Source organism: Loxodonta africana, chromosome 2 (genome assembly GCF_030014295.1).
Source record: "Loxodonta africana isolate mLoxAfr1 chromosome 2, mLoxAfr1.hap2, whole genome shotgun sequence".
Classification (NCBI taxonomy): domain Eukaryota; kingdom Metazoa; phylum Chordata; class Mammalia; order Proboscidea; family Elephantidae; genus Loxodonta; species Loxodonta africana.
In genome coordinates, this window is record NC_087343.1 from 175,364,703 (window position 1) to 175,436,791 (window position 72,089).

The 72,089-nt window shown below is 39.2% G+C and overlaps 1 protein-coding gene across 1 annotated transcript; it reads left to right on the forward strand.

Annotated features, from left to right (window-relative positions):
* Positions 1 to 6,241: 6,241 nt before the first annotated feature.
* Positions 6,242 to 32,602, forward strand: UBLCP1 (ubiquitin like domain containing CTD phosphatase 1). Its single transcript, XM_064278944.1, has 11 exons — positions 6,242 to 6,345; positions 9,796 to 10,007; positions 10,806 to 10,897; positions 11,299 to 11,384; positions 11,468 to 11,583; positions 12,609 to 12,707; positions 14,947 to 14,984; positions 15,503 to 15,601; positions 18,056 to 18,172; positions 28,243 to 28,370; positions 31,880 to 32,602. Exons 2-11 carry the CDS (start codon positions 9,854 to 9,856, stop codon positions 31,905 to 31,907), a joined length of 957 nt encoding a protein of 318 aa, XP_064135014.1. The 5' UTR covers positions 6,242 to 6,345; positions 9,796 to 9,853; the 3' UTR covers positions 31,908 to 32,602.
* Positions 32,603 to 72,089: the final 39,487 nt, after the last annotated feature.

Below are 72,089 nucleotides of genomic sequence, written 5' to 3' on the forward strand. Positions count from 1 at the left end.
TTACTGGCGATGGGGATGCGAAAGCTGGAAACAAAGTAGGATCAGTAGTTGGAAAATATGGCCTCGGTGACAGAAACAATGCCGGAGATCGAATGATAGAATTTTGCAAGACTAATGAATTCTTCATTGCAAATACCTTCTTTTACCAACATAAATGGCACATACACATGGACCTCACCAGATGGAACACACAGAAATCAAATTGACTACATCTGTGGAAAGAGACAATGGAAAAGCTCAATAGTTTCAGTCAGAACAAGGCCAGGGGCTGACTGCAACAGACCATCAACTGCTCATATGCAAGTTCAAGCTGAAACTGAAGAAAATCAGAGCAAGCCCCCAATAGCCAAAATATGACCTTGAGTATATCCCACCTGAATTTAGAGACCATCTGAAGAATAGATTTGACGCATTGAACATTAGTGACCGAAGACCAGACAAGTTCTGGAATGACATCAAGAACATCATACACGAAGAAAGCAAGAGGTCATTGAAAAGACAGGAGAGAAAGAAAAGACCAAGATGGATGTCAGAGGAGACTCTAAAACTTTATCTCGAACATCGAGCAGCTAAAGCAAAAGGAAAAATTGATGAAGTAAAAGAACTGAACAGAAGATTTCAAAGGGTATCTTGAGAAGACAAAGTGAAGTATTACAATGACGTGTGCAAAGAGTTGGAGATTGAAAATCAAAAGGGAAGAACACACTCAGCGTTTCTCAAGCTGATAGAACTGAAGAAAAAAATCAAGCCTCAAGTTGCAAGAGTGAAGGATTCTACGGGGAAAATATTAAACGACGCAGGAAGCATCAAAAGAAGATGGAAGGAATACATAGAGTCATTATGTCAAAAAGAAAAGTTCTGTATATACAAGGTAATACCTAGAAAAACCACTAAAGACATCTATAGAAACACTCAGAAATACCACAGATAAAATGTATCCTAAAATAAATTCCAAAAAAATGTTCAAGTAACTAACAGGAAGTGAAGACAGGAAGAAGATAGAGAAACCAAAAGTAAAGGGAGTAAACAGAAAACAAAAAATAATATGGCAGACTTAGGCCTTAACATAACAATAATCACTTTAAATATAAATGGCCTACTTTATTTGTAAAAGCCAAAACTGGAAACCAACAGTCCCTCAATAGGTGCCTGGCTAGACAAATCGTGGTGTATCTATACCATGGAATTCTAGTCAGTTTTAAATGAACTATCGATACACAGTAACTTGAAAGGACCTCAAGAGCTTTACGCTGAGTGAAAAATGCCAATCGTAAAAGGCATGTTCCATTTATGTAATATTCTGGAAACGGTAACATTATAAAAAAAAATAGGGATGGAAAACACATTAATGGTGGCCTGGGGTTAGTAATGGTGGGAAGAATGGGGGGGGGGATGTGATTATAAAGGAATTGAGGTAGCACAGGGGATATCTTTGTGATATTGGAATAGTTCTGTACCTTTATTTTGGGTATGATAAAAAGCCTTAAAACTACATGCACACACATTGTGCCAGTGGCAATTGTACTATTGTTCTACTATTTTTAGGTAATCATTGGGAAAACCCAGAGGAAGGGTACACTTGACCTCACTATGGTATTTTTGCAACCACCTGTGAATCATTTTCAAAGAAAATTAAAAAAAATCATAAAGCATGTGTTTGTGTATATATGTACATATTTTACACATATGAATATATATTTACTTTGTATATGATATTTAAGGGAAACCCTGGTTGCATAGTGGTTAAGTCCTACAGCTGTTAACCAAGAGGTCGGCAGTTTGAATCTGCCAGGCGCTCCTTGGAAAACCTATGGTGCAGTTCTACTCTGTCCTATAGGGTCACTATGAGTTGGAATCAACTCAATGGCAGTAGGTTTGGTTTTATTTTTATATGATATTGAAAATAATATTTATGTAAGTATAAAGCATAGAAAACAAGGCTGTATCTGTATTATTTGAATTTTTAAAATAATGCTTTCATGAATTTCTTATGTAACTAAAAAAGAAAAAAAGGAAACTCAAAATCATTTTAAAGATAAGGTAAGACAGAAAGATGTAAACAAGACGAAAAACACCCATGAAGTAATCAAGAGATAATTTCATTCATTCATTTAATAAATATTTACTGAGTATAGCCTATGATGCCATGAACTGTTAATATTTTTGTGAATATCACTGCAGACATTTTCTGTGCATTGAATCATATACATATTGTAAAAAAATCACTCATTATTGTATACAATACTCTCATTATTTAACATTCTATTCATTTATCCAGCAAATACTTTTTGAGCAACTACTTTATTCAACACCTTGCTAGACTCTGAGAATATACACATGATCTATTTCCTCACAAAGCTGATAGTGGGAGAGACTGTCACTAAACAAATCGTCTCTCAAAGAAACAGACAATTACAAATGGTGTCAGGTTTAGAAAATTGCAAATAATGCTTTGAAAATCTAACTGTGAAAGAAAAGGGTGGTTGCTAGGATGGTGAGATACTATGGCATGTTTATCACTGATGGGAAAGAGCCAGAAGAAAGATTAGTGCAAGAGAGGATTTTCTGACAATTGTGAGAAGGAAAGCTTTATGAGGGAAGTAGATCTGAGTTGGCCAAGAGAAGGCAGTTGCCAGAGGACAAAAATGGCTTGGGAGAGAAAAGGGAAGGAAGGAAAAGGTCTAGGGGAGACGGACATAATAGTGGCGGGGAGGTGGATTTCTGCTTAGTCTGCCAATCCAGACATGGTCACAGTGATATCAGCAGTTTATTATCTGATTTTGTGAAACTGATTCTATATTTCTTTTAGTTTCTTAGACTTGAAAACCTGTCTAAACTCTAGGGAGGAATTCCCAGGCATCTTTAGCTGTTGTAGAGAAGTGTGAGTGAGGAGCACTAATTAGTAGTGAGGCTCCAGGGAGCAACATGAGGCAGTTTAATTTTTCTCTTCTTATTGGCAGTAGCGAGTTGCTGTGTTCAGGTCTACTTTGTATTCATTCTTAGTTACCGAGAATCCCTTTCTTTTATTCCAATGATACCTTTCAATCTACTGCAACTGTTTTCTTAAGATTGCTTTTGACTTCACGAACGTTTAGCTACATAAAAATGGACTTGGAGGAACTGAGATATGGGCAAAAGGTGATTTGAAATCATGTGTTAGGTGGGCCATTCGTCCAAAATACTCTGTTATCCTCAATCTCTGGGAAATCTATGGCTCAGCATTTGGCGATTCTTAAATTGTGTGTTTGATTAACTAGGCAAAGGCATTCGACTGTGTGGATAATAACATACTATGAATAACACTGTGAAGAACAGGAATTCCAGAACCCTTAATTGTGCTTGTGAGGAACCTGTACGTAGAACAAGAGGCAGTCATTCGAACAGAACAAGGGGATACTGTGTGGTTTAAAGTCAGGAAAGGTGTACGACAGGGTTTATCCTTTCATCATACTTATTCAATCTGTATGCTGAGAAAATAATCAGAGAAGCTGGACTATAAGAAGAAGAACGGGGCATCAGGATTGGAGGAAGACTCATTCATTAATAACCTGTTATATACAGATGACACAACTTTGCTTGCTGAAAGTGAAGAGGGCTTGAAGCACTTACTGCTGAAGATCAAAGACCACAGCCTTCAGTATGGATTACACCTCAACATAAAACAAAAATCCTCACAAATGGACCAATAAGAAACATCATGATAAACAGAGGAAAGATTGATGTTATCAAGGATTTCCTTTTACTTGGATCCACAGTCAACATCCATAGAAGCAGCAGGCAAGAAATCAAATGACATACTACATTCGGCAAATCTGCTGCAAAAAGCCTCTTCAAAGTGTTGAAAAGCAAAGATGTGACTTTGAGGACTGAGGTGCACCTGACCCAAGCCAGGGTATTTTCAGTTGCCTCGTGTACATGTGGAAGCTGGACAATGAATAAGGAAGACTGAAGAAGAATTGATGCATTTGACTTATGGTGTTGGTGAAGAATACTGAATACGCTATAGACTGCCAGAAGAACAAACAAGTCTGTCTTGAAAGAAGTACAGCCAGAGTGCTCTTTGGAAGTGAGGATGGTGAGAATTTATCTCACGTGCATTGGACACGTTATCAGCAGGGACCACTTCCTAGAGAAGTACATTATGCTTAGTAAGGTACCAGGTCAGCAAAAAAGAGGAAGACCCTCAAGGAGATGGATTGACACAGTGGCTGCAACAATGGGGTCAAACATAGCAATGCTTTTGAGAATGGTGCATGATCGGGCGATGTTTTGTTTTGTCTTACATAGGGTCTCTATGAGTCGCAACTGACTCGACAGCACCTAGCAACAAGAACAACACTTAAGTAAGGCCTAACTTATCAGACCCCTTGTAACATGGCTATTCCACTATTTAAAAGGACCTCTTTATCAATACTGTTGCTTATTGCAAAATAAATGAAATTTTAAGACGTTTTAGTTGACATCGATGATTAAAAAACAAGCTTCTCTAATCACAATAGTAGAAATATAAAGTGGTCAAGGTCCTAACTAGCAGTTGAACAAAACAAGAGACTTTGATGAAAGAAAATTATTATTCATTTTGGAGGCCAGTCCAGGGATTGGCCTTATCTTCTGACAGTCTCTTTGGCTGAACTGTTAATATGTGATTTTTGTACACATTCTTTTAATTTCGGGTGTTCCTCTTCCTTTTTAAAACCTAACTTTTGTTCGGCACCATATACACCAACCTAATGGGCAAGGATTTCATTTTACTTGGATCCACAATCAACACCCAGGGAAGGAGCAGTCAAGAAATCAAAAGACGCATTGCATTGGGCAAATCTGCTGCAAAAGATCTCCGAAGTGTTAAAAAGCAAAGATGTCACTTTATGGACTAAGGTGCCCCTCACTCAAGCCGTCTGTTTTCAATCATGTGAAAGCTGGACAATGAATAAGGAAGATGGAAGAAGAATTGATGCCTTTGAATTACAATGTTGGCAAAGAATATTGAATATACCATGGACTGCCAGGGGAACGAACAAGTCTGTCTCGGAAGAAGTACAGCCAGAATGCTCCTTAGAAGTAAGGATGGCAAGACTTCAGCTCATGTACTTTGGACGTGTTACCAGGAGGAACCAGTTCCTGGAGAAGGGCATCATGGGTGGTAGAGGGTCAGTGAAAAAAAGGAAGCTCCTTAATGAGATGGACTGACAACAACCAGCAATGCTTTTTGCGTGTAACAGTTTTTGCGTAATAGTTTTCGTGTAACAGAAAGGGAAGTGTGTTGGGAGTTAACTGTATGGACCTGCTGGGAACTTGCTCTGAATTTCCGGTAAAGTATGAAATTCTGCCACAGTCTGTGATTGGTTTTCCTCCTATTCATAAATATGATGAAGTGGAAGTGAGGATAAGAGTATGGAGATACGGTATGATACAATACTAATCTCAATTGCAGCTCTCATATTTTTTCTTCCTTGTTTCTCTGAGCCACTTAGTGTTATCTTTTCCCTTTCCTGATGGGTTGGGTAAAACGGATAGCATTCTGTTGTTGTTGTGTGCTGTGGGGTTGATTCCAACTCATAGCGACCCTACAGGACAACGTAGAACTGCCCCATAGGGTTTCCTAGGCTGTATGAGTCGGAAGCGACTCGAGGGTACTAGGTTTTTTGTTTTTGTTTAATCTTTAAGGGAGCAGATCGCCAAGACTCTTCTCCCTGGAGCCGCTGGTGGGTTCCCACCGCTGACCCTTCAGTTAGCCGCCAAGCGTTTAAACATCGCGCCACCAGGGCTCCTTGGATAGCATTCTAAGCCCTTGAAATTACAAGCGTTGGTGGTCCCTAAGGCCAGGGACGGGTCTAAGTCTTCAGTGCTCAAAAGTCACCTTTCAGGCGTCATTCGGAACATGAGACAGTATCAAGAGACCTAGTCTCGAGTCCCAGGAAGACTCAGCACACCTGAGAAAGCCAGAGCACCGCTAACCGACCCAGATCCAAATTTGCCCACCATCCGGGACGTCGCATCCCACAGCGCTCGCCCTGCTGGGTCAGAGACCCGCTAGCCCACACATGCGCAGAACGAGCGCGGGCCAGCGGCCACTCGGGATTGCCGGCATCTGCATAGCGGTCACAGTCTCGAAGAGGCCCGGCTCCCTCGTAGCCGCGCGCGCATCTCTCGCAGCGGCTATTTAGCATTAGCACCCGAAGAAAAACAAGGGAAGCGGCCCTCCAGCGGCCAGCGTGTTTCCGTCTTAAACCACTTACTTCCGGTTCATCCGCCGGTTCCGTTCTCCGCCCTTCACTTCCGGTCGCCTTAGATTCCACCGAGGCCACCTCTTGCGTCGGCAGCCCCCGGCTCTCCGCGGTCCAGGTGAGGGGATGCGGGGAACCTCGGCTCGCTGCCGGTGGAATCGCCTTAGGGCTGGGGTCCCGCGGATACCTTCCTCGTTGTGTGGCCTCCGCCGTGGCTGACGGGGGCGGGCTGGGAGCCCCTCTGGGTGCCCCAGGCCGCGACGGTCCCGGTCCGCCGTCCAGGCCCCTGGCCCCGGCCCGCTGGTCGCGGGGCCGCCGCACTCCCATCCGGCCTTCTCGTCTGTGTCGAGGGCTTCCTGCGCCCCAGTGGATTTTGCGTCCCCAAACTTTATTCTTCCCTCTTGTGGGATTTTCTGTCTCTCCCCGTCACCTTCCTTGTTCAAGGCATCCTGGCCCTCTCCCTCTGGGGTCTCTACCTGCTGTCTTGATGCCGCTCCATGCCAGTGACTTCTCAACGGTTCTGTCTTCAGCACCACCTCGCAGCTGCTACTGCTGAGCTGTCCTGGCTAGGAGCTGACAGTACTTTCCCTTCCCTCTCACTAAGCTGTTGAAAAGTTAACTCCTCTTCCCATCAATTCCTAAGATATTACTTTTGGTACAATTTCAGATTTTTATCTCTGCCACTTTCTAGTTTCGTGATCTTGGGGAAGTTGTGTAACTTCTCCAGTTATCTAATCTGTAAAAAGAGCACAGTAGTTGGCAGTTCAGTATTTCCAGTAGTAAACGAAGTAGTAAAATTGTTTGTCATGTTATCATTATTACTTTTACCACCACGACCAGTCATATTGCTCTTTACAGTGTACAAAGTGTTGTCGCAGCTGTTATCTTATCTCTTACAACAGTATTCTTATCAAATAAATATTGATAACCCCATCTTGTGGATGAGGAGACTGAGTCCCAGAGTTAGGACTTGAGAAATGGACTAAGCAAAGTCACATAGTGTACTAGGCAGAAGAGAAACTTGAACCCAGACAGCTGTTCTTGACCCTAAGTTTACCATGAAGGTGTGCTCCCATGAGATGTAAAAATTAAGCTTGGGTTTGATTGTCCTCCCCCCGCCCCCCACCTCAATAACTTCTCAATTGTAATTCCTGTAGGGTGCAGAAGGATACAGGGTATTAGAATAGTGAAGAAGAAAGAAGGTTAAGTGGGGAAACATAAAATGACTCAAGTGTTTGTATTGTGCTCCTCCATTGGTGTGAGCAATCTGAATGTTGAAGAAATGAGGTTCAGTAACTTAAAAACAGTGTTAAGGACTTAGGCATTTAAAATTTTTATGGCATTTTATTGTGCTTGGTCCTTTAGAGCATTTGCCAACTTGGAATGTCCAGTTGTGGCATAGGTGATTCATGTTTGTAAACTGCTTTACTAAGCAGATAGGTCCCCTGCCATCTGGCACATGTTCTTTTTTTGAAGGTTGAGAAAATGGAAGAGCTTAGAATCATGACTCTGAAACTTTACTGCCCATCAGAATTGTCTGGGGGACTTGTTAAGACAAAGAGCGAGGTTTCTTCCCTCCACTCCCCAGGTAACATTTTTGACTAGTTTTCAAGGACCACACTTTGAGAACCACTGGCCTAAAGGTGAACTGACTTGTCCAAGCTCACTTGGAACTCATGTGATCTCCCTCCAAACTCTGCTCTGCCCATCATATCATATACTGTATTAATGCTGATTGCATTCTTATCTCTTATAAGTTATTTTTATTCCCACAGAAAAATAATATTAGGTCATATTTCATATTTGACTCAAAAGGTCCGTTTGGTTTTATGGCATCATAACATGTTAGAGTAAATTCTCTGTAGAATGGAATACATTGCCTTAAGTTAGCACACTTGCTTTAAATTTTCAGCAGATCAGATTTTAAACATAAAAGAGTAAATAGAAGTGAATTTATGTACCCTCTTCCTGATGGAAACCCTTGTGGGATAGTAGTTAAGAGCTATGGCTGCTAACCAAAAGGTCGGCAGTTCTAATCTACCAGGCACTCCTTGGAAACTCTGTGGGGCAGTTTACTCTGTCCTATAAGGTTACTGAGTCGGAATTGATGGCAGTGGGTTTGGTTTTGGGTTTTGGTCTTTCTCTAATGGAACATGTTGGAGACACTTTGTTTCCAAGTATTTTTGCTATTGAGATTCAAAATTTGCTTTGTTTTTTGCAGTTGATCTTAGTACATGAAGAGTGCAAGCAAATGTTTCATTAAATAAGTGAAAGCATTTGAAAATACCAATACTTCCAGATGAGAAAATCCAATGCTCTGACCTGTGGGAAGAATGAGCTTATGAAAACTTGTAAAGAGCTTTATGGGGGAAGAAATACACATGTTGACAAGAGTAGCGGCTGCTATCTACATCATCTTTGTGTGCATAGATCCTTGCCTGTGATCTAATGTGCTTAGAGCCTTTCCTGTGGGTTTTGCCTTAACTCCTGTAGGTCTGAGTCAAGAAAGACAGTTGTGGAGGGGAAGAAACAGGAGATTTAGTTAGAAGACCTTGTTCTTTTAACAGCTGTGTGGCAGCCATGAGCAGATTATGTATACTCTGAACTCCAGTTTCCTTAATTGTGAAACAGGGAAAATTCGTCTTAAACCTTATGAGGACTAGATGAAATTGCACAAAAATTGTGTAGTCAAATATGAGATAATTGTTTATTTAGTGCAGTACCTGGAACGTTAATAAACATTCAGTTTTTTAAATTTAACAACACTTATTTATATAGTGCTCACTTGTAAGTATTTATGTAGTACTTATATAGTGCCAGGTACTGTGTGATTTATAAATATTAATTAAATCCTGGAAACCTGGTGGTGTAGTGGTTAAGAGCTATAGCTGCTAACCAAAAGGTTGACAGTTTGAATCCACTAGACTCTCCTTGGGAACCCTATGGGGGAGTTGTACTCTGTCCTCTAGGGTTGCTATGAGCCAAAAGCGACTCAACATCAGCGGGTTTTTTTTTTTTTTTTTTTTTTAACTAAATTCTCATATGAATCCTATGAAGTAGGTAGTATTATCATCCCTGTTTTACAATGAAGAAACCTAGGCACTAGGAGTCAAGTAACATCCCTAGGTCAAATAGCTAATAAGTGGGAGACATGGGCATGGGATCTGAACCTAGGTACTCTGGTGTGAGTCTGTGCTCTTAACAACTGCACTGTTAAATGAACGCAGATAGTCCCTGGTTAAGAAACTTGGCTGTAGCATAAACGTTACTAAATAGAGTGGGAAAGATACGTCATCACTGTACCTTTCTGGTAGACCAGGGAGAATCTGAGAGAGTATTAGGAAGCAGTAACTCTAAGCGAAAAATTGGGATGGTGGGAGAATTATCTTTGAGTTCGAATAACTTAGGGTTCTCATAGCACCGCTGTAAGGAAAAAATTCTGCTTCTCTATCATCAAATTGTAAAATAGGAGTCAGACTGCACATGCTTTTAAAATTTAAAGATACAAGTTTGGATACATCTTGGATATATCTATTTTAACTTGTTTATTTGTATATGTCTTTTCTAGGTTTTTTTCTTTTTTAATATTTTTCTGATTGAAAACTGCCCCGTCATATGTTTCAAGGATGGCTGTCCCTCTGATAGTAAAATGGGGTGGACAGGAATATTCAGTGACCACACTTTCAGAAGATGATACTGTGCTAGATCTCAAACAGTTTCTCAAGACCCTTACAGGAGTGCTGCCAGAACGCCAGAAGTTACTTGGACTCAAAGTTAAAGGTAACTCTCTCCCTGTCTGTTTTTTTCCATCCATATATTCACAGATTTTGCTATAATATGTTATTTCCTTTAGTAAGTTTTTCCCTTGGAGATTTCCTTGAGAAATTATTTTAGTATTAAAAGTAAGAAGAATAAAAGTTGCTGGGAAATACCACTAGTATTAAGTTTCATCTCTCTGACAGTTGGTGTTTGCTTGTTAAACCTGTGGCACAGACGTCCCAGGTGAAACAGTGTACTTTATTTTTTGACATTTACCTTCACGCATAGCCTTTTTGTTACAGCTTGGGCCTTGTACTCACACCAAATTATCTCTTACATTTTGAAAGTAATGATATTTACAAATTATAGATAGTGTTATAATCTAAAAGGGGCTTTCATAGTGTTTTGTGTCTCTTGTATCTTTAAAGGGTGAGTTTTGAGTAGCAGTAAACCTACAGTTGAGTTTTTTAGGTACTTAATTTTCAAGTCTTTTTGGGAAGCGCTTCATCTTGAATAAGTAAATAAAACATTAATTTTTATTTTTTGCTTAGTTAGTTGGATAAAGGTATTCCTCTAAGATGCAGTTGGGGAAAAAACAACCCCTGTATTATTTGCGGCTTCTCAGTGCCTTGGTATAACTCTAATTCAGCAGTAACACTTTGATAGTTTAAGGGAAAACAAACAAACAACAACAACAAAGAAAAAACAAACTGCTATAGAATCTGTACCAAACCTTTTAATGTTAGGGTTTTGTATAATGGAATAGTGAAACCAGCATCTGAACTTTAGTGAGAAAACAGTCATTTGCTTGTATTGTAGGCAAACCTGCAGAAAATGATGTTAAGCTTGGAGCTCTCAAACTGAAACCAAATACTAAAATCATGATGATGGGAACTCGTGAGGAGAGCTTGGTAAATGTTTACTTTTGTTACCATTTGTCCCTTTGAAGATATTATAGTTTATACTACACTGTTGTATCATAGTTTTAATTGCCGTAAAATTGTCAGTCTAGCAGTCAATGAAGATAAAAGCTGCCCAGTGAACATGGTATTAATTCAGCAGAAAATAAATACTTGGGAGCTTTTTAGTACGTAGTTAGCTGTAAGTATAGTAGTAGCCCAAATGGTCAAATTTAACATGGTAAATCTGTGCAGTGGATATATATATCAAATTATTAATTGTGGAAATTTTTCCACACTGTGTGCTTGAAAGACTTTTGAACACAGTTGAACCTTTCATTTGATTTTTATTCTAGACTTTTGTTACGACAAAGATAATATGGTAAAACAAAACTTTTTTTTCATCTTAATAGGAAGATGTCTTAGGTCCACCCCCTGACAATGATGATGTTGTCAACGACTTTGATATTGAAGACGAAGTAGTTGAAGTAGAAAATAGGTGAGTGCTTTTCACTCTCAAAGGAACTTGGTTGTAATGAGACAAAAAGTGAATGTTTTTATCTTTTTATTTTTTTCCATTAGAGAAGAAAACCTACTGAAAATTTCTCGCAGAGTTAAAGAGTACAAAGTGGAAATTTTAAACCCTCCCAGGGAAGGGAAAAAGCTTTTAGTACTAGATGTTGATTATACATTATTTGGTAAGTCAGCTAATCATGCTCTTTGTCTTCTCTGTTCCCCACAACTTTTCCCCCCAGCAACTCTGGGTTCACATGAAATATTTTATTTATATTTCTTTTCTTATTATTGCAAAAATAAATCATTCCTCATAGAAAATATGGTTAAGCAAAAAAAGAAGTCACCTGTAATTGCAAGACCCAGAGATGACCACTCTTGTTATCTTGATGAGTATTTTCCAGGGTGTGATTGTTTATCTATTTTTTTTCTTTTACTTAATGATATGTTGAGCATTTTCTTAGTCATTAAATATTACTCAGTTTTTTTTGGAGGGTGTCACATGTATTCTAGTCTGTGGATGCATCACAATGTAACCAAGTCTTTCCCCATTGATTAACATTTAAATTTCTCTGGGAAATACTTTTAAATTATTTTTAATATTTTATCCCTGGTTTTATGTTCAACTATGTTTGGGGAAGATTCTTGAACTTAAAATTTCTCGTGTCAAAAAACAAAAATACTTATTTCATGCTTTAATGTTGCTAAGAAATATTTAGTTAACTCCTGATATTAGAATGAACTTATTTACCTGCAATCCTGAACTTTATACATATATTATAAATTAACGTACCTTTATTTTAAAATTTAATTGTTAAATTAATTGAACCTGTCGTTTTGGTGAGATTCAATTACATCTGGAAGGGGAATGGCTAAAAGTGAGTATAGGTGTCTCTAGTCTGTCTTTCATTATCATAAACTAACTAACATCTACACTCCAGAAATTTGATGAGAAAAAAATTTACAGTTTACCATATGATCCTTTGCAGATTGAGCAAAATTGATAAATTAAAATTAGATCTCAAGATTATGAAATTGTGTGCTTTGAAAGACATCTCTGTAACAGTGTAATCCAATCTGAAGCAATTGCAACTGTGTATAAAAACAATTTTTTTTTTTTTGTTCGTATTACATTTCATAAGCCTCGTTGATATGAGGTTCTTGTCTGTGATGATAAACTCATACTCATCTGTGATTGGTTTTCTTTTAGACCATAGGTCTTGTGCAGAGACTGGGGTAGAATTAATGCGGCCATATCTTCACGAGTTCCTAACATCTGCCTATGAGGATTATGATATTGTTATTTGGTGTAAGCTATGTTTTTTGTTTAGATTTCATGGAAATAACATTGTTCCTTATAATATTCTGATTTATGAAATATGACTTAAAATGCCTGTGTATTTTCCAAGGAAATTTCTTATGACGCATGTTTGATTTTCTTGAATCACAGCATAAACTCATACATATTTGCCAAATACCACTGAGATAACTAAGTATAGGAAGAGAGTAGATTATGATGTCTGAATGAAAATGACCTTATTTTTACAATGGTCCCACTCTGATTTGGATTTTTTTTTTCCTGATCTTTACTGTAGAATTTTTGGTACTTCATGATATTGTTACTTTCTTCTTTATTCCTCGAAAGAAGAAATGTTAAAACAAACAAACAAACAAACAAACAAAAAAACGGTGATGTAATCCCTCAGAAATAAAGGCAATATGAATTAAGAAAAAAATTAACATATGGACTAAAGCAGTGATTCTCAAATTACGGTGTATGGACCGTTCCAAGAACTTACAGACTTGTGATAAGATAATGAGTTTGCTTCAAAAAGTAAATAGACTACTAAGCATACTGTTGATTTCAGCTGACTTTTTTTTTTTGGTAATGAGACTTTCTCAAAAAAGGAAGGCAGTGAATTGATTTATACATTCCATCCCCACAAACATTAGCGTTTGCCATCTTGGCAATGTCATGTGTAGAGAAGAACTATCCTGATTGTAAATTAAATAAAATCTCATAATTAAAGATGCTATATTTAATTGTACTAGTTCATTAAAAAGAAGCCACACAGTTGCTCTTACGGTCTATAAATTTTGTTTGTACTTTTCCTTATAAACAGAGTATTTCCATTATTCAGTGTTAATATTTAGTTCATAGCCATTAAAATTAAATAGATAGTTAAAATATGACAATTTTCTGGTTTAATAAGAGAAGGGGGGGAAAAGGGTTTCTGGGAAGCATGTTTTTGTTCAGCAGCTCTTGACACCTGAGATGACTTTTGAGAAAAGCTTACCTTCTAAATGTTATCAAGGTAGATTTAGAAATTCAGAGAATCTTTTAAAATCATAAATTTAAAATAAGTTATTTTTATAAATTATGATATTTCATGGTAGTACGTTGAAAAGGGCACTTTATTTTGGAGCTAAATAGACTAGGGTTCTAATTCTGGCTCTGCCCTTTGTGACACTTGACAGGTCACTTAATCTCGCTGAGCCTTAGTTTCCTTATCTGAGAAATGAAGATAACTAAAGCTATATTCCAGTGTAGTTGTAAGAATAAAAATATCAGTACAGCAACTAGCACCATGTGTGACATGTAATAGTTACTTAAAATTAGGACTGTTTTTATTAGCTTTGAGGTTTTTTTTGTCTTTCATCTGGGACTTAGAAAATAGATACTGAATTTAAAAAGAATTGTTTTTTCCCTATTTCATGACTATTTTCAGTGTAAATACACTAATTTTGGCATGTAAGCTGATTCTTTTCGCTTCTTTTTGTGTGTGTGCTAAAGATTTTTGAGAACTCAGGTCCATCTTTGTCTTAAAAACGTGTGTGTGTGTATACATATATAAAAATAAAATAATTCAACTACTTCCCTTTTTAAACAGTTTATTTGGTAATACCTGTATGGTTTAGTAACTTGGACTAGGAGAACAAATAAAGCTAAGGATTGAATAATCCTCAAACTGTTAAGGTCTTGACAGTGAGCACGTACGTAACATAGGAACAGTTTCTGAATTTAGTTGTCTTAAATTCCTCCTTAAAGGCTGCTAGACTCAATGAGCACTAAGTGTCCGAAGCCTGACAATATTTATTGAACCTCGCTAACCTTCAACATTAAATTTTGATATACAGCATTATTATGTGTATATTGATATATATACCCGGGTGTTGTCTGGAAGTGAGAACATGGAACAAAGTTGACATCCAGGTACCCAAAATTTAAGTTTGAAATTGATAGAGAAGAATAGTGGCTGGCTTATTTTTTAAAGAGAATTTCTTGATTTATGACATTCTCAGGTTCACAGTTCTGTTGAGCATTGGTTACCTACACCCTATGAATTCAAGTTGTTTCAATTTTATTCTGTCTTGAAGACTCACTAAAGTAAATTTATTTTTATAAATATTTATAAGAAAATCATAAATATGTTAGGGTCTGTTATGCATTTAAACTTTAGTTTTTCTTAGAAAACTTATACAGAAGAAAGTTTTTAAAATAAAACAAACTTTTCATATGTATTGTATTATCATTCCTCATGTTTTAGCTGCAACAAATATGAAGTGGATTGAAGCTAAAATGAAAGTAAGTGTTAGAAAACAATCCATTTAAAAATGTTTTGAAACTGTATTTGTGTTGTTAGAAGTGTTAGGAATTAGTTTCATTCTAATTGGAAAGTGTTTCGTAATAAACAGATGCCAACATTGGGAGTAGAGGTGTGTTTAAAGTCTGTTTAATGACAGGATGTACTGAATACCTAAGTCGTTTTCAAGAAAAAGTACTGCTAAGCTCCCCTTGCTTTTCTTTTCCCATTTTACAATAATGATTTCTTTTCCCTCTTTTGCTCTGCTGTGTAATAGTTAAAAAGGGTTAATGCTCTTCTCAAGTGGTAAGTGGGGAAGTAATCTGTTTCTAGATTTTCCTTGAACTACCGTTTATCGACTTAGGTAAATGAAACTAAAATACATGCTACTTGTTTAGCAAGATGTCGTGGCCAAGGGGGTGGAAATTTAGCATCATAGGAAATGGCAGCTGGAATCTTCAGGAAGCCTGAGATTTCCCTCAGTATTATATTTTAACCATATGAATGTTTGTGTTTATAGGAGCTGGGAGTGAGCACTAATGCAAACTATAAGATTACCTTCATGTTGGACAGTGCTGCTATGATAACAGTGCACACCCCAAGGAGAGGATTAATAGACGTAAGAAGTCATTTTACTTCTATTTAAAGACTTGTTTATTTTCTAGTGCACTTTTTGCATTTATACTGGTAGAATAGACTGTAGAGTTTAGAAATTCACCTGAGTGGGTAGTAAAGTGACAGTTGCATTTTGATATAGGAAGATACACTTAATGTTAAAAGATCCACATTTTAATGATAAAGTTAAGGACCTTGAGACAGTACCATCAAGGAAGGAACTTGTGGTTATAGAAAATTGTTCTGTGATAATGGTGGCTACAGACAAAGTGAGAAAAATACTCAGCATCATCAAGGAATATACTAGCAACATATGAAACTGGTAAATGAACACCATGATGCTCGTGCCTTGGAGTGGTATATGCACAGCCCTAGGGAAGAGCAATAAGGACCATTAGAGAAAGGGCCTGGTTAAAAAAAATGAGAGTTCTTCACTTTGTTTCTCATCAAGTAACTAGTCACATTATTGAGCACCTCCTGTCTGTAGGGCCCTGTAATAGGCACTGTTGGGAATAAAGAGACTAGTGAGATGTGGCCCATGCCCTCTGGAAGCACACAAACTGGTAGGAATTGGGGAGAACTTAGGATAGTAGGAAAGCTTAGACAGTATTAAAATTGTCAAAATCATGACTAAGTTCGTGGGACTTTTTCAATAAAGGAAATACTGCATATATTGGGGACATATTGCATACTGTTTATTATCTACAGTTATAAATCTAAATGTAAAAATAGGTTTGGAAAATGTTAAACATAAAAGTGTTTCTAAGAGTAAAAAGAGGAATAAAAATCCTAATATCCAACAATAAAAAAAAACAATAGAAATTGGATATATAAACTTGTTCATCTGTTTAATAGAATGTATCTAATCATTTGATGTTGTAGAATATTTAATGATATTAAAAATTTTTCGTGATACATCATTAAGGAAGTATTTTGGCAGTATTTGCAAGCCATTAGAAAATAGCTCTTAACCTTTGTTTGGTTCAGGGTTCCCCTCGTGAACTCTCGAGGCTGCTGCTCTTTGTAAAAAAAAAAACTAGAGGTAAATACATCAGAATATCTAGTTGTTATCCTTGGTACTGGATTATAGGTGTCAAAGTATTTTTTTGTGCTCTTCTGTATTCAAATTTTTCTGCAGTCAGCAATATTATCTTTAGAATTGAGAACAAAGCAGTCCATGTTTTGGGGAAGAAATGGTGCCTGGCCTAATTGCAAAATGACAGCATTATTTAGGAGGATGTAGGATTTCTAACCCTAGGTGTCATAAAAAATTTTTGTAGAATTAAAATTTTCAGTATTATTTGTTGCAGTAGATAGGATACTAAGAAAAAAAAAGTTTTCTCCATATTAAAATAAATTATAGGAGAAAAAGAAAACATTTTTAAAGCAGCCAGCAGGAATTCATGAAGAAGCCTTTGTCAGCATTTATATATTACCAATTAATAGATGAGATCCCTGCCTTCAGCAAAAAGTCATTTTCTTTTAAAAATTAATTTCCTTTAAAAACGTTCTGGAAGGAGGGAGCGGGCTGTCTCATTAGGGGGAGAGCAATTGGGAGAATGTAGCAAGATGTATATAAATTTTTGTGTGAGAGATTAACTTGATTTGTAGACTTTCACTTAAAGCACAATAAAACTAAAAAAAAAATTTACAAAACTTTCTGAATGTATATTAACATGATTCAACAATAAAAATAAAGATCATAATGAAAAGTCTTCGGCCCACCTGCATCCCCCTGCCACTTAATTTCCTCCCTGCAGGCAGTTACTATTATTACTTGTGTGGTTTTACTGAGATTTTATGTAATTACCAAAGATACGAGTATAGAAGGAATTCTCATTTTGAAGCCTCAATTTAAGGATTCAGAAATAAGACCAAGAATTTACAAACTTTGATGCATTTGAAGTTAAGCCATCAGATGTCCTAGAAATTATGCTTCTGAGCCACTGAATTAGTTAAAATCATTTATTCCTATGCAAAATACCTAAATTATGAATTAAAAGGGCCAGGTATATTGTCCCTCAGTAAAATTTTCTAGTTTTGAAAACAGACCCCCTTGTGACCCTCAAGCTTTGGCATACATATGTCCAGGAAATCATGTGATCACTTATTAGACATCTAAAAAAGTTATTTTCCTTTTCTAATTAATTTTCCATCATTTTATAATTAAATAATTACTCTTCATTTGACCCAAAGTCTTCACATTAAAATGACAGAAAGTCTTAAAGTGGATTTAGTTAAGTTAGACCTGAGCAAACTTTTCAGACATTAACATCATATGATACATAGTACTTTTAAAGTGTGTTGCAATTTAGCTATGATCAGTCTACAGAGTGACTGCCAGCCATCATCATCGTACGGGGGAAAAGGAACATTCTGGCATAGTTGTGTCCGTGCATTTTGTAGTATTTCTGTCCTTTTGATTTAAATTTGAGTTAAATCTAAACTTTGTTTTAAGGTAAAACCTCTTGGTGTTATATGGGGAAAGTTTTCGGAGTTTTACAGCAAAAAGAACACCATTATGTTTGATGACATAGGAAGAAATTTTCTAATGAATCCACAGAATGGGCTAAAGGTAAGACGATTTTTACTTAATATATGCTCATATAATCTAGAAGATGTGGTAAAACTTTAAACATTGGTTGGATTTTATGAATTTGTTTAAGTGTTGTATACATTCTTATGGTTACTGGCAAGAGTACTATTTAAATTTTTAAAATAGTACATATAAAATCGAATACCCTCCTTTGCATTGATATCATCTTGGTTAGCCAACTCATCCAACTGTCTTATTTTTAGTTTTGTGGCACAACTTGGGCTTACTGCCATTGAACTTTAGTGTCAAAAGTGAAATGACCAGATGTTTTATTTGGAGTCTTAAAATTTCTGATGCTCTGATTAGCCAGAGAGCTAGCAGTAAGGATTTTTTTTTTTTTTTTAATTGAAACTAAGAGGTTTTTGAAATTCACAGAAGGCAAGTAGGTCTTAGAACTATAAAATGCCTGTGCTAGAAGGAACTTCAGTCATCTTGTTCATCTACTTCATAGACATAATCTGAGGTTCAGAAAGTTCATGACTTAACCAAGGTTATGTGTGCAACTGGTTAATGATAGAATTTGGGTTAGAATCTAAGTGACTTGGTTCCTAGATCAGTGGTGGTCTTAGCGTGCAGTCACGTGTGGTCCTGTGTAGGCGTGGTGGTGATATTTAATGCTGGCAGCAGTGTAAAATTGGTAAGAGAGAAGTTTGAAACTTTAAAAATTTCTGGTTTTCATGGTTCCTTATGTGTCAGCAGATTATGAGTATGGAAAAAATAGGCATGTATTATCTTGGTACTATTGCAGATAAAGTCTCCATTGAAGTGGAAATCCTGACACTAAGATATTTTTATTCTTAGTCCTGAACTTTTCCCAGCCAGCTGTGTTCTTGGTAATTTTAAAGGCAAGAGAAATATTTGAAGGAAGTAGAGTTTTGAAGCTCTCCTTAAAATCTTTTGATGTGGTATTTAGTGTAAAATGGGGATAGAATGCTAATTTAGGTAGTGAATTGGAATAAAAGTACTTAAGTAGATTGCTGGTTATCTTACCCTTAAGAGAATGGTTTGTGTTAGAGGCTTTGGGAGAAGTGCTTTTCCTGTGTGTAGTTCACCAGATATAAGGTACAAAAATGTCTTCTTCAGAGATTTGATTGATGTGAAGCTAATTCTCTATGAAATTAATTGTTATTACCTGTTCTGCCAAGGAGATGAGGTCATGATATTAAAGGAAAGATGTTTGAAGAAAGCTTTTTTTTTTTTTTTTAACTTTAAATAGAATAGTCGGTTTCATGTATGTTTAGAAGAAACTTTATTTTCCCAGTCAACATTTGGGCCTTACTCATCTCTTGATGGAGCCCTAATGGTGCCAGTGGTTAAGAGCTCGGCTGCCACCCAAAAGGTCAGCAGTTCAAATCCACCAGCTGCTCTTGGAAACCCTATGGGGCAGTTCTGCTCTGTCCTTTTGGGTCACTATGAGTCGGAATCTACTCTACTGCAGTGGGTTTCATCTCTAGGTGGAAAGAGACAAACCAGTTGCCATCGAGTCAGCTCCAACTCATGGTGACTCCATATGTGTCAGAGTGGAACCTGTGCTCCACAGAGTTTTCAGTGACTGATTTTTTGGAAGTAGATTGCTGGGCATTTCTTCTGAGATGCTTCTGGGTGGACTCAAACTTCCAGCCTTTTGGTTAGCAGCCAAATACATTGACTCTCACCGAGGAACTCCTATGCATAGAGAGGTGATATAAAGTTCTAGTTCTTGTTACTTTAGAGCAGGGATTTTAAAACCAGAAGTACTCAGTAAAATCACTAAAGGAATTCCTAAAAATACATAATGTTCCCAGTCCCAGAAATTCTAATTCAGGAGGTATTTTTAAGCATTCCACAGGCATATCATTTTATCCAAAATTAATAAAGAATTTTCAAAAGGCTATCTTTGGAGGGGGCGGAGCCAAGATGGCGGACTAGGCAGACGCTACCTCGGATCCCTCTTACAACAAAGACACGGAAAAACAAGTGAATCGATCACATACATAACAGTCTACAAACTCTGAACAACAAACACAGATTTAGAGACAGAGAACGAACTAATACGGGGAAGCAGCGATTGTTTTCAGAGACTGGAGCCAGCGTACCAGTCAGGTACGGCACAAGCACAGAGACCTGCTCCACCCCCCTGAACTAACCCCAGGAGGGGGACCAGCCGGTTCCGCGGGCGGCGTGGGACGCAGCCGGTAGGAGAAGTCCCCGGGAGGCAGTGACTGGTCTTGGAACGGGGAGAGCAGCGTCCCAGCCAGGGAACCATCCCACCGGGATTTGGACTGGACGCAGGTACGGCATAAACGCGGAGAGCTGCTCCACCCCCCTGAACTAACCCTGGGAGGGGGCCCAGTTGGGTCGCGCGGGCGGCATGGGACGCAGCCGGTAGGAGAAATCCCTGGGAGGCAGCGACTGGTATTGGAGCGGGGAGAACAGCGTCCCAGCCGGGACACTCGGTCACGGCACAAGCACGGGGAGCTGCTCCACCCACCTGAACTAACCTCGGGAAGCGGCCCAACTGGTTCGCGGAGGCGGCACAGCAACGCGGCTGGAGGGACAAGAAGTCCCCGGGAGGCAGCGACTGATTTTGGAGTCGAGAGTGCACCGTCCCAGTAGGGGAGCCTTGACGCTGGGCGTGGGGCTGGAAGCGGAGGATCTGACCGTGACTCCAGCGAGCCAGACCCCGCGGGGGCAATCTCCACACAGCCAGCACACATAGGCGACGCGCCCCGCAGGAATCTCAGATATAATAGTCATTCCAAGCAAGACAAGCAACTCTGGCTATATTCTGAGGTGCTACTCTCCTATCTCTCTGTTCCCTCCCCCACCCTCCCCAGGCGGCTTCATTAACATCCGAATAGCCTGAGCCAGAGGGAGAACTCTGACAGGGATCTGACTGCATTTTTTTTTTAGCGGATTTTCTGGAAAAACTAGTTTCCCAGTGATGGCTTGGAGACACCAATCCATATCAAACCACTTAAAGAAGCAGACCATGACAGCTTCTCCAACCCCCCAAACAAAAGAATCAAAATCTTTCCCAAATGAAGATACAATCCTGGAATTATCAGATACAGAATATAAAAAACTAATTTACAGAATGCATCAAGACATCAGAAATGAAATAAGGCAAACTGCAGAAAAAGCCAAGGAACACACTGATAAAACGGTTGAAGAACTCAAAAAGATTATTCAAGAACATAGTGGAAAAATTAATAAGTTGCAAGAATCCATAGAGAGCATGTAGAAATCCAAAAGATTAGCAATAAAATTACAGAATTAGACAACGCAATAGGAAGTCAGAGGAGCAGACTCGGGCAATTAGAATGCAGACTGGGACATCTGGAGGACGAGGGAATCAACACCAACATAGCTGAAAAAAAATCAGATAAAAGAATTTAAAAAAATGAAGAAACCCTAAGAATCATGTGGGACTCTTATCAAGAAGGATAACCTGCGGGTGATTGGAGTCCCAGAACAGGGAGGGGGGACAGAAAACACAGAGAAAATAGTTGAAGAACTCCTGACACAAAACTTCCCGAATATCGTGAAAGACGAAAGGATATCTATCCAAGATGCTCATCGAACCCCATTTAAGATTGATCCAAAAAGAAAAACACCAAGACATATTATCATCAAACTCGCCAAAACCAAAGATAAACAGAAAATTTTAAAAGCAGCCAGGGAGAAAAGAAAGGTTTCCTTCAAGGGAGAATCAATAAGAATAAGTTCAGACTACTCAGCAGAAACCATGCAGGCAAGAAGGGAATGGGACGACATATACAGAACACTGAAGGAGAAAAACTGCCAGCCAAGGATCATATATCCAGCAAAACTCTCTCTCAAATATGAAGGCAAAATTAAGATATTTACAGATAAACACAAGTTTAGAGAATTTGCAAAAACCAAACCAAAGCTACAAGAAATACTAAAGGATATTGTTTGGTCAGAGAACCAATAATATCAGATATCAGCACAACACAAGGTCACAAAACAGAACGTCCTGATATCGACTCAAATAGGGAAATCACAAAAACAAACAAATTAAGATTAATTAAAAAAAAAAAATACACATAACAGGGAATCATGGAAGTCAATAGGTAAAAGATCACAATAATCAAAAAGAGGGACTAAATACAGGAGGCACTGAACTGCCATATGGAGAGTGATACAAGGCGATATAGAACAATACAAGTTAGGTTTTTACTTAGAAAAATAGGGGTGAATAATAAGGTAACCACAAAAAGGTATAACAACTCTATAACTCAAGATAAAAGCCAAGAAAAACGTAACGACTCAACTAACATAAAGTCAAACACTATGAAAATGAGGATCTCACAATTTACTAAGAAAAATGCCTCAGCACAAAAAAGTATGTGGAAAAATGAAATTGTCAACAACACACATAAAAAGGCACCAAAATGACAGCACTAAAAACTTACTTATCTATAATTACGCTGAATGTAAATGGACTAAATGCACCAATAAAGAGACAGAGAGTCACAGACTGGATAAAGAAACACGATCCATCTATATGCTGCCTAGAAGAGACACACCTTAGACTTAGAGACACAAACAAACTAAAACTCAAAGGATGGAAAAAAATATATCAAGCAAACAATAAGCAAAAAAGAAGAGGAGTAGCAATATTAATTTCTGACAAAATAGACTTTAGACTTAAATCCACCACAAAGGATAAAGAAGGACACTATATAATGATAAAAGGGACAATTGATCAGGAAGACATAACCATATTAAACATTTATGCACCCAATGACAGGGCTGCAAGATACATAAATCAAATTTTAACAGAATTGAAAAGTGAGATAGATACCTCCACAATTATAGTAGGAGACTTCAACACACCACTTTCGGAGAAGGACAGGACATCCAGTAAGAAGCTCAATAGAGACACGGAAGATCTAATTACAGCAGTCAACCAACTTGACCTCATTGATTTATACAGAACTCTCCACCCAACTGCTGCAAAATATACTTTTTTTTCTAGTGCACATGGAACGTTCTCTAGAATAGACCACATATTAGATCATAAAACAAACCTTTGCAGAGTCCAAAACATCGAAATATTACAAAGCATCTTCTCAGACCACAAGGCAATAAAACTAGAGATCAATAACAGAAAAATTAGGGAAAAGAAATAAAATACTTGGAAAATGAACAATACCCTCCTGAAAACAGACTGGGTTATAGAAGACATCAAGGAGGGAATAAGGAAATTCTTAGAAAGCAACGAGAATGAAAATACTTCCTATCAAAACCTCTGGGACACAGCAAAAGCAGTGCTCAGAGGCCAATTTATATCGATAAATGCACACATACAAAAAGAAGAAAGAGCCAAAATCAGAGAACTGTCCCTACAACTTGAACAAATAGAAAGTGAGCAACAAAAGAATCCATCAGGCACCAGAAGAAAACAAATAATAAAAATTAGAGCTGAACTAAATGAATTAGAGAACAGAAAAACAATTGAAAGAATTAACAAAGCCAAAAGCTGGTTCTTTGAAAAAATTAACAAAATTGATAAACCATTGGCTAGACTGACTAAAGAAATACAGGAAAGGAAACAAATAACCCGAATAAGAAACGAGAAAGACCATATCACAACAGAACCAAATGAAATTAAAAGAATCATTTCAGATTATTATGAAAAATTGTACTCTAACAAATTTGCAAACCTAGAAGAAATGGATGAATTCCTGGAAAAACACTACCTATCTAAACTAACACATTCAGAAGTAGAACAACTAAATAGACCCATAACAAAAAAAGAGATTGAAACGGTAATCAAAAAACTCCCAACAAAAAAAAGCCCTGGCCCGGACGGCTTCACTGCAGAGTTCTACCAAACTTTCAGAGAAGAGTTAACACCACTACTTCTGAAGGTATTCCAAAGCATAGAAAATGACGGAATACTACCCAACTCATTCTATGAAGCCACCATCTCCCTGATACCAAAACCAGGTAAAGACATTACAAAAAAAGAAAATTATAGACCTATATCCCTCATGAACATAGATGCAAAAAGCATCAACAAAATTCTAGCCAATAGAATCCAACAACACATCAAAAAAATAATTCACCCTGATCAAGTGGGATTTATACCAGGTATGCAAGGCTGGTTTAATATCAGAAAAACCATTAATGTAATCCATCACATAAATAAAACAAAAGACAAAAACCACATGATCTTATCAATTGATGCAGAAAAGGCATTTGACAAAGTCCAACACCCGTTTATGATAAAAACTCTTACCAAAATAGGAATTGAAGGAAAATTCCTCAACATAATAAAGGGCATCTATACAAAGCCAACAGCCAATATCACTCTAAATGGAGAGAACCTGAAATCATTTCCCTTGAGAACGGGAACCAGACAAGGATGCCCTTTATCACCGCTCTTATTCAACATCGTGCTGGAAGTCCTAGCCAGGGCAATTAGGCTAGACAAAGAAATAAAAGGTATCCGGATTGGCAAGGAAGAAGTAAAGTTATCACTATTTGCAGATGACATGATTATATACACAGAAAACCCTAAGGAATCCTCCAGAAAACTACTGAAACTAATAGAAGAGTTTGGCAGAGTCTCAGGTTATAAAATAAACATACAAAAATCACTTGGATTCCTCTACATCAACAAAAAGAACACCGAAGAGGAAATAACCAAATCAATACCATTCACAGTAGCCCCCAAGAAGATAAGATACTTAGGAATAAATCTTACCAAGGATGTAAAAGACCTATACAAAGAAAACTACAAAGCTCTACTACAAGAAATTCAAAAGGACATACTTAAGTGGAAAAACATACCCTGCTCATGGATAGGAAGACTTAACATAGTAAAAATGTCTATTCTACCAAAAGCCATCTATACTTTTAACGTACTTCCGATCCAAATTCCAATGTCATATTTTAAGGGGATAGAGAAACAAATCACCAGTTTCATATGGAAGGGAAAGAAGCCCTGGATAAGCAAAGCACTACTGAAAAAGAAGAAGAAAGTGGGAGGCCTCACTCTACCTGATTTCAGAACCTATCATACAGCCACAGTAGTCAAAACAGCCTGGTACTGGTACAACAACAGGCACATAGAGCAATGGAACAGAATTGAGAACCCAGACATAGATCCATCCACGTATGAGCAGCTGATATTTGACAAAGGACCAGTGTCAATTAATTGGGGAAAAGAAAGCCTTTTTAACAAATGGTGCTGGCATAACTGGATATTCATTTGCAAAAAAATGAAACAGGACCCATAGCTCACACCATGCACAAAAACTAACTCCAAGTGGATCAAAGACCTAAACATAAAGACTAAAACGATAAAGATCATGGAAGAAAAAATCGGGACAACCCTAGGAGCCCTAATACAGGGCATAAACAGAATACAAAACATTACCAGAAATGATGAAGAGAAACCCGATAACTGGGAGCTCCTAAAAATCAAACACCTATGCTCATCTAAAGACTTCATCAAAAGAGTAAAAAGACCACCTACAGACTGGGAAAGAATTTTCAGCTATGACATCTCCGACCAGCGCCTGATCTCTAAAATCTACATGATTCTGTCAAAACTCAACCACAAAAAGACAAACAACCCAATCAAAAAGTGGGCAAAGGATATGAACACACATTTCACTAAAGAAGGTATTCAGGCAGCCAACAGATACATGAGAAAATGCTCACGATCATTAGCCATTAGAGAAATGCAAATTAAAACTACGATGAGATTCCATCTCACACCAGCAAGGCTGGCATTAATCCAAAAAACACAAAATAATAAATGTTGGAGAGGCTGCAGAGAGATTGGAACTCTTATACACTGCTGGTGGGAATGTAAAATGGTACAACCACTTTGGAAATCTATCTGGCGTTATCTTAAACAGTTAGAAATAGAACTACCATACAACCCAGAAATCCCACTCCTGGGAATATACCCTAGAGATACAAGAGCCTTCATACAAACAGATATATGCACACCCATGTTTATTGCAGCTCTGTTTACAATAGCAAAAAGTTGGAAGCAACCAAGGTGTCCATCAACGGATGAATGGGTAAATAAATTGTGGTATATTCACACAATGGAATACTACGCATCGATAAAGAGCAGTGACGAATCTGTGAAATATTTCATAACATGGAGGAACGTGGAAGGCATTATGCTGAGCGAAATGAGTCAGAGGCAAAAGGACAAATATTGTATAAGACCACTATTATAAGATCTTGAGAAATAGTAAACCTGAGAAGAACACATACTTTTGTGGTTACGAGGGGGGGAGGGAGGGAGGGTGGGAGAGGGTTTTTTTATTGATTAATCAGTAGATATGAAATGCTTTAGGTGAAGGGAAAGACAGCACTCAATACATGGAAGGTCAGCTCAATTGGACTGGACCAAAAGCAAAGAAGTTTCCGGGATAAAATGAATGCTTCAAAGGTCAGCGGAGCAAGGGCGGGGGTCTGGGGAACATGGTTTGAGGGGACTTCTAAGTCAATTGGCAAAATAATTCTATTATGAAATCATTCTGCATCCCACTTTGAAATGTGGCGTCTGGGGTCTTAAATGCTAACAAGCGGCCATCTAAGATGCATCAATTGGTCTCAACCCACCTGGAGCAAAGGAGAATGAAGAACACCAAGGCCACACGACAACTAAGAGCCCAAGAGACAGAAAGGGCCACATGAAGCAGAGACCTACATCATCCTGAGACCAGAAGAACTAGTTGGTGCCCAGCCACAATCCATGACTGCCCTGACAGGGAGCACAGCAGAGGACCCCTGAGGGAGCAGGAGATCAGTGGGATACAGACCCCAAATTCTCATAAAAAGACCAAACTTAATGGTCTGACTGAGACTAGAGGAATCCCGGCGGCCATGGTCCCCAGACCTTCTGTTGGCCCAGGACAGGAACCATCCCCAAAGACAACTGATCAGACATGAAAGGGACTGGTCAGTGGGTGGGAGAGAGACGCTGATGAAGAGTGAGCTAATTGTATCAGGTGGACACTAGAGATTGTGTTGGCAACTCTTGTCTGGAGAGGGGATGGGAGGATAGAGAGAGAGGGAAGCAGGCAAAATTGTCAAGAAAGGAGAGACTGAGAGGGCTGACTCAAGAGGGGGAGAGCAAGTGGGAGTAGGGAGTGAGATGTATGTAAACTTATATGTGACAGACTGATTGGATTTGTAAACGTTCACTTGAAGCTTAATAAAAGTTAATAAAAAAAAGCTATCTTTGGTTGTATAAAGATAATTGAGCTGGTAAAAATTGCTTTAAAAAAATTCTTTATTGGAAATATAAAGAAAAGTGCATAAAACTTAAAGTTTAACACATTGTTGTAAAGACAACACATATAACTACCACCCAAATCAAGAAATAATATCCTTTACCAGTTATAATCCCCACCAGCTACTATCCTGACTTTTATAATTTGAGCTAATGCCTTTTATATTCTTGCTTTTCAACATAAAATATATCATACTTAAAATTTTGGAAAATATGACTCTTCTTTTTATGGGAAAACTCTTGCACAATTGAAAAATGATTTTTTAGGTATTTCAATGATAAACAGGCTACACAAATGTATAATATCTTACCTATATAAAAAATTCATAGAAAAATATTGAAATGAAAACTATTAATGTTAAGGTTTATTTCACTCCCCTGTTAGATCCAGCTTGTATTTAGGTTAACTTATTGTAAATGAAGTAATGTGAATGAAATTATTTGATTAGTAAGAAGTAACTGGAATGATAGAAGGGAACGTCTAAGCAGTTTTGCAGAATATAGTAGCCAACCAGAGGTGTTAAGTGCTGTAAAAAAGTTGGTGTTGGACAATAAGGTAAAAAATGGTGGAAGAGCTTTGAACTTATAGCATAGACACTGTACTGTATCATTTTATTCAATCAAGGCTAATGTAAAAAAGTAATTTTTAATATTGATGTACTCGGTGATACTTTAACCTTATTAACTCTAATTAAAATGATAGAATATGATGTAGATTTGTGTTAGTTTTTCTTACTGCAACATGAAATGCTGAAAAATGTTTGTTTCCTAATAGATAAGACCTTTTATGAAAGCGCACCTAAATCGAGATAAAGACAGAGAACTTTTAAAATTAACTCAATACCTCAAGGAAATAGCAAAGTTAGATGACTTTTTGGAGCTAAACCACAAATATTGGGAAAGGTAAGTGTGAAGTTGCTTATTCATTTTCTCCTTAAGTTAACAAATTAAATTGTCTAACGACAGTAGTATATACATAACTCTTCATTTTTATTTAAAATGGCTGAATTCTAAAAATATTTTTTAATCCAGTGACATCTCCAGAAAATATTTTTCCCTTTTATCTTAACCTCTAGCTTGTTCTTAAACCTACATCTCTTTTTTTTTTTAATTGTACTTTAGATGAAGTTTTACAGAAGCAACTAGTTTCTCATTAAACAATTAGTACACATATTGTTTTATGACATTGGTTAACAACCCCACGACATGTCAACACTCTCTCTTCTTGACCTGGGGTTCCCTTTTACCAGCTTTCCTGTACCCTCCTGCCTTCTAATCCTTGTTGCTGGGCTGGTGTGCCCCTTTAGTTTTGTTTTGCTTTATGGACCTGTCTAATCTTTGGCTGAAGGGTGAATCTAGGGAGTGACTTCATTACTGCGCTAAAAGGGTGTCTGGGGCCCATACTCTCAATCGAGATTTCTCCAGTCTCTGTCAGACCAGCAAGTCTGGTCTTTTGTGAGTTACAATTTTGTTCTACATTTTCTTCCAGCTGTGTCTGGGACCGTCTGTTGTGATCCCTGTCATAACAGTTGGTGTAGCTGGGCACCATCTAGTTGTACTGGACTCAGTCTGGTGGAGGCTGCGGTAGATGTGGTCTGTTAGTCCTTTGGACTAATCTTTCCCTTGTATCTTTAGTTGTCTTCATTCTCCCTTGCTCCCAAAGTGGTGAGACCAGTGTTGTATCTTACATGGCCGCTCACAGGCTTTTAAGACCCCAGATGCTACTCACCAAAGTAGAATGTAGAACATTTTCTTTATAAACTATGTTATGCAAATTGAGTTAGATGTTCCCCAAGACCATTGTCCTCACAGCCCTCAGTCCAGCAGTTTGGTCTCTCAGGGAATTTGGATGTGCCTGTGGAGCTTCCATGACTTTGCCTTGTACAGGTTGTGCTGGCTTCCCCAGTATTGTGTACTGTCTTACCCTTCACCAGAGTTACCACTTATCTATTATGTATTTAATGTTTTTCCATCGCCACCCCTCCCCTCCCTTGTAACCCTCAAAAAAAGGTTGTTTCTTTTTGTGTGTAAACCTTTTCATGAGTTCTTACAGTAGTAGTCTCATAAAATATTTGGCCTTTTGTCATTGACTTATTTCACTCAGCATAATGCCCTCCAGATTGATCCATGTTATGAGATGCTTCACAGATTCATCGTTGTTCTTATCGTTGTGTAATACTCCATTGTGTGTATGTACCACAGTTTGTTTATCCATTCATCTGTTGATGGGCATCTAGGTTGTTTCCGTCTTTTTGCTATTGTGAATGATGCTGCAGTGAACATGGGTGTGCATATGTCTATTCGTGTGGTGGCTCTTATTTCTCTAGGATATATTCCTAGAGGTGGGATTGCTGGATCATATGGTATTTCTATTTCTAGCTTTCTGAGGAACCATCATATCATTTTCCAAAATGGTTATATCATTTTGCATTCCCAACAGCAGTGCATAAGAGTTCTTATCTCCCCGCAGCCTCTCTGGCATTTATTTCCTGCTTTTTTGATTTGTGCCGGTGTTGATGCTATGTGATACTCCATTGTGTGTATATACCACAGCTTGTTTATCCATTCCCTACATCTCTTAAACTCTTAAGAAAATGCTTCTAGTGTAGAGGACTTTAGAGACTGGTATAGATTTATGATGCTCAATGTTAATTCTTTTGTGTCATTAAGTAAATCATTTTTTTATGTATCATGAGCTGTAATCCCTGTTCTCATACTGCAAAATAATGTCAGGGTAAAATAAAATACATAAAAATTTCCTGGAAAATATTAAAATTTACTCTACATGTAATCTCTGTTTATAGCAAAAAATGTATTCCGCTAGGAAAATAGTTACTCATGATCTTCCTATCTAAAGAGCCACTATTATCATGTTGGTGGATCGCCTTCCAGATGTTTTCTAAGCACAGATGTGTGCATAAAACTAGATTAGACTACACATAAACAGGAAGATTTTGGCAGGGAGGACCTCTGGAGAAGTGGAAGGGATTACTATGTACTGCAAGTAAGTTTTGAAATTAGATCTTTAAGGTTGAATTTTTTGTTTTAATCTGGTTCCAGTAATAACAGCAACAAAATAAACTGTTCATGTAATAAAATAGCACTTTGGCTTTCAAATTCCACTTTTGACTTTTCAGATCACTTTGACAAATGACTTCTTATTTGAGTTTCATAATCCTGTTAGGAAGATAAGGCAGATTGTGAACATTTTTATCCCCATCTTCATTTTCGAGATAACATAACTGAGTCATGGAGAAACTCAGTACTTGACACGGTGCCACAAAGTGAGCAAGTTGCACCATCAAAACTTGTCCAGTTCTGACTTTAAGAACTCTTTCCCCAGCCCACATTGCTAATTATAGAACTTTACAAATATTAGGAATAGAGATGGAAAAATTTTAATTTGGTGGTAGATCCCTTATAAATAATATGAAGAAAATTTGCTTAGTAAGTGAACATCTTCCTGTCTCTAACAACCTTGATTAAAGTCCTTTATTGTCTTTGACTCACTATCTTTATGCTTATCTACAGTGAGGGAAAAAAGTCATACAAGAAAAATAAGGTCTTTAAATGGTGTTTGAGTTATATTTAGAAAGTACAGTACTACTTAATATATTTCCACATTTGCAAGTAAGACAAAATGGAGTGATAGTTAAAGGGTACAGTCTCCGGAGCCAAGCAGCCTTGTTTTGAATCTGAGCTCTGCCACTTTCTAGCTGTCTGAACTTGAGTAATTTGATTAACCTATTTGTGCCTGTAAAATAGGAAGAATTTATAATAGAAAAGTCCTCGTAGATCTGTTGTGAGAACTAAATGAGTTAGTACATTTTCTTAGTTATCTAGTGCTGCTATTATAGACATACAAGTGGATGGATGGCTTTAACAAGCATATTTATTTTCTCACAGTCTAAGAAGCCAGAAGTATGAATTCAGAGTGCTGGCTCTAGGGGAAGGCTTTCTCTCCCTGTCAGCACTGGGTGGAGGAGGTCCTTGCCTCTTTAGCTTCTGTTTCCTGGTTCCTTGGAGATCACCATGTGACTTGGCATCAGTCTTCCCCTGTCTGTCTTCTCACTTGCTTGTTTAATCTCTTTTATATTTCAGAAGAGATTGATTTAAAACACTCTGTGGTAATCCCACCTCATTAACATGACAGACAACCCATTCTCAAATGGAATTATAACCACAGGCATAGAATTACAACGCACGTTTTGGGGGGCACAATTCAGTCCATAACATAGATGAATTTAGAACAGTGCTTGGCACATAAGTGATCAACAGATGTTAGCAATTAACAAGTATTCATTTGAAAGCTTTGTTATAGCTTTCAAACAAACTACATTCCTTTGAAGAGAGTTAGATTGTTGTGAATTTAGTATGATACAACTTTGACATCTTTATTTTATTTCTTGCAGGTATCTCTCGAAGAAGCAAGGACAGTAATTATAAGTTATACTGCAGTTATTGAAGATACTTGAGATCCATGAACTTGCTTTTATGCTGGAAATCATTATGATAGTGCAGGACACTGAGCAAATACCAGATTGCTTATACTTTGTCTTCCAGTTTTTTCTAAATTTAATTTTATATTTTTTGGAGATCATAGCAATATGCTTTAAAAATTCCATTTTTTTCTTATATGTATATACTGTTAGCCTTGAAAAAAGTGTTTTCTCCAGCATTGATTACTAAGTTTTTTCCCATTCCCTCCCCTCCCTTCCCTGCCCCCTCCCCAAAATGGAGAAAAATGTGTGCTCAAGAATGTTATTTTGTGACTTTGGAAACAAGTTATGTGTTGTGTTTTTGTCTTAATTGTGTTTTTGTCTCACTAACTCTAAGACCAAACCTATCTTGAAACTAGTGTTTTTCCCTTTCAAACCAGAAAAAAAAAAAGTTATTAAGTAAAGGACCTAGTATTTAAATATGCTTAAATTACTAACAATCTTTTATTCCTTTGTCGTAGACACAACTCGTCTGTACTCCACTACTTAGATCTCTGAATTCTGAGCTGTCTCAGTTTGGTCTGTATGTGTGACAGTGTTCTTTAAGTAAAACTGGAAAACATCAGCCGTGATACAGATATACCATGGTATGAGAAATCGAAAGCATAAGACTAAAGAATAAAATAAGGAACAGGAGTCAGTCTCTTTTTGGTGGCTTAAATCAAAGTACTTCTGCCTAAACCAAGGTCATAAAAGCATTTAAAGGCACTGAATTTTAAAGTGAGACATATCACTGATGCAGCCCTGAAAAGCATGAACAGAAGTTTTTGTTCCGGTCCAGCTGTATCTTGTCTAAGTGGAAACACTGTGCTTCGGTAAAAATACCGTCATAGGATGAAAAAAACATTTCTGCATTGCTTAAGCCTACACTATAGATACCGTAATGTGATTACTGTTTGTGTTGACAATATTGCTTTATACAGTTACTGTATTTGAAAGGAATCTGATCCTTTCAAATAAACATGGTGTATATTGTTCTTACTGGACTATTTCAGTGGTGTAAATAATAAATACGTTTTCTTACAATATGGGTTGCTGGCTGTATATTATCCCAAGTATTTGCCTCTTTCTTGGATCACAAAAACAAACAAACAAAAAAAAAACATTGGGTTCAGGCAAGGACCTCTTGAAAAAAATATTTTGTATGAGTTGAAAAGTGTATATGTCACTATCGGTGCATTCAGGACTGGCTTTAGCAGCTAATTAGATATGGTAAATTACGTAGCTCATGGAACCACCGTGTTTTCGGAAAGATACAGTATTTCTTTGTTACAGGTTATTACAGGCATATACAGTGCAGAACAGTTTGAGAACCTTTAAGTAAAGGATTTAATTAAAATGAGTTTCCTAATTATGAGCCTAAGTTTAACTATTTAGACATATACCACAATTTTTTAGAGTATTTATTTCATTGATACCTTTTTCCACTTTTAATAGCTTATTCTTCCAAAGTAGGTGTGGAAAGGACTTGATTTTTTAAGAAAATTGACATTTGAAAGTAAACTATTAAAATAGGTAAGAAATAGCACACACTTTCTAAATCAGTATATGCTAAAATACAAAAATCAGGAAGCAAAGTAGGATTTAAAAAAAATCGTCTGCTGCCATTAGGTGGTGTCCAAGCCAAAGCTGATTAGCAGGTAGGCTTGATTAAGCGGCGCTGGAAGAATGTCATTGTCAGCTTATTGAGATGCCATGTGCTGTAATTAATACTCTCATAGAGTGCTGTATTGGTGTTTTAGTTTGTCTTCTGCATCCCCTGGTTTATTGAACAGATCTATCTATACGTATGGCACATACAGCATAGCCAGGAGATGACATAATTCAGATACATATTCTAGTAAATTAGCAAGTTATTTTTATGATACATTTGTTCCAAATTTCAATTATAACAATAAACTATATTTAACCTAAAACTTCTACAGAACAGCATTAAATCTGATTCAGAGGGCAACTGGAGATCTAGAGGCCCCTTAGAGTCCTTGTTATGAAAATCATTTATTGGACTAAGGATTCCTATAGCAGCTGTTCAGTCTAGAAGGAATTGTTAGATGTTATGGATTGAATTACGTCCCCGCAAAATGTGTGTCAACTAGGCTAGACCATGATTCACAGTATTGTGTGGTGGTCTGCCATTTTGTGTTCTGATACGATTATCCTATGTGTTGTAAATTCTAACCTTTATGATGTTAATGAGGCAGGATTAGAGGCAGTTATGCTAATATGGCAGGACTCGTACAGGATTAGGTTATATCTTCAGTTGATCTTTTCTGAGATGTGAAAGAGGACTCCAGCAGAGAGGAGAGGGACCTCATACCACCAAGAAAGAAGCACCCAGGGTGGAGCACGTCTTCGGACCTGGGGTACCTGCACTGAGAAGCTCCTAGAGCAGGGGAAGATGATGACAAGGACCTTCCCCAAGAACTGACAGAGAAAACCCTTCCTCAGGAGTTGGTGCCCTGAAAGACTGAGAGAAGAAATTTCTCTTTGTTAAAGCCATCCACTTGGGGTATTACTGTTTTATTAACACTAGATAACTAAGACAAGTGCCGTAGAGTCAGTTCTGACTCAGCGACCCTATGCACAACAGAATGAAACACTCCAAGTTCTGCACCATCTTTACATTCGTTGCTATGTTTGAGCTCATTGTTGCAGCCGCTATCAATCCATCTCCTCGAGGATCTTTCTCTTTTTTGATGACTCTACCAAGCATGATGTCCTTCTCTAGGGACTGGTCCCTCCTGTTAACATGTCCAAAGTATGTGAGATGAAGTCTCGCCAGTCTTGCCAATCTCGCTTCCAAGGAGCATTCTGGCTATACTTCTTTCGAGACAGATTTTTATGTTCTGGCAGTCCATGGTATATTCAGTATTCTTCACCAACACCATAATTCAAAGGCATCAATTCTTCAGTCTTCTTATTCATTGTCCAGCTTTTGCATGCATATGAGGTGACTGAAAATACCATGGCTTGAGTTAGGCACACCTTAGTCCTCAGAGTGACATCTTTGCTTTTGAACACTTTAAAGAGATCTTTTGCAACAGATTTGCCCAATGTAATATGTCGTTTGATTTCTTGACTGCTGCTTCCATGGGTGTTGATTGTGGATCCAAGTAAAATGAAATCCTTAACAACTTCCATCTTTTCTTCATTTTTATCATGATGTTGTCTGTTGGTCCAGTTAAATGGAATAGAATAGGTAAACAGGTTGTTGTAATAAGCAACTGAAACATGTTCTTCCTCCAGGAAAAGTAGTTGTTTTTTGGGAGGAAGAGATGGAACTGTGCAGGGCTGGGGCCTGGGAAAGACGGATATGAAAAGAAATGGGAACAGCACAAATTACGTTATTGCGTGATTCTTAAATGGCAACCGGTAACCAAGAACAATAATAAAATATGTGAATAGTGAATACAGCAATTGAGGGTGTTTTTTCATCTCAAGTAATCAACAGAGCTCTCGAGACAAATGTTATAATTTCCCCTGAAGTCTTTATACCTACATCAAGACTCATTAATCTTATTATTGCCTGGAATAGCAGCCCAAGAGATGTCTCTAAAGATTAAATGCTGACTATTTATGTACGGATAGGGATACTAGTTTTTGGAATTGCTTTGGGGAATCTACGTGGGTCTTGAGGGGTGGGAGCACTGAGTATTTAAAGACTAAAGAGAAATCCTCGAAAATTAGTTTCATATATTAGTGATGCTTCATAAGGCAATATGGGTACAAGGAACACAATTAGATGAATTTCAGGAATATATAGATTGTTAAGGAATTTATTTTTAATCGAATACAAGTCCCTCTTAGTCCTTTTATTTCCAGTTCTCAATTCCCTGGGGTACCCTTGATTGCTATCACTTCGTGTTGCACACTGTAAGAACGGCTATTGTTTCCCAAATAAGGCTTTAAGAAGAAAGAACAAGTGATTTGTCAGAAAAACATTTGGCTAGAATCCCTCCTTACTAGTGGTAGGACCTTGAGCAAGTTGCTTCAACACTTTGCATATCTGTTTCCTCCTATCTAGAAAAGTACTGTCCTGCCTTTCGGATAGGTTGTTCCGAAGTTCAAATGAGACAATTAACGTGGAAGTCCTTTGAAACAGCAGAGGCCTGTGTGAATGTTAGATGTTATTGTTTCAGAGCATGTGGCTCTCATTAAGCTATATGTATCATTCTTGAAATTATGATTACTGAGACTGTAGCAGTAAAAGAAAAACTTTTCTTGATTTTACAAATATTACTTTGGGTTTCTAAGAGTTCTAAACAATCAAGGAAAGTAGAATGAGGAAACACCTTTTATGACCTAGCTACTTTTGTAAGTATACAAAGGCTTTTAAGTCTGCAAGGGCTATTTAGTAATGGTCTCACGTAGAAGACCAGCCTCTCAGCCCCTCCAGAGAAGGCATGATTGAAACTTAAGCACCATTGGCAACAGATCTTGTATAATGAAACATTAACATTATTTTAATCTTCCAAAAGTAGAAACCCGCTGTTTGCATATAGGAGCTTGCTAAGTTTGCCATGCAATGTAATAGTGAAAAATCATCCAAAACGAGTGAGTTAAAATTGTTTTCCACCGAAGATATAGTAAGGTAAATGTTAATTTCTTCCTGACAAGCTAGGCAGCATAAACCGTTTATGCAGGAACCAGGCACTGAATATTTAACATATAGTTGTTGTCATTACATGCCATTCAGTCGATTCCAACTCATAGCCACAGCAGAAGTAAACACTGCCTGGTGTTGCTCCATCTTCACAATTGTTGTTATGTTTGAGCCATTGTTGCAACCACTGTGTCAATCCATTTCTTCGAGGATCTCTTTTTCGCTGACCCTCTACCAAGCATGATATCCTTCTCCAGGGACTGGTCCTTTCTAATAACCTGTCCAAAGTATGTGAGACGAAGTCTCTCCATCCATTCGTCTAAGGACCATTCTGGCTGTACTTCTTCCAAGACAGATTTGTTCCTTGTTCTAGCAGTTGGTGGTATATTCAGTATTCTTCGCCAACACCATAGTTCAAGGGCATCGCTTCTTCGGTCTTCCTTATTTATTGTCCAGCTTTTGCATGCATATGAGGCAAATGAAAATACCATATTTTGGGTCAAGTGAACCTTAGTCCTCAAAATGACATCTTTAACACTTATAGAGGTCTTTTACGGCAGATTTGCTCAATAAGGATACACTGATTTCTTGACTGCTGCTTCCTTGGACATTGATTGTTGATTCAAGGAGAATGAAATCCTTGACAACTTCAATTTTTCTGCCATTTATTATGATGTTGTTTATTGGTTCAGTTTTAAGGATTTTTGTTTTCTTTATGTTGAGATGTAATACATACTGAAGGCTGTAGTCTTTGATTTTCATCAATAAGTACTTCAAGTCCTCTTCGCTTTCAGCAAGCGATGTTGTGTCATCTGCATGTTGTAGGTTGTTAACGAGTGTTCCTCCAATCCTGGTGCTGCATTTTCCATATAGTCCAGCTTCTCAGATTATTTGCTTAGCATACAGATTGAATAAGTATGGTGAAAGGATACAACCCCGATGCATACCTTTCCTGACTTTAAACCATTCAGTATCCCTTGTTCTGTTTGAAAGACTGCCTCTTGGTCAATGTACAGGTTCCTCATGAGCACAATTAAGTGTTCTGAAATTCCCATTCTTTGCAATGCTATCCATAATTTATGTTTCACATAGTTGAATGCCTTTGCATAGTCAATAAAACACAGGTAAATATCTTTCTGATACTGTCTGCTTTCAGCCAAGGCCCATCTGACGTTAGCAATGTTATAGTTGTTAAAAAAAAAAAAAAACCAGTGCTGTCAAGTCGATTTCGACTCATAGTGACCCTATAAGACAGAGTAGAATTGCCCCATAGAGTTTCCAAGGAGCGCCTGGCGGATTTGAACTGCCCACCCTTTGGTTAGCAGCCGTAGCACTTAACCACTATGCCACCAGGGTTTCCTTATAGTTGTTAGTACCTACTATATAAGTTGCTATGAGTCGGCATCGACTTGACGGCAGTGGGTTTGGTTTTGGTTTTACTATATAATATAGTTGATATAGTACCTACTATGTGATATAGTTAATATTTGTTGTTGACCCAAAAAATCCATAGCTGTCGAGGTGACTCCAACTCATAGTGATCCAATAGGACAGAATAGAACAGTCCAATAGTGTTTCCAAGGAGCGACCAGTGGGTTCAAAAACTGCCAAACTTTTGGTTAGCGGCCGACCTCTTAACCTCTGTGCTATCAGGGCTACCTACCTACTATATCTTAGACACTGTTTTCAGAGGTAAACACAGAAAGATTCTCTACCCTTGTAGATCTTATATTCAAGTGAGGGAAACAATAAAGAAGTAAGCCAAAAGACAAGAACAGGCAAATGTATAGAGACCACAGTTTATTAGTGGTTACCAGGGACAAATGGGAGGAGGTAAAAAAGGGGTTATTGCTTATGGAGCACTGAGTTTCTGTTTATAGCGATGGAAAATTCACATTGATTAAGGGTTGCTAATTAATTGATGTCAATAAGTTGTATATCTGTTTAAAAGTTGAATTGGCAAATATTGTGTAATATGTATATTTACATGGAAACCCTGGTGGCATAGTGGTTAAGTGCTACAGCTGCTAACCAAAAGGTTGGCTGTTCGAATCTACCAGGTGCTCTTTGGAAACTCTATGGGGGCAGTTCTACTCTGTCCTATAGAGTTGCTATGAGTGGGAATCGACTCGATGGCAGTGGTTTTTTTTTGGGGGAGGGAAGGTTTTATATATATTTACAAGAACAACAACAACAACGAAAGAGTAGCTGCTGAGGCTGCTTATATACAACCAAACACCTCTTGGGATTTGGTTCCTTGATTTGGAGGTTTTAGGGTCATGGTTTCATGGGACATCTCAGTGAATTGGCCTAATAATGTGTTACTGCTTCTGTTCTACTGCTTAGTTCATTGCATAATACCTGGGGTCTTAAAAGCTTGCAAGTGGCCATCCAAGGTACAACAATTGGTCTCTATTCACTTGCAGCAACAGAGGAAGAAGGAGAGCCCAGAACAGTGGGAGTAAATGGAATGTGTGGCTAATTGCCTCCATGAACAACTACCTCCTTTACCATGAGACCAGAAGAACTGGCTGGTGCCTGGTTACCATTACTAAATGTTTTGATCAAAGATTCTATAGAAGAATCCTGATAAGAAGGAGGAAAATAAAACAGAATTTCAAGTACTCATGGAATCCAGGCTTTCTGGAGCCATCAAGGCTTGATGAACCCCTAAAACTATCACCCTGAGATAATCTTTGAACTTTAACCAAAAATATCCTCCGAAGCCTTCTTTAAGCCAAACAATAATTTAACTTAATAAGTAAAAATTGTCTGCCTTCAGTATTGTGCTCTTTTAAAGAACTGTCTATACGGGGTCAAATTGACAGTGACTTGAAAGATAGGAAGCTTAGGGGACAGTGAGCTTATGTTAATGAGGGAGGAACAACACAGAAAAGGAGAGTGAGAATGGTTGCACAACTTGAAGAATATAATCAATGCCACTGAGTCGTACATGTAGAAACTGTTGAACTGCTGTATGTTTTGCTGTGTATATATAGAACAATAACAACAAATGAATTATTAAAAAAATGTAAACCAATAGGATAATTTCAAATAGTGAGAAGTGCTGTAAAAATACAATAATGTTCTAGAAAGTGATTGGGGTGGTGGAATTGCAGGGTATTGAGTCACAAAACATGAGCTAAATTTAGAAGATGGTGTTTGAACTGGGACCCAGATATAAGAGCCATCGTTCAGAATATGATGGAGAAGAGTGTTGAGGACAGAGCTAAGAGCAAGTGCAAGCCCTTAAGGCAGGCACGAACCAGGTTTGTTCAGGGAACAGAGGGAGTAAGCAGGTCACCTGGAGGAGATGAAGTTGGAGAAGTAGGCAGAGCCACAAGATAGGATTTTGCAGGTCACAATAAATAGTCTGGTGAATTCTAAGTGAAGATTATAAGTGAAATGAAACTAGTGGAGGGTTTTAAGTAGGGAGGCGGCAATCTAATTGTTTTTAACAACTTTCTTGAGGTATAATTTGCATACCATAAAATTCATCCTTTTGGAGTGTGCAATTCGTGGTCTTTGGTATTTTACAGAGTTGTGCAACCATATCACCGTGATCTAATTTTAGGACCTGAATGTTATTTGAAGCTCATTGTGTGGAGAGCGAATTACAGAGAGGCACAAGTAGAAAGTACTAGAGACTATTGATATTATCATGTGAGAGGTTTTCAAAGTGACCAAGGCAAAGTTTGCATTCTTTCACCCTCCTTTATTATATCATTTCCCAACTACTCACTGAGCCCCTGTGATGTGCCGGGTGCTGGGTGAGGTGCTGCATGGTGAATAAGACAAGGTCCTGTCCTCAGGAGGATGCAGCTTCCTGCCTGCGTAATAAACTCAGCCTGCCCAGCTTCACCAATTGGTAAGAGACTTAATTTAGGAAACAGAGAACACTGTGTATCAAAGTCAACATGTAAATTAGCCTTTCTTACCCACTTAGGCTGGCATTGAAAAAGTCCCCTCTGGGCTAATTCCAGCTATTCCGCCTGCCCAGAGGCTGGACCGGGGATGAAGTGTCCAGGATGAATGCGCATATCCTATGACAGTGTCGGGGGAGCTAGAGACCTGTATACTCTGGAAGACAGATCAAAGACCCCTCCCGTTTCTCCTCTGGAGAGTGTGCCAACAAGAACATCGCCTTCTAGCTATTTCATACACGAGCAGCCACACAGTAAAAGACACAGTCATTTATTTATATAGTATTTTGCATTAACGCTTTGAATCATTATGCTGCCACTTCTTCCCCAGTACCTAATGGGCCTATGATGTGTGCCCTAGTCTGTGTCTGGATTCTGGGGTTAGATGTCTCCTTAGCTCTGGGTCTGTGGACCCATTCCCCCAGCCTTCCTAAGGCTTATCTCATGCAAAAGGATTCATTATGGCGTTCGTTACAACAGTGGCATCACTAGGTGTCTTAGTCATCTAGTGCTGCTATAAAACAAATACCACAAGTGAATGGCTTTAACAAAGAGAAGCTTATTCTCTCACAGTTTAGGAGGCTAGAAGTCCCAATTTAGGGCACCAGTTCCAGGGGAAGGCTTTCTCTCTGTGTCGGCTCTCAGGGAAGGTCCTTGTCATCAATCTTCCCCGATGGAGGAGCTTCTCAGCTCAGAGACCCCAGGTCCAAAGGACACGCTATTCTCCTGGCTCTTGTTTCTTGGTGGTATGAGGTCCCCTGTCTCTCTGCTCACTTTTCTCTTTTATATCTCAAAAGAGATTGGCTTAAATAGTAGATTAATCTTGTAGATTGAATCTACAAAATGGCTGCTAATCCTAGAGATAGGATTTACAACACGTAGAAAAATCATATCTGATGGCAAAATGGTGGACAGTCACACAATACTGTGAATCATGACCTAGCCAAATTGAAAGACAGTTTTGGGGGACACAGTTCAATCCATGACACTAGGGTTGGTTTCGCCCAGTGCAGTAACTCATGGTGACACCCTCCCGTGCTAAATACCACAATGTTATAGGTAAAACACCAGAAAGTGTGACAAAATCAGCCGCTATAAAAAAATCAGCAGCAATAAAAACAACAGGGTGTGCTTGTAGCATGTGCAGATGAAAACATGTGATTCGAAACATCATTGTAATTGGTAACAATGACAGCTCTGATCTGAGTGCATTAGAAGGTTCAAAAAGTAAATTAGTACAGGGTTTTAGCCTTGTAGGTATATTGATACGTGTAAGCTGGGCTTGTAAAAAAAAAAAAAATTGTTATAATGAACTACAAGGATATTTTTATAAAAAATAATAAATTTCTGCTGAAACACTACACAAAAATTTTTTAGACAGTCATTTTGGTGTCACCCCCTCTGACAGTATCACCTGGTGTGGTCCATGTCCCCCGAATGCCTCTAGTGATGCCACTGCATTACAATGAGGTCTGTCAGAACAGGCAATGTTATAAAGTTTCTGAAATTTTAATCAAAGCAAAACCAAAACAGACAAACCTAATCTATTACTGAGGGGAAAATAATGAAGGAATGCTTAAGCCCTCTTGCAGATACTGTTCAATTTTAAGAATGTGTAATTTCTTTGAGAGAATATAAAGTGTGTACATTCCTCCCCTCCCCTCTTAACTGGTTCTTCACTGAAAGAATGTGCATCGACAACTGGACTAAACCAAAAGCAAAGCAGTTTCCTGAATAAACTGAATGCTTCAAAGGCCAGCGTAGCAGGGGCAGGGGTTTGGGGACCATGGTTTCAGGGGACATCTAAGTCAACTGGCATAATAAAATCTATTAAGAAAACATTCTGCATCCCACTTTGAAGAGTGGTGTCTGGGGTGTTAAACGCTGGCAAGCAGCCATTGAAGATGCATCAATGGGTCTCAACCCACCTGGAGCAAAGGTGAATGAAGAACACCAAAGACACAAGGTAATTATGAGCCCAAGAGACAAAAAGGGCTGCATAAACCAGAGACTGCGTCGGCCTGAGCCGGAAGAGCTAGATGGTGCCCGGCTACAACTGATGACTGCCCTGACAGGGAACACAACAGAGAACTCCTGAGGGAGCAGGAGAGCAGTGGGATGCAGACCCCAAATTTTTGGAGAAAGACCAGACTTAATGCTCTGACTGAGACTAAAAGGACCGTGGAGGTCATGGTCCCCAGACCTTCCGTTAGCCCAAGACAGGAGGCATTCCCAAAGCCAACTCTTCAGACAGGGGTTGGACTGGACCAGGGGATAGAAAATGATATTGGTGAAGAATGAGCTTCTTGGATCAAGTAGACACATGAGACTATGTTTGAATCTCCTGTCTGGAGGGGAGATGAGAGGGCAGAGGTGGTCAGAAGCTGTCCTAATAGACAAGAAAATAGAGAGTGGAGCAAAGGAGTGTGCTGTCTTATTAGGGGGAGAGCAATCAGGAGTATATAGCAAGACGTATATAAATTTTTGTATGAAAGACTGATGTGATTTGTAAATTTTCACTTAAAGCACAATAAAAATTTTTTAAAAAGTAAAAAAAAAAAAGATAGTGCATCAATTTGTTGAGTTCATTACTTCCTAGGCTCCGCTTAATTAATGTCAGACCTAATGGCTTAAATGGTCCCTGGACGGCACAAATAGTTGGCATTCAAATACTTAAAGTTGGCAATTTGAGTCCACCCGGCAGTGCGGAAGAAGAAAGGCATGGTGATTTGCTTCGAAAAAGATTACCATCAAGAAGACCGTATCTAGTAGTTCTACCATGTAACGCATGGAGTTGCCATGAATCAGAAATTGACTAGTTCACAACATATTTGCTTTAATGGCTTAAAAGATTTTGAATAGCTATACATAATTGAAGGCGCCCTGGTAGCACAATGGTTAAAATGCTCAGCTGCTAACCAAAAGGTCAGCAGTTCGAACCCATTAGCAGCTCCTCTGCAGAACGATGTGGCAGTCTTCTGTAAAGATTTACAGCCTTGGAAACCCTATGGGGCAGTTCTGCTATGTCCTATAGGGTTGCCATGAGTCAGAATCGACTTGACGGCAGTGGATTTTTTTTTTTTTTTTGTAGAGATAATTGTCTTTATTTTTAAGGGTTATTCCTATGGAAGAAATACAAATAATTAAAAAAAAAATTAGGTATAATTCCACTCCCCAGAGATAACCACGACTGGCATTATTACTACAGATGACACCCTACCAGGCTTTTTTCTATGCTCTTGTGTACCAGTGTATGAAACACATTTCCGTGTCTCTCTGTACTTGAACTAGCCCATATGGTTATTGTTAAATCCATATTGTTGAAAGTCTTTGGAAGCAGAGTCAATTTTTTTTTTTTTTTTTGTATTCCTCCAAGGTACCTAATAAACTTCTGAACTTGGTACATATATGACAAATGTGGGTTGAATTAACAAATGAAAGTACATACAAACCAGCCATAAAATATAGACTTATTTAATGTCATTATTTAAACACTTACTTCTTTGCATGCTCCCAAGTATGATGGGATTAATGGCAGAATGTAACACATATATTTATTTCAATTTTCTTTTTGCATCCCTGCTTATTGATTTTTCAATCCACTTTTATAAGAGGTGGATATATTGAAGGAAGGAAAATATTTCCATGAAAGCTTATTGTAAAGGAAGAAACCTGTAAATCCTATTTCCTGATGGGATGTTGGATGAGTGAACTACTCTAGTTTTATGTCTCCAGAATATATGAGGGATATTTTCATCTGTCTCTTAAATATTTTTTTTTTCTTAAATATATCCTGCCTTTAGTGTAACAGTAAATTGATTCAGGCAGTTTACAAACAGCTTCACAAGAGGCTAATAGACATGCAGAGCACCGTATCTAAATGCTATAATTATTTCTCATAAACAGATATTTTCAGGAAGTTCTGGGAGCCCAGGACTATGTGATTGTCCATCCTGATTAATAAGATACTGGTAAGAGTTACTGATGCCACGGAGTTGCAAAACATCTAAAGGAAAGTGCTGCAATTACCTGCTGCCATCTAGTTCACTGAGTAACTAACTGAGCATCCACACACCAGACACCACTATGGGGTGCAGTGAATGTGCGTGGGAGGAGAACAGCTTTAAAGAGGACCTTCCAGGGACACTAATGACTGAAACCTACAGGGTCCAGACGGACCCATATTATTATGGCTCTCTCAGGCAGCTTCAGTATACATGAAAAGATGTTGGGATTTTTGGTAGGTGGTCCAAGTCAGGGAGGATCCTTTGGTATAAGTGATTAAGGAAACTCAGCTGAGTCATATTTTGAAGTGGAGGCTTAGACCTAAAAACATCTCAGAACTACCACTGGGGAGCAGAAAGGCAGGGCATGGCCCTGGTGAACATGGACTTTGAAGTCAGCATGTGTGAATTAGAAACTCAACTTCCCTGTATTAGTTTTCTAATGCTGCATAACAAATTGCAGGGCTTCAACCGGGTTCATTCTGGTTTGAACCACTTTTGAGAATTTGCATTTCTAACAAATTCCCTGCTAAGATTTTGCATTTCCACCCCAGATATACAGAGAATCTACAGTTTAACAGTATCCCCAGGTGATTCTTATGTATAACATCCTGGGGACTTGTTAGAAATGCAAACCATCAAAAGGGAATTTATTAGAAATGCAAATTCTCGGCAGGGATTCAAACCGGAAGCAACAGGCTAGAAACCCTGCAAACTGGTGCAAATTTAGCAGCTTAAACCAACATATCTTTATTATCTCACAGTTTCCGTAGGTTAAGAGTCCATGTATGATTTATCTGGGTCTTCTGCTCAGGGTCTCACAAAGCTGCAATCAAGGTGTCAGCTGGACTGTTTTTATCTGAAAGCTCAACTGGGGAAGAATCTGCTTCCAAGCTTATTCAGGTTGCTGGCAGAATAATTTTCCTTGAGGCTAGATGACTAATCCCCCATACATTTTTTGTTGGGCTATCAGCTGTTGGCCACCTACAGTCTCCAAGCTTGCCATGGGGGGCTTCTCCAACACCACTTTTTAGTTCATCAGACCCACAAGGAGAGTCTGCAGTGCCAGTCAGCTAAGATGGAGTCATGTATAACTAAAGTAGTCATGGGAGTGACATCCCATCACAGTTGCCGTAATCAGTCATCAGCTAGTCACAGGTCCCACCCACACTTAGTGGAAGGGATTATACAAAAGTGTGAACACCAGAAGGTAGGAATCATTGGGGCTTACTTTAGGGTCAGACTGCCACACTCCCTGTGCCTAACCTGTAAAATGGGTATAAAAGCACCTACTTCACAGGATGGCTTTGTGGATTCAAAATTAGATAACGTATGTCAAGGGGTGTATGGTGCCTGGCACATGCTGTTAGATGCCATCAAATCAGCTCCAAAGCATAGCAATCTCATGTACAACAGATCAAAATGTAGCCTGGTCGTATGCCATTCTTACAATCAGTCCTATGTTTGAGCCCATTCTTGCAGCTACTGTGTCAATCTGTCTCATCGAAGGTCTCCCTCTCTTCTGCTGATCGTTTACTTTACCAAGCATGTCTTTCTCCATGATGTCTTTCTTACATGTCCAAAGTAAGCAAGACGAAGACTTACCACCTTCACTTCTAAGGAGAATCTGGCTGTACTTCCAAGACATATTTGTTCTTTCTTCTGGCAGTCCATGGTGTATTTAATATTCTTCACCAACCCCATGAGTCAAATGCCTCAATTCTTTTTCAGTCTTCCTTTTTCGCAGTCCAGGTTTTGCATTCATATACGGTGACTGAAAAAACTATGGCATGGGTTAGGTGCACCTTAGTCATCAAAGTGATATCTTTGCTTTTTAGCACATTAAAGAGGTGTTTTGCAGCAGATTTGCCCAATAAAATATATAGTTTGATTTCGTGACTGCTGGCTCCATGGGTATTGAGTGTTGATCCAAGAAGAATGAAATCCTTGACAACCTCAATTTCTTTGCATTTTATCATGACGTTGTTTATTGGTCCAGTTGTAAGGATTTTTATTTTCTTTACGTTCAGATGTAATTTGAAGGCTGTAGGCTTTGATCTTCATTAGTAAGTGCTTCAAGTGCTCTTCGCTTTCAGCAAGGGAGGTTGTGTCAACTGCATAACACAGGTTGTAAAGAAGTCTTCCTCCAATCCTGATGCCCTGTTCTTTTCATATAGCCCAGCTTCTTGGATTATTTGTTCAGCATACAGATCGAATAAGAAAGGATACAACCATGATGCACACCTTTCCATGCAGCATCCCCTTGTTCTGTTCAAACAACTGCCTCTTGGTCTATGTACACGTTCTGCGTGAGCACAAGTGTTTTAGAATTCCCATTCTTTGCGGTGTTGTCCATAGTTTATTATGATCCACACAGTTGAATGCCTTTGCATAGTCAATAAAACACAGGTAAACGTCTCTCTGGTATTCTCTGCTTTCAGCCAAGATCCACCTGACATCAGCAATGATGTCCCTTGTTCCTTTTCTGAATCTGGCTTAAATTTCTGGCAGTTCCCTGTTGAATGGCTACAGCCGTTTTTGAACGATCTTCAGCTAAACTTTGCTTGTGTGATATTAACGATATTGCTCAATAATTTCTGTGCCACCTAAGCATTCAATAAATGCCGGTGATGATGATAATTATGATGATGGTAATGACAACCACTTGTGATGACCAATGGATATGCTGGTGTTGTGCCTACCATCTTCCTAAATCATGGGTCCCTTTTAAGAACTCATTAGAGTTAGAGTGTGGCAAATTTCATGTTTTAAACTTAAGTCTCTCAAAGGATTGTCCACAATTCAGTTATTTGTGTGACATGGAGAGATGGGTAAAGGCAATGATTATCCAAAGCAGGATATATCCAGCAATAATATCTCACTTGACATTGAAATAAATCATAAGGTTTTTTTTTTTTTTATCTCAGATTGGTCAGGCATATTATTCCATATTATAGAGATACCATAACTTTTCACTTAAATTTTTACTCACTGATGGACATTTATTTGAACCTAACTTATACTGTTGCCAATGATCCTGTAAAGAACACCCTTCTATATATATTCTTATGCACTTATGTTTTTCTGTAGGAAAACATTATTCAACCATTTATTGAAGGCTCATTACTACCAGGCATTGTGTTAAGTACCAATGAACAAGACAGACATGGTCGATTTCCTCATGATTCTTGCAATCTATTAAAAAGACATTAAACAACTAACTCAAAATATGGGGTACGTACTACAGGAGGGCCTAACGTAGGAGCGGGAAGAATAAGGCAAGAGCAGACCCAAGGATACGAAGGTAAGTAAAGTTTGGGAAGCCAAACGAGAAGAATAGGCAATCTCTAAAAAAGGGATAAAATGTTAATGATCCCAGGGGTCAACTCTGGAACTACGTTCCTGGTACAATGGAAAAACAAAACAAAACCCAAACCCGTTGCTGTTGAGTCGATTATGACTCATAGCAACCCTAGGACAGAGTAGAACTGCCCCATAGGGTTTCCAAGGAGTGCCTTGTGGATTTAAGCTGCTGACCTTTTGGTTGGCAGCCTTAGGTCTTAACAGCCATAGCTCTTAAGCACTACGCCACCAGAGTTTCCAGGTCTGATGGGAGTACTCTTAAAAAACCCACATGTATCAGTATAAATGTCAGGCAATTAAATTAGGAATGTGTTTTTATTTTTCTGTCAGAAAATTTCTTTTAAGTGCCCCTACTCTTCTGAGCACCAGAAATTTAATCTTGGTCAACTTGGAGTTCCCCATCTTTTCCACAGTGTTGGGTCTAAGATATAGATTCTTATGCCATGCAAAGACATTTGGGGAGGTGGGAATGGAGATGTGGATGTGTCTGGTCTTTGTTGTCACCTAACTATACTGGTATCTGCTAAGATCTCCAAAATCTGGTCTGAATGTTGGTCACTTGTCCACACAGTTCCCAGTCAAGTCTGGGGATGGTCCGTGGTACCTCTGTGCTTCTGCTAGATGCTCAGAGTTCCTGTGCTTCCTGAGCCCTGGGATGCTTGGTGTGGCTAAAACCCTGTACTACTTCTGAGCCATTGTCATAGGCATAAGGTTGTCTTTCTGTCTCTACTCCACGCTGGGCCAGGGGAGACCTTTAGAGGCTATCTAAGTTCTATTGTCCTAGGTATACCATACCGTAAGTTCTATCTGCAGGTCAGGTGGCAAGCTGGAGACTTCTGCAGGCTTACGTCCCAAGAACCAAAGATCAGATGATGAGAATACAGCAGGTTTGAGAGAGTGTGAGCTTTGCCAGAATATCCATTTTTATTCTGGAGGCAGGTTATACAACCAAGGAAACTCCCCTTTCAACTGATTGGCTGATCACATCAGATTACCTCATGAAAAGTGATCACATTGTATTTCATTATGGAAGAACACTCATTCAAGTATCTGCCAAACCACTGAGAAGCATAGCCTAGCCAAGCTGACACATGACATTAACCATCACAACTTTGCTCTCTAATCCCACAAACCTCCGTGGGGTTCTCTCATATTCCCCTCCTGGGCTCACTTTTCCTTCAACTCTCCTCTCCCTCAATTCTGAAAGAACTTAATCTAGTAGGGGTGGGGAGTGAAGAGCCAAACATCAAATACTTTGTTCTCTGCTTTCATGTGCTGAGGCAATGAATGACTGTATAAGAGGAGGATCAAGAGGTGCAAAGAAATACAGGGAAAAGCATTGCTCAGTATTTCAAAATTATTTACCTACCGCAAACAGCACTTTGCTTTATGTCGACATTCAGTAAATATGTGTGTTGGAATCTGGTAAAGGTTAAAACAGTTTTAGGTGGGGCTCACTTGAACTTTCCAAATCATGTTGTTAGAGAATTTTTTTTCCTGAGAAAACATGACTTAAGAGTGGCAGTCACTGATAAGGCAGAGTTTGGTTTGCAGAAGTTTGCTTTATACTGAATAAGAGCTTCAGAATACAGGTGCCTGGCATATTTAGGGACGCTGGCCTAGGAAGAAACCCAGATGGCACAGTGGTTAAGAGCTCAGCTGCTAACCAAAAGGTTGGCAGTTTGTATCCATCAGGTGTTCCTTGGAAACCTTATGGGCAGTTCTACTCTGTCCTATAGGGACGCTATGAGTTGGAATTAACTCAACTGCAATGGGTTTGGTATTAGGTTTGGCCTAGGAGTAGGCCTGACTCCATTTTGTTGCAAGCTCCTGCTTCTGCATTCCTGAGAATGTAACCTTGACTTCTTCCCCTTCACATGTCTCTGGCTAGGTAGAACCAATAGACCCTGGCCTTTGCCCCGGAGCCACTTTTAGCACATAAGGGTAGGGTTTAGGAAAGTGATTGTAGGAAAATGAGTTTACCCAGGAAGTTCTGTGCATTAAGTCCTAAAATCAAGGTGCATGACCAAAATAGAGAGCTGGTTTAATGTCAGAGGCAGACCCCATTTTGCCCCAGGCTCTGCTTCTGTTTTTGAAAAGGTGGGCAAACCGTTAGTGGGTAAACAAGGGAGGGACAACTTGCCCTCAGGAAGAATGCAGTTGAGAGGAGGTTTGCTAGTATGCAGAAAGATTCTTACACAGGGAACTTGCCTCAGAATATCCTCAATGATTTACTGAAAATAGCCAATCAGAAGAATTTACATTAGCTAGCCAATCATAATACTTTTTACTGTTAGTTCCTGAGTCCGGCCTATCTTTATTGTGGTGAAACAGCTGCTTGGATTCCTTGGTCTTCACTCTGTGTTGGCTAACATCTCCCCATTAGAATGTTTCCTACGCTTTCAATAAATCTCTTTTTTTCACTTTAACAGAGTTTGAGAGTTTTACTCAAGGACAATACTCACTTTCCTTGGAATGCATCCAAATCATAGAACAAGAATTACTTAAGTTTAAAATTACACATAAGTACAGAAATGTTCATAGCAGCTTTATTCCCAGTAACTCCTAAATGGAAACAATCCTATGTAGTAAAGGGTTAACTCAGCAGCCCTGGGTTGCTTAAGTCCTGCACATTCCAAAGGAGGAATGGATTCAAGAAGAATGGCCTTGATCCAGCTTTTGGGAGATAACCTCTGAGCCCTTGGGATATCTTGCTTGACAAGGGTGTTTTTGTGTGCCAGAGGCCTTAGGCCATGCTGAATCTGTGTGATCAGATATTTGTTGAATCAGTGTGATCAGGTATTTATGCTAACAATATGACTTTTGGTAAATGCCTTTTTTGTATGCCTGAGTGTGAGTGAACTAGATGGCAGATTTTTTTTTTTTTTTCCTTCTTGTTTTGAGGCCCTGGGCCATGCTATATCTGTGAACTCTGGGTGACTAGAGATTGAGTACCTAAAATCAGGAATCCCTGGATGGTGCAAAGTAGTACAAGGCCACTAACTGAAAGTTTGGTGGTTGGAATCCATCTGGAGATACCTCAGAGAAGAAAGGCCTGGCAATTTACTTCAAATGATCACAGCCATTGAAAACCTTATGAAGTCACGTTCTACTCTGACACACATGGGGTCACCTGAGTTGGAATAGGCTCAATGGCAACTTTTTTTTCTTTTAGCTAAGATCAGTCATGCTGCATACCTGTGTGACTGATCCCTGGTAAAAACTCTGGACACTAAAACCAAAAAAAGGTAGAAAAAATATTAAGGAAAAAAAAAACCCTGGACACCAAGATTCTGGTGAGCTTCCCTGGTGGGCAACACTTTGCACATGTTGTCATATGACATTGTTAAGAGAATTAACCATGTTTCCATGTAACTCCATTAGCAGGGGTCCAGTTTATACCTGGTTTCTGCTGTACTTGGCCTCTGTGCCTTTTCCCTCTGCTGATTTTAATCTGTGTCCTTCCTCTGTAATAATCTGTAACTGTGAGTGTAACAGCTTTTCCAAGTTCTGTGAGTCCTTCTGGTGAATCATTGAGCCTTAGGGTGGTTTTGGGGACCTCCAACACAAATCCAAATGTCTATTGATGAATGAGAAATAAAGTGTGTGTCATGGATTGAATTGCGTCCCCCCAAAATATGTGTCAACTTGGTTCGGCCATGATTCCCAGTATTGTGTGGTTGTCCTCCATTTTGTGATTATAATTTTATGTTAAAGAGGATTGGGGTGGGTTGTCACACCCTTGTTCAGGTCACATCCCTGATCCAATGTAAAGGGAGTTACCCTGGGGTGTGGCCTGCGCCACCTTTTATCTTATAAGAGATAAAAGGAAAGAGAAGCAAGCAGAGAGTTGGGGGACCTCATACCACCAAGAAAGCAGTGCCGGGAGCAGAGCATGTTGTCTGGACTCGAGGTTCCTGCGCGGAGAAGCTTCTAGCCCAGAGGAAGACTGATGACAGAGTCAACAGCGAAAGCCTTCCCCTGGAGCTGATGCCCTGAATTTGAGCTTCTAGGCTACTAGACTACAGGAAAATAAGTTTCTTTTTGTTAAAGCCATCCATTTGTGGTATTTCTGTTACAGCAGCAGTAGATAACTAAGACAGTGTGATACTGTGTTATTATGAAACTAACACATGCCTCCTACATTTGTTTGCCAATCTCGCCCTCCTCCCAGAGGTATTTTCATAAGTGCCGCTATACAAATTTTTTTTTTAATGTGACTGTAAAAGCAAATTAGCGTAGCATGCTTATGAAAATACCTCTTGGGAGGAGGGCATGGTTGGCCAACAAATGTAGAAGGGACATGTGTTGTGTAAAAATGTGGTCTATCCAGGCTATGGAATATTAATCAGTAGTAAAAAAAAAAAAAATGAAATATTGATAAATTCTACAGCATGAATAAACCTTGAAAACAGGATGCTAAATGAAAGAAGCCAGTCACAAAGACCACATATTGTATGCTTTAGTTTATATAAAAAGTTCAGAAAAGGAAAATCTATTGAGACAGAAAGTAGATCAGTGGTTGCCCAGAGAGAAGGGGAGCTGGGGAGAGGGTGATGGCTAAAGGGTGCAAGTTTCTTTCTGGGACAATGAAGTGTTATAAAATTGATTGCGGTGATGGATGTACTACTCTGTGAACATACTAAAAAGCATTGAGTTATACACTTTAAGCAAGTTAATTGTGTAGTGTGTGAATTATACCTCATTAAAGCTGGTAAAAGGGAGAAAGATGTGGCAGTCTGCTCCCGTAGAGGTTACAGTCTTGGAAACCCTATGGGGCAGGTCTACTCTCTCCGGTAGGGTCTCTATGAGTCAGAATCAACTCGATGGCAGTAGGTATGGTATTGTAAAGCTGTTAAAAAATTACACTTTGTTATTCAAACAATAGTAGCTAACAATGGTTTAATTTAATGGAGTTAGGAGAGCGAAGCCATGTATGAGGGCCTGTTCGTGTATTTTGAGTACATTTTTATTATTTAAAAGTGAAAATTTTCCTTTTTTGTAGACCTAGGGCCAAATGTAAACTCACGGATTGCATACTTATGTATACTTGCTTTTAGAGAGTCAGTAGTTAGTATTTCTCTTACCCAGTGATTTTTTAAAAATTTATGGAATTGAAATTACTCAGATTTAGTTTTTGAAATTTATTTGTATAAAGAAAAAAATAGATAGTAAAATCATTTGAAAGCAGATGGTGAATTTTTCTGAAAAGTGTTAGGATATTTCAGTTTATATGTAACAATCCTTTTAAATCCATTTGACTGTTTCCCTTTCTTCCTCCTGTCATTTTGCTCTGATAGAAAGAGGCAGACAGGCTGACTGCCAAAGTACAAGTAGCTGCGTTGTTTTCTGCTCATCAGAGTCGGTAGTAATAAAACTCAGTTGCTGGATCAGCCAGGCATGTTCTGAATCCTGACCTCTTCAGTACAATACAATTTTTGCATGATTAAGTCTGCACAATTTGTTCCAAAACATTACGCTGCAAAGCAGGCTGATCTGTGCTTGGATGGCCAGTCTGAGCTTGGTCCACATGGCTTGGGGACAAGGATCTGGAATACTGAGACCTTGTGCCTTCAGTAGACCATGGTTGGATCTGGCACAAATGGCCACCCCAGAGATGCCCACAGGAGAATGGGAGCCAGCGACGCCATGCATTCTTTCTGACAGCCACACATCAGATCTAGTAGGTTCTACGTCTAAGGAGCCAGGGCTTATAGGCTTGGGTACATCCATGCATTCCCACACTCCAGAGTCACCATCAGAAAGTTGTTTCCTCTACAGCTTACAGAGGCTGCCTGCCCCTCATAGGTTGTGTGGGTATGGGGTAGATGTCAGTTTTGGAATCATGGCCGACTGAGAAATGTTTTCACTTTCTGCACTTTTTGAGTGGGTAGTTCTCTTCTGCTCCAAGCCCCTCCCGTCCCCATTCCACCAGCAACTCTATGAAGTGTCTTTCTATTTTTAAGTACATGCTTGAAAAATATTTGTTGTTGTTAGTTGTTGTCTAGTTGATTTCGACTCATGGCGACCCCATGGGTGCAGAGTGGAACTGCTCCACAAGATTTTCAAGGCTGTGATCTTTTGAAAGCAGGTCACCAGGCCTGTCTTCTGAGGTACATCTGGGTGGGTTTGAACCACCATACTTTTGGCTGGTAGAGCGCTTAACTGTTTACACCACCGAGGAACTGCTTTGAAAAATGTAGAGAAGCTAAAAGAAGGAAATAAAAAACACTAAGAGATGACCATTGTTAATACCTTGATATATATAAGCTCTGTCCAACAGAGAGAGAAGGTGAGCTGCAAATACGAGCCACATACACAAGTCAACCTGATATAGTAGCCACACTTAAAAAGGCCCAAAGAAACCAGTGAGATGAAATTTAAAAATATTTTAATTTAACCTTATATACCCCCATTTTTTTTTTTTTTTTTTTTATCCTAAATATTTGGAAACCCTGGTGGTATAGTGGTTAAGTGCTATGGCTGCTGACCAAAGGGTCTGCAGTTCGAATCTTCCAGGCGCTTCTTGGAAACTCTACTGGGCGGTTCTACTCTGTCCTATAGGGCCGCTATGAGTTGGAATCGACTCGATGGCACTGGGTTTGGTTTGATTTGGACCCCAAATATCATTTCAACATATAATCAATATAAAAATTATTAGTGAGGTATTTTACATTATTTTTTACTGTCTTTGAAACCCAATGTATTTTTTACGCTTATAAAAAAAAAAATAGTACATCTCAATTTGGACTAGCCACATTTCCAGCACTCAACAGCCACATGTGGCTACCGTATTGAACATTGCAGATGTGTGTATAAAATGTTGTGAATCCTACCCAAAATTTGGTTCAGACGTGATGCCAAAGGAAGGAGCACCCAGGCTTTCTTATCAGCTTGCCCAGATGTGGGTGCGGGACAGAAGGTGAAGAGGGAGGGTGAGGCTTAAAAGCTTTTAGCAGTCAAACATCAAAAGATGGAGTCAGACTCTCTCTCTACCCCAAATATTATAATTTCAACATATAATCAATATAAAAATTATCAATAACGTGTTTACATTCTTTTGTATTGTCCTGAAACCCAGTGTGGTATTACAAGTATAATGTTTTTTACACACACACACACACACACACACACACGTTGTTGTTAGTTGCCCTCGTGTTGATTCTGACTCATGGTGAGAGAGTAGAACTGCTCTATAGGGTTTTCAGGGGTGTGGACCTTTCAGAAGCAGATTGTCAGGCCTGTCTTCTGAGACACCACTCAGTGGGTTCGAACCATCAACCTTTCACCAGTAGTTGAGTGCTCAACTATTTGCACCACCCAGGAACTCCTATATACCTCTATCTCTATGTCTATAAAGAGAAACGGGAAAAAATCCTTTCAGATGAGGCAGATATTCAAAGTTACATGTTAAAAAAAAAAAAAAAGTGGGGGTAGGTAGATTGGAAAACACCAAAAGCTAAGACTTAGGAAAAGAAGACTGTGTGGGCCAGTTCCAGAAAAAAAAAAAAAAAGTAAGCCAAATTCAAACTCATAGTGACCTATAGGACAGAGTAGAACTGCCCCATAGGGTTTCCAAGCCACAGCTGGTGGGTTTGAACTGCTAACCTTTTGGTGAGCAGCCGAGCTCTTAACCACTGAACCACCAGGGCTCCATAGACAACAATAACCCCTCCCAGTAGAAAAATGTGTCCCAACCATTGTCTCTAAAACAGAACTTTGCATTTGCTGTTCCTTTTTCTTTCCTAGAATGCTTTTCCTCCGGATAGTCACATGGCTTCTCCATCGTTTCTTTTAGTTCTGTGTTCAAATCTTACCTCATCTATCTCATCTGATGGGTCTTTCTACTTCAGTCTATCTGTATTAGAGGTTTCGCCTGCCCCTGTTACTCAGCTTAATTGTTTTTCAAAGGAGCTTATTATAGACTTTATTGTTTTGTTTGTTTCTATCTCCCCTATTAAACTGGATTTCCACCAAGGCAGAGATTTGGCTCTGTTTTGTTCACTGCTTTGTCTCCAGCACGTACAACAGAGCCTGGCACACACAATCCTCTCAGTAAATGGTTGTTGAATGAATGACTGAGTGATCAGGAGAAAATGATGGAGTGTTCGAAAAGAAGAGCTAGAAATCTCCACCATTTGTGCGAATAAGTGTTTTTATAAAAGACAAATTTATGATTATTCTTTTTTAAGAAAATAGTTTTGTAATCAAGTACATAGAATAACATTAGCCTAACTAAGGATTTCTGGAATGCTTTGGGGTTGGTTTTAATGAATAGATAGAAGTTATATCTAATTAGCATTAATTTTTATGTGTAAATGGGTACATCCCAATTGTATAAAAACAGTTCTCTTGAATAATTTAAACATTCTTCTTCACCCTGCAAGCCATTTAGCACACTGTCCCCTCAAAGATTCTATTAATGGGAATGGAAATCATCGGCTTACGTGCAAGATAAACGAGGTTTTTTCCTTAAAGCAAGCATTTAAGTGAATACCTCAGAACTGGGCAAACCCGAGAATCAGATATGAAGGATCCTGGGGAGTCAACATGATGGTCTCTGATCACCTCAAAAATAGAGATGTTTTATTTAAAAAAAAAAAAGGGAATGTCAAGGATTGAATTATGTCCCTCCAAAAATGTGTGTATCAACTTGGTTAGGCCATGATTCCCAGTTTTGTGTGGTTGTCCTCCATTTTGTGATTGTAATTTTATGTTAAGAGGATTAGAGTGGGATTGTAACACCACCCTTACTCAGGTCACTTCCCTGATCCAAGGTAAAGGGAGTTTCCCTGGGGTGTGGCCTGCACCGTCTTTTATCTCTCAAGAGGTAAAAGGAAAGGGAAGCAAGCAGAGTGGGGAACCTCATACCACCAAGAAAGCAGCATCAGGAGCAGAGCCCCTCCTTTGGACCTGCGGTCACTGCAGCTGAGAAGCTCCTCGACCAGGGGAAGGTTGAGGACAGGGACTTTCCTCCAGAGCCAACAGAGAGAAAACCTTCTGCTGGAGCCGACGCCCTGAATTTGGACTTTTAACCTACTATACCGTGAGGAATTAAATTTCTCTTTGTTAAAGCCATCCACTTGTGGTATTTCTGTTAAGGCAGCACTAGATGACTGAGACAGGGGACAATCTTTTTTACATTAGAATTGATGTTAATAAATGTAGAAGGAATGATAAAAATAGAAAGTGAACACTGGGTAAAATTATTGCTGCAAGCAAGAATCATTAATGTATACTAAAATGAGTACGTAAAAGTATGATGAGAAACAGGATATTAACATAGTTCCCAAGTATCTCCCCACAAGGTATTTTAATTCCAAGGGAAAAATAGTAACTTTAGAGGGGAAGAACCTGGCAGACATCTCCTTAGCCAAGGGATCAATGTTAACATCACCAGTGATTGCACACATCAACTGTGAACCTCCTGATATGATGCACCGAGAAGGATATAGCATCACTTGTGTTGCATTCTTGACAAAAATGTATAACCTGAACTGAATCACAAGGAAACATCAGACAAACCCAAACGGAGGGAGGTTTTGAGAAATAACTGACACTGCTCTATAAAAGTGTCAAGGTCATTGTGATCCTTAAGGTTGTGTGTCACCTTGGCTGGCCAAGGATTCTCAGTGGTTTGGCAGTCCTATGATGTTGTGATCACTTCCATGATGAGATTTGATACAATGTGATCGTTTCCATGTTGGAATCTGCTGTGAGTAGCCAATCAGTTGAAAGAGAGTTTCCTTGAGCTTGTGGCCTGCACTGAATGTAAGTGGACATTCTGGCAAGGCTTGTGGGCTTTTTCCCATTCTGGATCCAGCACCTGGTGCCTGTTCGTCTGACCTCCATTTCCTGGGACTTGAGCTAGCAGCTTATCTGCTGTCTTGCCTGCCGACCTTGGGATTCCTTGATCTTTGAAGCCTGTGAGCAAGAGCCCTGCTCTGTGACCCGTAGCTACGTGAATCAGGAGAAACCTCTATCCTGACCCACAGATTAGGTACAGTCCGGCCTCTAAATCTCTCTCTAAATATGTTTATACGCTTTACTTCTCTAGAAAACCCACCCTAAAACAGTCATGAGCAATTAAGGGAGACTTGAGGAACTGTCAGATTTGAGGTGACTATGGGGACAAGAGGAGCCCTGTGGCACAATGTTTAAGCATTCGGCTTCTAACTGAAAGGCCCATGGTTTGAACCACACCAACCACACTGAGGGAGAAAGATGTGGCAGTCTGCTCCCCTAAGGATTTACAGCCTGGCAAACCCTATGGGGCAGCTCTACTCTCTCCTACAGGGTTGCTAGGAGTTGGAATCGATTTGACAGCAGCAGGTTTGGTTTGGCTTTTGGGGACACAACTAAGTGCATTGTTGGATCCTGGGTTGGATGCTAGAGCAGAAAAAGAACATTAGTGGGACTAATTGACAAAATTTGAATGCAGTCTATAGATGAGTTCATTAACTCATCTATCAACATTAACTTCCTGATTCAAATTATTGTACTACGATTATGGAATATGTTAACATTATGGAAGCTGGGAATTCTGTGCACTATTTTTGCAATTTTTTTTCAAAGTCTGAAATGAATTCAAAATGAGAAGTTAAAAAGAAAGACACATATATTTACTTGGTAATCTGACATAAGTATAATAACAATGTTAACAGTAATGATTCTAGCTAACATTTATTGAGTATTTATGATGTGCAAGGTCCTTTGTTGATCTCTTTACACTTCATCTTCACCCCAGCCCTAAGCAGCAGGTGCTATTGTTGCTCCCACTTTATAATTGAGGAAGTTGATTCAGAGAGAAGGTAAGTAATTTGCCCCAGGTCACACAGCTGGTAAATTGCAAAATGTGTTAAAACCTTTATATCTGAGATTAGTACATTTCTAACCATTACACATGCTGCCCTGTTGGTGCAGTGGTTAAGTGCTTGGCTACTGAGAGGTTGGTGGTTCGACTGTACCAGCCACTCCATGGGAGAAATCCCATAAAGATTTCAGCCTAGGAAGCACGATGGGGCAGTTCTATTCTGTCCTATAGGGTTGCTATGAGTCAGAATTTGCTCGGTGGCACTTAATAACACATGCTGGTTACTTTTCCTGGTTTCCAATTCCATAAATTTCTTATGGGATATGAAATTGTTGCTTTTGATGAATTTCCCCCTATACTTTGGAATCGACTCAACAGCAACGGGAATACTTCGTACGGAACCCTGGTGGTGCTATGACTAGGAGATCGGCTGCTAACCAAAAAGTTGGCAGTTCAAGTCCACCCGCTGATCTTTGGAAACCCTATGGGGCAGTTCTACTCTGCCCTGTAGTGTCGCTATGAGTTGGAATCGACTTGATGGCAACGGGTTTGGTTTTGGTTATACTTCATATACAAATTCTAGGCATGAAAACCTGTCCCTTGCACATATGTATGCTATATCCTGTTTATGGATGGGCCATTCTTCCACAAGTACCCCCAGCCTCGTGAAAGTCAAGGTCTGCTTATTTGGAAACACTGAACACTCAACTTCTTAGCCCTCCCCCAAAAGGAGTGTTAGTCATTCAAGGAGAGTAAGCAACTAATTTAAGTAAAAATTTGGATTAAACTGATGCATCCAAATCATGGGGGACAACATTCTTGGGTGATGGAGCTACTTAAGAAAAGTAGGGAGCAAATCTTTTGCCTATTTTACAGCAAGTAGTCTGAGAGAGAATTGCCCACTGGGTTTCATTCCTTTTGCTTTCTTGAGTCATTTCTTCATTCAGTTAACCTTTATTGAGCACTTCTGGGCTTTGTGGCACTAGGCTCAATCAGCATGACTTGAGGAAGAAGACAGCCCTGGTTTTCAGTTAGTCTCTCATTCAGGTTGGTCCCAAGGCAAAAAGTGGAGGCAGGAGCCTATAAAGGCAAATCATCATGTCTCAGTTCTTAACCCCTCTCGCTATAGGCACTGTCATCTGAGTATATGCTGGTGATCGTATATGCTGGTGATTCCCAGTTCTGTTTCTCCAGTGCAAATCTTACTCATGGGCTCTGGACCTATATATCTAAGCACTCACTGGAGACCCCATTGGTTGTCCCATAAACAAACAAAGAAGCAAACAAACCCCAAACCAAAACCATTGCTGTCGAGCTGATTCCAACTCATAGTGACCCTATAAGACAGAGTAGAACTGGCCCATAGTGTTTCCAAGGCTGTAATCATTACGGAAGCAGATTGCCACATCTTTCTCCCTTGAAGAGGCTGGTGGGTTCGAACTGCCAACACTTGATTATAGCCAAGTGCTTAACCACTGTGCCTAACCACTGTGCAACCAGGGCTCCTTGGTAGTCCTATAGAGACCTCAAATTCAACATGTATAAAGAGGAACCCATTATCTTCATTCTCTCATCTTTGTTCCTTCCCCACCTCCTCTCCTTTCTTAGGTCGTGGCACCACGAATGACCAAGTTGACCAAATCAGAAACCTCTAAATTCCTTGTAAGTAGGGACTATGCCTGTTTTTACAGAGGCAATATCTTATGTCCATCTCAATCTTTGAAACATGGACTATATTGTTGTTGTTAGTTGCTGCTGGGTCAGCTCCAACTCATGGCAACCCCATGAACAAGAGAGCAAAGCATTGCCTGGTCCTCCATCATCTTCACGATTGTTAGTATTCTTAAGTCCATTGTTTCAGCCACTGTGTATTTTGAGTGCCTTCTGACCTAAGGGGTTCATCTTCCAGCACTATATTAGATAATATTCTGTGTAACTAATAGGGTTTTCATTGGCTAATTTTGGAAGTAGATCACCAGGCCTTTCCTCCTAGTCTTCTTAGTCTGAAAGCTCTTTAGATTCCTGTTCACCAGGGGTGACCCTGCTGATATCTGAAATACCAGTGGCATAGCTTTCAGTATCATAGAAACATACACGTCACCACAGTACAACAAACTGACACACAGATAGAAGACACAGATTATGTAAGGTAGTAACAACCACGTGTTAAACGGATGAGTGAACGAGTGTTATCCTTGATTCTTCTCTCCCACTACCCATGTTCAATCACTCACTGAGTTCTATCAATTTCTCTCTTTCATTTTGGTCAGAGTGGTTCACTTATCTCTATTCCCTCTGGCATTTCCCCTTCAGAATATCATCATCTCTCACCTGGACCACTACCATGCATGCCCTCCTACCTGGTCATCTGGCTTTCTCTCTTGCCACCTTCTAATCTGTTCTTCATGCAGCAACCAGGTGATCTGGTAAGAACAGAGATCTGTACCCATCACTTTGCTGCCTAAAACGCTTGGCATTTGAGACTCTACCTGATTTAGTTCCTACTTATCTCCCTATTCTTATTTTTTAATGTTTCTCCTTTCCCTTTCCTTCTCTCACACTATGCTTCAGCCAAATGGAATTTCTTGCAGATCTCCAAACATCATGCCAAGTCAGACTTGTGCTCATGTTGTTCTCTTTATCTAGTAATTTCCTGCAATCCTTAAAGATACAGTGTGGATGCTTTCTCATTTGGGTTGCTGTTTTAGTTTTCTATGGGTACTGTGACAATTTACTACAAATTTAGTAGCTTTAAGCAACACCGATTTATTATCTCACAGTTCTGTAGGTCATGTATCTGGGTGGACTTGGCTGGGTTCTCTGCTTAGGTTCTCACAAGGCCAAAGTCAAGGTGTTGGCAGGACTGTGTTCCTTTCTGGAGGCTCTGGGGAAGAATCTGCTTCCGAATTCATTCGACTTGTTGGCAGAACCATTTCTTGTGGTCGTAGGTCTGAAGTCCTCATTTCCTTGACATGTGGCCTCTCCATCTTTAAGCCAACAATGGTGCATCAAATCCTTTCTATGCTTGAAATCTCTCTGACTTGCCCCTTTGCTGCATCTCTTGGATTTAAGGGCTCATGTGATTACACGGAGTCCACCTGGATAATCCAAGATAATCTCATCATATTCACAAGTTCCCAGAATTAGGGCATGACCATTTTTGGGGAGCCATTATTCCTCCTACCACAGATGCTCACCCTTAAATCTGGGTTATGTGCCCACCCCTTTGTGTCCCTGTGGCAGGCACTGTTAGTTGTTGCCTGGCAGATCCTTCGTCCCACTCTAGAGGATGAACATACTGGATTTTTGCTTTCCCTTCCTTGCATTCAGGGTTTGGGCATGTGACCTAGTCCTGGACTAGGGATCCCAAGGCCCCAATCTTTACAGAAGCAGACTGGACATCTTTCTTCTGCAGAGCAGCTGGTGGGTTTGAACCATTGACCTTTCAGTTAGTAGCCAAGCAATTTAACTGCTGTGCCATCAAGGCTCCTTCTCAAGCATCCAGAGCCTGATTAATACAAGAGCTTGAACTTGAGCCTGGATCTCCTGACTGCTATTTTGGCTGTTCCTGTTCTATTAAGTCATAATTCCCAGAAGATGACCAGTCTACCACCACAGGGGGACAGCACATTAAAACTTAAAAGCTCCCACAAGCACTTCAGTACTAATTAGCTTCTCAAAATAGTTACCTATCTCCTTGGAACATGGTGTCTGGAACCTGAAAAGGATCATATTCTCCACTCCATGGGAGAATGGGTAGGAAAAAGCAAAAGCATGCATCCTATCACACATGAAAAGTTAGAATTGGGGCTGTCCAGTGTCCTTTGTATAAATTAGAAAAAAAAAAATGTGTCCCTTCCTCTGGGCAGACAGCCCCATGCCAGGGCTCATGACTTGCTGAGTGAGAGCAGGCTAGATTTCAGTCCTCACTTGCCCCCTCAGCCAGGCATCCTTGTGCAGGCCACAACCTGCCTAACCATACATGGCAGCACTGGTCAAAATGAGGGTAGTAGGTGCTTGGAATAGAGGAAATTGATGGGGGAAGGGGAGAACTTTCATTAATTTATTCATTCACTCAGCAAATAATTACTGTCTACTGCATCAGGCATTATGCTAGGTGTACCCAAACAGTGTAGGAAAGAGTATTTAAAAAAGGTGGGCAGAGACGGCACAAGGACTGGACACAGCCCTAAACCTCTAGGGGCAGTCTCAGCAGGGAGTCAGCCAGTGCACACAAGCTACACACCATCTGGAATCTCCAAAAAAACCATCCCAGCCAAACAAGATAAGTAACTTTGTCTACCTTGCCTAGATACTCTCTACTAACTATCTGATCCCTCCCCTCCCTGCCCCAGCTGGCTTCATTAACATTGGAATTCCCTGGGCCAGAGGGTGAAGTGCACTGCCGTTTTTTTTTTTCCTTCCTCTTTCTTTTCTAACCCATTCTCCTGGCCTGAGAAAAGCAGCATTTAACAATCAAAGGAAAAATCCTTCACTGACTTCCCTAAACTGGAATAACAATACAGAAACAGCTCCATCCAGGCATAAGAGACCCACAGTCTTTGGCTTTCATCCCTACAGGTAACCAGGTGGCTATTATAAGCAAAGGCAATTCTGATAGAGATCTGACTGTAAGTGTTTTAGCTGAGCAGTGGAAAGACAAATTTTGGAGGTCAGATACCTCTCTACCTATTAAACAGAGCTCTCACTGATCCACACCAGGGAACCGATGGCTGAGGCTCCACCCACACCACCTAACCACTTGCTGAAGGGGACTGAGGATAGTGATGCATACCAATCTATAGAGGTACAAGCATTGGCTGCCTAAGGTACAGCTGCAGAGTCCACCCACCAGAGCGTTCTAGAGAATAAAGACACTCCTACCTCACTGACACTTGGGGGAAGGCTGTCAGCTTCCTGCCCTCCTCGGAGTGTGACCCCCTGCCACTACTAGAAACTGGTATATACAACCATCACCACTACTCCTCTAAGTTAATAGGTGAGAGCGTATACCACACACTAGGTGACCCTGAGGACTAGGAGACCTGAGCTGATTTTATTCAAGAATAGTGAATGGACTCATAGGCTTATATACCTGGTAACAGCTCAGACCAGCTGGTAACAGGACATAAGTGATCCAAAATCTACAGCAATCAAGATAGCACAATCTAGTAGCCCATCTGGGTGCATTGTAACAAAACAAAACAAGAAGATAAGACTCAGTGAGCAAATATAAAAGAAAATATTACAATATCTTATAGATGGCTCAGGGACAACAGTCCATATCAAATCACAGAAAGAAGCAGACCATGATTGCTTCTACAAACCCCCAAATCAAAGAATCAAAATCATTCCCAGATGTAGATACATTCCTGGAATTGCCAGATGTAGAATATAAAAAGCTAATATACAGAATTCTTCAAGACATTAGGGATGACCTCAGAAATGAAATAAGGCAATGTATAGCCAAGGAACATGCTGATAAAGCAGGTGAAGAAATCAAAAAGATTATTCAAGAACATAGTGAAAAAATTAATAAGCTTCAAGAATCCATAAGAGAGACAGCACTCAGAAATCCAAAAGATTAACAACAAAATTACAGAATTAGACAACTCAATAGGAAGTCAGAGGAGCAGAATCGAGGAGTTGGAATGCAGAGTGGGTGAGCTGAAGGATAAGGCAATTGACACCAATATACTTGAAGAAAACTCAGATAAAAGAATTAAAAAAAAAATGAAGAAACCCTAAGAATCATGTGGGACTCTATCAAGAAGAATAACTTGCCTGTGATTGGAGTTCCAGAACAGGGAGGGATAACAGAAAATACAGAGAGGATAGTTGAAGATCTGTTGGCAGAAAAGTTCCCTGGCATCGTGAAAGATGAAAACATATCTATCCAACATGCTCATCGAACCCCATACAAGATAGATCCCAAAAGAAAATCACCAAGACATGTTATCACCAAACTTGCCAAAACCAAAGATAAAGAGAAAATTTTAAAAGCAGCCAAGGATAAACGAAAAGTCACCTACAAAGGAGAATCAACAAAAAAAGTTCGGACTACTCGGCAGAAACTATGCAGGCAAGAAGGCAATGGGATGACATAGAGCACTGGAAAAGAAAAACTGCCAGCCAAGAATCATATATCCAGCAAAACTCTCAAATATAAAGGTGAAATTAAGACATTTGCAGATAAACACAAGCTTAGAGAATTTGCAGAAACCAAACCAGAACTGCAAGAATTACTAAAGGAAATTCTTTGGTCAGAAAATCAGTAGTACCAGATACCAACACAACACAAGGCCACAGAACAAAACATCCTGATATCAACTCAGATAGGGAAATCACAAAAACAAAATAAGATTAATTAAAAAAAATTTCTCAAAACAGGGAATCATTGATGTCATTATGTAAAAGATTACAATAGTCAAAAAAAGAGGGACTAAATACAGGAGGCATAGATCGTACATATGGAGAGGAAACCAAGGCAATATAGGGCAATACAAGTTAGGTTTTTACTTAGTCAAATAGGGGTAAATATTAAGGTAACCACAAAGAAGACTAACAATTCCATACTTCAAAATAAAAAACCAGGATAAACATAATGACTCAGCAAAACTAAAGTCAACTACTATGAAAAGGAGGAACACACATTCTACAAAGAAAAACTTCTCAGCACAAAAAAGTAAGTGGAAAAATGAAATTGTCAACAACACACAAAAAAGGCATCAAAATGACAGCACTAAATGCATACTTATCTATAATTATGCTAAATGTAAATGGACTAAATGCACCAATAAAGAGACAGAGAGTTGCAGACTGGATTAAAAAACATGATCCGTCTATATGCTGCCTACAAGAGACACACCTTATACTTAGAGACACAAATAATCTAAAACTCAAAGGATGGAAAAAAATATATTAAGCAAACAATAAGCAAAAAAGAAGAGGAGTAGCAACATTAATTTCTGACAAAATAGACTTTAAACCCACCACAAAGGATAAAGAAGGACACTATATAATGATTAAAGGGACAATTTACCAGGATGATATAACCATATTAACTACGTATGCACCCAATGATAGGGCTGCAAGATTCATAAAACAAAATTTAACAGAATTGAAAAGTGAGATAGACACCTCCACAATTATGGTAGGAGACTTCAACACACCGCTTTTGGTAAAGGATAGGACATTCAGTTAGAAACTCAATAGAGACATGGAAGATCTAATAGCTGCAATAGACCAACTTGATCTCATAGACTTATACAGAACACTCCACTCAACAGCTGCAAATTATATTTTCTTTTCTAGTGCACGTGGAACATTCTCTAGAAAAGCTCACATATTAGGTCATAAAACAAGCCTTTGTGGAATCAAAAACATTGAAAAATCACAAAGCGTCTTCTCAGACCATAAAGCCATACAAGTAGAAATCAATAACAGAAAAACCAGGGAAAAGAAACCAAATACTTGGAAACTGAACAATACTCTGCTCAGAAAAAGACTAGGTTATAGAAGATATTAAGGAGGGAATAAAGAAATTCATAGAATTCAATAAGACTGAAAACACTTCCTATCAAAACCTTTGGGACACAGCAAAAGCAGTGCTCAGAGGTCAATTTATATCAATAAATGCACACATACATAAAGAAGAAAGAACCAAAATCAAAGAACCGTCCCTACAACTTGAACAAATAGAGAGCAACAAAAGAAGCCATCAGACACCAGAAGAAAGCAAATAATAAAAATTAGAGCAGAATTAAATGAATTAGAGAACAGAAAAACAATTGAAAGAGTTAACAAGGCCAAAAGCTGGTTCTCTGAAAAAATTAACAAAACTGACAAACCATTGGCCAGACTAAAGAAATACAGGAAAAAAAAACCAAATAACCCGAATAAGAAATGAGATGGGCCATATCACAACACACCCAACTAAAATTAAAAGAATCACATCAGATTACTATGAAAAATTGTACTCTAACAAATTCGAAAACCTAGAAGAAATGGATGAATTCCTAGAAACACAGTACCTACCTAAACTAACACAAACAGAAGTAGAACAACTAAATAGACCCATAACAAAAAAAGAGATTGAAACGGTAATCAAAAAGCTCCCAACAAAAAAAAGCCCTGTCCCTGACGGCTTCACTACAGAGTTCTACCAAACTTTCAGTAAAGTGTTAACACCACTACTACTGAAGGTATTTCAAAGCATAGAAAAGGACGCAATACTACCTAACTCATTCTATGAAGCCAGCATAACCCTGACACCAAAACCAGGTAAAGACAACACAAAAAAAGAAAATTATAGACCTATATCCCTCATGAACATAGATGCAAAAATCCTCAACAAAATTCCAGCCAATAGATTTCAACAATATATCAAAAAAATAATCCACCATGACCAAGTGAGATTTATACCAGGTATGGAAGGATGGTTCAACATTAGAAAAACAATTAATGTAATCCACCACATAAATAAAACAAAAGACAAGAACCCCATGATTTTATCAATTGACACAGAAAAAGCATTTGACGAAGTCCAACACCGATTCATGATAAAAAACCCTCAGCAAAATAGGAATAGAAGGAAAATTCCTCAATATGATAAAGGGCATTTATACAAAGCCAAAAGCCAACATCATCTTAAATGGAGAGAGCCTGAAAGCATTTCCCCTGAGATCGGAAATCAGATAAGGATGCCCTTTATCACCACTCTTATTCAACATTGTGCTGGAGGTCCTAGCCAGAGTAATTAGGCTAGATCAAGAAATAAAGGGCACCCAGATTGGCAAGGAAGAAGTAAAAGTATCTGTATTTGCAGATGACATGATCTTATACACAGAAAACCCTAAGGAATCCTCAAGAAAACTACTGAAACTAATAGAAGAGTTCAGCAGAGTATCAGGTTACAAGATAAACATACAAAAATCAGTTGGATTCCTCTACATCAACAAAAAGAATATCGAAGACAAAATCACCGAATCAATACCATTCACAGTAGCCCCCAAGAAGATAAAATACTTAGGAACAAACCTTATCAAAGATGTAAGAGACTTACACACAGAAAACTACAAGGTACTTCTGCAAGAAACCAAAAGGGACCAACATAAGTGGAAAAACATACCTTGCTCCTGGATAGGAAGACTTAACATTGTAAAAATGTCTATTCTACGAAAAGCCATCTATATATACAAAGCAATTCCGATCCAAATCCCAATGACATTTTTTAATGAGATGGAGAAACAAATCATCAACTTCATACGGAAGGAAAAGAAGCCACGGATAAGTAAAGCATTACTGAAAAAGAAGAACAAAGTGGGAGGCCTCACTCTACCTGATTTTAGACCCTATTATACCACCACAATAGCCAAAACAGTCTGGTACTGGTACAACAGACACATAGACCAATGGAACAGAATTGAGAATCCAGATATAAATCCATCCACATATGAGAAGCTGATATTTGACAAAGGCCCAGTGTCAGTTAATTGGGGAAAAGACAGTCTTTTTTAACAAATGGTGCTGGCATAACTGGATATCCATCTGCAAAAAAATGAAACAGGACCCATACCTCACACCATGCACAAAAACAAACTCAAAATGGATCAAATACCTAAACATAAAATCTAAAACGACAAAGATCATGGAAGAAAAAATAGGGACGATGTTAGGAGCCCTAATACACGGCATAAACAGAACACAAAACTAAAAATGCCGAAGAGAAAGGAGATAACTGGGAGCTCCTAAAAATCTAAAGACTTCACCAAAAGAGTAAAAAGACCACCTACAGACTGGGAAAAAATTTTCAGCTATGACATCTCCGACCAGAGCCTGATCTCTAAAATCTACATGACCCTGCTAAAACTCAACCACAAAAAGACAATACAACCCAACTAAAAAATGGGCAAAGGATATGAGCAGACACTTCACTAAAGAAGACATTCAGGCTGCTAACAGATACATGAGGAAATGCTCTTGATCATTAGCCATTAGAGAAATGCAAATCAAAACTAAAATGAGATTCCATCTCACTCCAACAAGACTGGCACTAATCCAAAAAACACAAAATAATAAATGTTGGGGAGGCTGTGGAGAGATTGGAACACTTATACGCTGCTGGTGGGAATGTCAAATGGTACAACCACTTTGGAAATCGATTTGGTGGTTCCTTAAAAAGCTAGAAAAAGAACTACCATAGGGCCCAGCAATCCCACTCCTCGGAATGTATCCCAGAGAAATAAGAGCCTTTATACGAACAGATACATGCACACCCATGTTTATTGTAGCACTATTTACAATAGCAAAAAGATGGAAATAACCAAGGTGCCCATCAGTGGATGAATGGATAAATAAATTATGGTATATTCACACAATGGAATACTACACATCGATAAAGAACAGTGATGAATCTGTGAAACATTTCATGACATGGAGGAACCTGGAAGGCATTATGCTGAGTGAAATAAGTCAATTGCAAAAGGACAGATATTGTATAAGACCACTCTTACAAGATCTTGAGAAATAGTATAAACTGAGAAGAAAACACTCTTTTGTGGTTACGAGAGGAGGGAGGGAGGGTAGGAGAGGGGCATTTACTAAATAGATAAAAAATACCCAAAAAAAAAAAAAAGAACTACTTAGGGTGAAGGGAAGGACAACACTCAGCACAGTGGAGGTCAGCACAACTATACTAAACCAAAGCAAAGAAGTTTTCTGAATAAACTGAATGCTTCAAAGGTCAGAAAAGCAGGGGCAGCGGTTTGGGGACCATGGTTTCAGGGGACATCTAAGTCAATTGGCATAATAAAATCTATTAAGAAAACATTCTGCATCCCACTTTGAAGAGTGGTGTCTGGGGTCTTAAATGCTAGCAAGCATCCATCTAAGATGCACCAATGAGTCTCAACCCACCTGGATCAGAGGAGAATCAAGAACACCAAGAACACAAGATAATAACGAGCCCGAGAGATAGAAAGGGCTACATGAATGAGATACTACATCATCCTGAGACCAGAAGAATGAGATGGTGCCCCGCCACAACCGATCACCGCCCTGACAGGGAACACAACAGAGAACCCCTGAGGAAGCAGGAGAACAGTGGGATGCAGACCCCAAATTCTCATACAAAGACCTGACTTAATGGTCTGACTGAGACTAGTAGGACCCCGATGATCATGACCCCCAGACCTTCTGTTGGCCAACTACAGGAACCATTTCCGAAGCCAGCTCATCAGACATGGATTGGACTGGACAATGGGTTGGAGAGGGATGCTGGTGAGGTGTGAGCTACTTGGTTCGGGTGGACACTTGAGACAACATTGGCATCTCCTGCCTGGAGAGGAGATGCGAGGGTAGAGGGGCTTAGGAGCTGGCAAAATGGTCATGAAAAGAGAGAGTGGAAGGAGGGAGCGGGCTGTCTCATGGCGGGGCGGAGGTGGGGGGGGAAGTAATTGGGAGTATGTAGCAAGCTGTGTACGGGTTTTTGTGTGAGAGACTGCCTTGATTTGTAAACTTTCACTTAAAGTACAAAAAAAATTATTAAAAAAAAAAAGGTGGGCAGGTCTACTGCCCTCCAAGATCTTACCACTTAGAGAGGGATGAAGACAAGGCCACAGACAATGATATTACAATGCGGTAAGTGTTAGAATAAGCGAGGAAAAGGATTCTATGAGGTTATCAATTAGGGTGCTTTGGGCTACAAGTAAGCCCTACTAAAAGCGGCGTGAACAATAGAAACAATGACAACATAAGAAGAATTCTAGAAGTGTTAACAAAAAGACAAGATATTGTAGGATAGGTTAGTTCAGCAGCTCAATGAATTCTTTTCAGCTTTCTTTACCACTAGTCTCAGTGGCTTTTGCCCTTATATATGGCCCTCAAGATCACAAAAAGGCTGCCGAATCTTCCAATGTCATGACTTCATATAACGGTGCTTGAAGACTTGAAAGGTAGTTCTTCTCTAACATATGCATTTTTCTTTAATCAGGAAAGAACACATTTCCCAGAAATTCCTTAGCAGGCTTGCCATCAGTTCTATTCTGTCCTATAGGGGTGCTATGAGTGGGAATTGACTTGATGGCAACAGGTTTGGGGTGCTTGGGCAAGTCAGCAAACTTTTCTGGCCTTTACTTTCCTCATCTATAAAACTAGAGGTTCTCAAACTGTGCTCCGTAGAGTTCAGGAGCATTAAGGGGGTGTTACAGGAGCTCTCAGCGGTGACGAGGTAGATGGCTCAGAGTGGGTGGGAGGTTTCAGCCAGAGCAGCTCTGCTTTCATCTGCTGTACATATAAAACCAAAAGAACTGAACCAGTTGCCACTTGAGTTGATTCTGACTCATAGCAGCTTTGTGTGTCACAAAGTAGAATTGAGCTCCATTAGGGTTTTCATGGTTGTGACCTTTCAGAAGCAGATTGTCAGGCCTTTCTTCGGAGACACCTCTGGGTGGTTTCCAATGACCAGCCTTTCGGTTAGTAGTCAAGTGCTTGACTATTTGTGTCACCCAGGGACTCCTTGCTTTACATATAGGGCTTTATAAAAATTAACTTTTAACTACACAAGAAATATACTAATACATTCTCCTTGTAAAGAAATAGAACATTGCAGGTTGAACTAAAGCCCCTTTGACCACCATCCTCTCCAAAACCTGCATATTTTGAGCCTTCATCTAAGGTTTCTATTTCAACAAAGGGATCCTGGCTCAAACTGGAAATCCATTGGTCTGATTAAAAATATCTGAAGATGCCCAAATGTGCAAAAAATAGGGATTTTAGAGAAAGGGGCAAGTCATGGCTGGAGAATGGTCTAAGAGGTCAAGTGGAAAACCATGCACTGGTTTGATGAAATAGGACATTGCTCTGGCTGCTGTAATTTGGGCAAGATGTCACTGCTGTGTGCTGGCAGGGTACCCAAGGGAGGGCTGGCTGGTGGTTGGGAGGATGTAGCTTTCTGAGTTAGGACTGAAGGGCTTGTGTACATGTCTGAAATCAGTCTTCATCTCCATGGGGAAGGAAAAAGAGCTCAGATTCAGGATGACCTCTCCTTCTTGTACTGACTTTTGAAAAATAACCTGCAACTAACATTTGTTGGGTACTTGCTAGGCGCCAGGTGCTCTCTCTTATCCTCTCAGCACCCTTGGGGGGCAGTGGAATTATTGCATGCTTGCTTTGTTATTGTTGTTAGATGCCATTGAGTCGCTTTAGAGGTGAGGAAACCAAGGCACAGAGAGGCTAAGGAATTGCCTGGGCACAAAGCTAATAAGTGGAGGAGCAGACGTTTGAACCCAAGGTCCCTAGGTGGTTTAAGTGGTTTGCACTCAAATACCAACCTAAAAGGTTGGCGATTGGAACCCACCCAGCAGGGCCTCCAAAGAAAGGCCTGGGGATCTAGTTTCCTTAAAGATTACAGCCAAGA

What these genes read in the sequence shown, in the direction of transcription:
- UBLCP1 (XM_064278944.1), top strand. Translation starts at nt 9,854, where the DNA reads ATGGCTGTCCCTCTGATAGTAAAATGGGGTGGACAGGAATATTCAGTG. An exon ending in TTATGATATTGTTATTTGGT is followed by an intron (nt 12,708 to 14,946) that starts GTAAGCTATGTT and finishes CTCATGTTTTAG; the next exon opens with CTGCAACAAATATGAAGTGG. An exon ending in CAAGGAGAGGATTAATAGAC is followed by an intron (nt 15,602 to 18,055) that starts GTAAGAAGTCAT and finishes CTTTGTTTTAAG; the next exon opens with GTAAAACCTCTTGGTGTTAT.